Genomic DNA, 72,089 nt, shown 5'->3' with positions numbered 1-72,089 from the left:
ACATCACAGGAAGAAGACAGAGGGTGATGGTTACTAGCCTGGTTCACAGCTACACCACAGGAAGAAGACAGAGGATGATGGTTACAAGCCTGGTTCACAGCTACACCACAGGAAGAAGACACAGGGTGACGGTTACGAGCCTGGCTCAGCAGCTACACCACAGGAAGAAGACACAGGGTGACGGTTACGAGCCTGGCTCAGCAGCTACACCACAGGAAGCAGACAGAGGGTGATGGTTACTAGCCTGGCTCAGCAGCTACACCACAGGAAGAAGACAGAGGGTGATGGTTACTAGCCTGGCTCAGCAGCTACACCACAGGAAGAAGACAGAGGTTGATGTTTACTAGCCTGGCTCAGCAGCTACACCACAGGAAGAAGACAGAGGGTGATGGTTACTAGCTTGGTTCACAGCTAAACCACAGGAAGAAGACAGAGGGTGATGGTTACTAGCCTGGCTCAGCAGCTACACCACAGGAAGAAGACACAGGGTGACGGTTACGAGCCTGGCTCAGCAGCTACACCACAGGAAGCAGACAGAGGGTGATGGTTACTAGCCTGGCTCCACAGCTACACCACAGGAAGAAGACAGAGGGTGATGGTTACTAGCCTGGCTCAGCAGCTACACCACAGGAAGAAGACAGAGGGTGATGGTTACTAGCCTGGCTCAGCAGCTACACCACAGGAAGAAGACAGAGGTTGATGTTTACTAGCCTGGCTCAGCAGCTACACCACAGGAAGAAGACAGAGGGTGATGGTTACTAGCTTGGTTCACAGCTAAACCACAGGAAGAAGACAGAGGGTGATGGTTACTAGCCTGGCTCCACAGCTACACCACAGGAAGAAGACTGAGGGTGATGGTTACTAGCCTGGCTCAGCAGCTACACCACAGGAAGAAGACAGACGGTGATGGTTTACTAGCCTGGCTCAGCAGCTACACCACAGGAAGAAGACAGAGGGTGATGGTTACTAGACTGGCTCCACAGCTACACCACAGGAAGAAGACAGAGGGTGATGGTTACTAGCCTGGTTCACAGCTACATCACAGGAAGAAGACAGAGGGTGATGGTTACTAGCCTGGTTCACAGCTACACCACAGGAAGAAGACAGAGGATGAAGGTTACAAGCCTGGTTCACAGCTACACCACAGGAAGAAGACACAGGGTGACGGTTACGAGCCTGGCTCAGCAGCTACACCACAGGAAGCAGACAGAGGGTGATGGTTACTAGCCTGGCTCAGCAGCTACACCACAGGAAGAAGACAGAGGGTGATGGTTACTAGCCTGGCTCAGCAGCTACACCACAGGAAGAAGACAGAGGTTGATGTTTACTAGCCTGGCTCAGCAGCTACACCACAGGAAGAAGACAGAGGGTGATGGTTACTAGCTTGGTTCACAGCTAAACCACAGGAAGAAGACAGAGGGTGATGGTTACTAGCCTGGCTCCACAGCTACACCACAGGAAGAAGACTGAGGGTGATGGTTACTAGCCTGGCTCAGCAGCTACACCACAGGAAGAAGACAGAGGGTGATGGTTTACTAGCCTGGCTCAGCAGCTACACCACAGGAAGAAGACAGAGGGTGATGGTTACTAGCCTGGCTCCACAGCTACACCACAGGAAGAAGACAGAGGGTGATGGTTACAAGCCTGGCTCCACAGCTACACCACAGGAAGAAGACAGAGGGTGATGGTTACTAGCCTGGTTCACAGCTACACCAAAGGAAGAAGACAGAGGATGATGGTTACGAGCCTGGCTCCAAAGCTACAACACAGGAAGAAGACAGAGGGTGATGGTTACTAGCCTGGTTCACAGCTACACCACAGGAAGAAGACAGAGGTTGATGGTTACTAGCCTGGCTCCAAAGCTACATCACAGGAAGAAGACACAGGGTGATGGTTACTAGCCTGGCTCAGCAGCTACACCACAGGTAGAAGACAGAGGGTGATGGTTACTAGCCTGGCTCCACAGCTACCCCACAGGAAGAAGACAGAGGGTGATGGTTACTAGCCTGGTTCACAGCTACACCACAGGAAGAAGACAGAGGGTGATGGTTACTAGCCTGGCTCCACAGCTACACCACAGGTAGAAGACAGAGGGTGATGGTTACTAGCCTGGCTCAGCAGCTACACCACAGGAAGAAGACACAGGGTGACGGTTACGAGCCTGGCTCAGCAGCTACACCACAGGAAGCAGACAGAGGGTGATGGTTACTAGCCTGGCTCAGCAGCTACACCACAGGAAGAAGACAGAGGGTGATGGTTACTAGCCTGGCTCAGCAGCTACACCACAGGAAGAAGACAGAGGTTGATGTTTACTAGCCTGGCTCAGCAGCTACACCACAGGAAGAAGACAGAGGGTGATGGTTACTAGCTTGGTTCACAGCTAAACCACAGGAAGAAGACAGAGGGTGATGGTTACTAGCCTGGCTCAGCAGCTACACCACAGGAAGAAGACACAGGGTGACGGTTACGAGCCTGGCTCAGCAGCTACACCACAGGAAGCAGACAGAGGGTGATGGTTACTAGCCTGGCTCCACAGCTACACCACAGGAAGAAGACAGAGGGTGATGGTTACTAGCCTGGCTCAGCAGCTACACCACAGGAAGAAGACAGAGGGTGATGGTTACTAGCCTGGCTCAGCAGCTACACCACAGGAAGAAGACAGAGGTTGATGTTTACTAGCCTGGCTCAGCAGCTACACCACAGGAAGAAGACAGAGGGTGATGGTTACTAGCTTGGTTCACAGCTAAACCACAGGAAGAAGACAGAGGGTGATGGTTACTAGCCTGGCTCCACAGCTACACCACAGGAAGAAGACTGAGGGTGATGGTTACTAGCCTGGCTCAGCAGCTACACCACAGGAAGAAGACAGACGGTGATGGTTTACTAGCCTGGCTCAGCAGCTACACCACAGGAAGAAGACAGAGGGTGATGGTTACTAGACTGGCTCCACAGCTACACCACAGGAAGAAGACAGAGGGTGATGGTTACTAGCCTGGTTCACAGCTACATCACAGGAAGAAGACAGAGGGTGATGGTTACTAGCCTGGTTCACAGCTACACCACAGGAAGAAGACAGAGGATGAAGGTTACAAGCCTGGTTCACAGCTACACCACAGGAAGAAGACACAGGGTGACGGTTACGAGCCTGGCTCAGCAGCTACACCACAGGAAGCAGACAGAGGGTGATGGTTACTAGCCTGGCTCAGCAGCTACACCACAGGAAGAAGACAGAGGGTGATGGTTACTAGCCTGGCTCAGCAGCTACACCACAGGAAGAAGACAGAGGTTGATGTTTACTAGCCTGGCTCAGCAGCTACACCACAGGAAGAAGACAGAGGGTGATGGTTACTAGCTTGGTTCACAGCTAAACCACAGGAAGAAGACAGAGGGTGATGGTTACTAGCCTGGCTCCACAGCTACACCACAGGAAGAAGACTGAGGGTGATGGTTACTAGCCTGGCTCAGCAGCTACACCACAGGAAGAAGACAGAGGGTGATGGTTTACTAGCCTGGCTCAGCAGCTACACCACAGGAAGAAGACAGAGGGTGATGGTTACTAGCCTGGCTCCACAGCTACACCACAGGAAGAAGACAGAGGGTGATGGTTACAAGCCTGGCTCCACAGCTACACCACAGGAAGAAGACAGAGGGTGATGGTTACTAGCCTGGTTCACAGCTACACCAAAGGAAGAAGACAGAGGATGATGGTTACGAGCCTGGCTCCAAAGCTACAACACAGGAAGAAGACAGAGGGTGATGGTTACTAGCCTGGTTCACAGCTACACCACAGGAAGAAGACAGAGGTTGATGGTTACTAGCCTGGCTCCAAAGCTACACCACAGGAAGAAGACACAGGGTGATGGTTACTAGCCTGGCTCAGCAGCTACACCACAGGAAGAAGACAGAGGGTGATGGTTACTTGCCTGGTTCACAGCTACACCACAGGAAGAAGACAGAGGGTGATGGTTACTAGCCTGGCTCCACAGCTACACCACAGGTAGAAGACAGAGGGTGATGGTTACTAGCCTGGCTCCACAGCTACCCCACAGGAAGAAGACAGAGGGTGATGGTTACTAGCCTGGTTCACAGCTACACCACAGGAAGAAGACAGAGGGTGATGGTTACTAGCCTGGCTCCACAGCTACACCACAGGTAGAAGACAGAGGGTGATGGTTACTAGCCTGGCTCAGCAGCTACACCACAGGAAGAAGACACAGGGTGACGGTTACGAGCCTGGCTCAGCAGCTACACCACAGGAAGCAGACAGAGGGTGATGGTTACTAGCCTGGCTCAGCAGCTACACCACAGGAAGAAGACAGAGGGTGATGGTTACTAGCCTGGCTCAGCAGCTACACCACAGGAAGAAGACAGAGGTTGATGTTTACTAGCCTGGCTCAGCAGCTACACCACAGGAAGAAGACAGAGGGTGATGGTTACTAGCTTGGTTCACAGCTAAACCACAGGAAGAAGACAGAGGGTGATGGTTACTAGCCTGGCTCAGCAGCTACACCACAGGAAGAAGACACAGGGTGACGGTTACGAGCCTGGCTCAGCAGCTACACCACAGGAAGCAGACAGAGGGTGATGGTTACTAGCCTGGCTCCACAGCTACACCACAGGAAGAAGACAGAGGGTGATGGTTACTAGCCTGGCTCAGCAGCTACACCACAGGAAGAAGACAGAGGTTGATGTTTACTAGCCTGGCTCAGCAGCTACACCACAGGAAGAAGACAGAGGGTGATGGTTACTAGCTTGGTTCACAGCTAAACCACAGGAAGAAGACAGAGGGTGATGGTTACTAGCCTGGCTCCACAGCTACACCACAGGAAGAAGACTGAGGGTGATGGTTACTAGCCTGGCTCAGCAGCTACACCACAGGAAGAAGACAGACGGTGATGGTTTACTAGCCTGGCTCAGCAGCTACACCACAGGAAGAAGACAGAGGGTGATGGTTACTAGACTGGCTCCACAGCTACACCACAGGAAGAAGACAGAGGGTGATGGTTACTAGCCTGGTTCACAGCTACATCACAGGAAGAAGACAGAGGGTGATGGTTACTAGCCTGGTTCACAGCTACACCACAGGAAGAAGACAGAGGATGAAGGTTACAAGCCTGGTTCACAGCTACACCACAGGAAGAAGACACAGGGTGACGGTTACGAGCCTGGCTCAGCAGCTACACCACAGGAAGAAGACACAGGGTGACGGTTACGAGCCTGGCTCAGCAGCTACACCACAGGAAGCAGACAGAGGGTGATGGTTACTAGCCTGGCTCAGCAGCTACACCACAGGAAGAAGACAGAGGGTGATGGTTACTAGCCTGGCTCAGCAGCTACACCACAGGAAGAAGACAGAGGTTGATGTTTACTAGCCTGGCTCAGCAGCTACACCACAGGAAGAAGACAGAGGGTGATGGTTACTAGCTTGGTTCACAGCTAAACCACAGGAAGAAGACAGAGGGTGATGGTTACTAGCCTGGCTCCACAGCTACACTACAGGAAGAAGACTGAGGGTGATGGTTACTAGCCTGGCTCAGCAGCTACACCACAGGAAGAAGACAGAGGGTGATGGTTTACTAGCCTGGCTCAGCAGCTACACCACAGGAAGAAGACAGAGGGTGATGGTTACTAGCCTGGCTCCACAGCTACACCACAGGAAGAAGACAGAGGGTGATGGTTACAAGCCTGGCTCCACAGCTACACCACAGGAAAAAGACAGAGGGTGATGGTTACTAGCCTGGTTCACAGCTACACCAAAGGAAGAAGACAGAGGATGATGGTTACGAGCCTGGCTCCAAAGCTACAACACAGGAAGAAGACAGAGGGTGATGGTTACAAGCCTGGCTCCACAGCTACATCACAGGAAGAAAACAGAGGGTGATGGTTACTAGCCTGGTTCCACAGCTACACCACAGGAAGAAAACAGGGGGTGATGGTTACTAGCCTGGCTCCACAGCTACATCACAGGAAGAAAACAGGGGGTGATGGTTTCTAGCCTGGCTCAGCAGCTACACCACAGGAATAAAACAGTGGGTGATGGTTACTTGCCTGGCTCAGCAGCTACACCACAGGTAGAAGACAGAGGGTGATGGCTACTAGCCTGGCTCCACAGCTTCACCACAGGAAGGAGGCAGAGGGTGATGGTTACTGGGACCCTGTGAAGTCCTTGCAGAACAAGAACACCTCCTCCCAGCTGCCCACTGCACCGAGGCTTGGTAACACGGTCACCACCGATAAATCCATGATTATCGAAAACTTCAAGCATTTCTCAACGGCTGGCCATGCCTTCTGCCTGGCTACTCCAACCTCGGCCAACAGCTCCACCCCCCCCTCCCCCCCTGCAGCTACTCGCCCAAGCCTCTCAAGGTTCTCCTTTACCCAAATTCAGATAGCAGATGTTCTGAAAGAGCTGCAAAACCTGGACCCGTACAAATCAGCTGGGCTTGACAATCTGGACCCTCTATTTCTGAAACTATCCGCCGCCATTGTCGCAACCCCTATTACCAGCCTGTTCAACCTCTTTTCATATCGTCTGAGATCCCCAAGGATTGAAAGCTGCCGCAGTCATCCCCTCTTCAAAGGGGAGACACCCTGGACCCAAACTGTTACAGACCTATATCCATCCTGCCCTGCCTATCTAAGGTTTTCGAAAGCCAAGGCAACTAACAGGTCACTGACCATCTCGAATCCCACCGTACCTTCTCCGCTGTGCAATCTGGTTTCCGAGCCGGTCACGGGTGCACCTCAGCCACGCTCAAGGTACTAAATGATATCATAACCGCCATCGATAAAAGACAGTACTGTGCAGCCGTCTTCATCGACCTTGCCAAGGCTTTTGACTCTGTCAATCACCATATTCTTATCGGCAGACTCAGTAGCCTCGGTTTTTCTGATGACTGCCGTGCCTGGTTCACCAACTACTTTGCAGACAGAGTTCAGTGTGTCAAATCGGAGGGCATGCTGTCCGGTCCTCTGGCAGTCTCTATGGGGGTGTCACAGGGTTCAATTCTCGAGCAGACTCTTTACTCTGTATATATCGATGATGTTGCTCTTGCTGCGGGCGATTCCCTGATCCACCTCTACACAGACGACACCATTCTATATACTTCCGGCCCGTCGTCGGACACTGTGCTATCTAACCTCCAAACGAGCTTCAATGCCATACAACACTCCTTCCGTGGCCTCCAACTGCTCTTAAACGCTAGTAAAACCAAATGCATGCTTTTCAACCGCTCACTGCCTGCACCCGCACGCCTGACTAGCATCACCACCCTGTATGGTTCCGACCTTGAATATGTGGACATCTATAAGTACCTAGGTGTCTGGCTAGACTGTAAACTCTCATCCAGACTCATATCAAACATCTCCAATCGAAAATCAAATCTAGAATCGGCTTTCTATTCCGCAACAAAGCCTCCTTCACTCACGCCGCCAAACTTACCCTAGTAAAACTGACTATCCTACCGATCTTCGACTTCGGCGATGTCATCTACAAAATAGCTTCCATCACTCTACTCAGCAAACTGGATGCAGTTTATCACAGTGCCATCCGTTTTGTCACTAAAGCACCTTATACCACCCACCACTGCGACCTGTATGCTCTAGTCGGCTGGCCCTCGCTACATATTCGTCGCCAGACCCACTGGCTCCAGGTCATCTACAAGTCCATGCTAGGTAAAGCTCCGCCTTATCTCAGTTCACTGGTCACGATGGCAACACCCACCCGTAGCACGCGCTCCAGCAGGTGTATCTCACTGATCATCCCTAAAGCCAACACCTCATTTGGCCGCCTTTCATTCCAGTTCTCTGCTGCCTGTGACTGGAACAAATTGCAAAAATCGCTGAAGTTGGAGACTTTTATCTCCCTCACCAACTTCAAACATCTGCTATCTGAGCAGCTAACCGATCGCTGCAGCTGTACATAGTCTATCGGTAAACAGCCCACCCATTTTCACCTACCTCATCCCCATACTGTTTTTATTTATTTACTTTTCTGCTCTTTTGCACACCAATATCTCTACCTGTACATGACCATCTGATCATTTATCACTCCAGTGTTAATCTGCAAAATTGTAATTATTCGCCTACCTCCTCATGCCTTTTGTACACAATGTATATAGACTCTCTTTTTTTTCTACTGTGTTATTGACTTGTTAATTGTTTACTCCATGTGTAACTCTGTGTTGTCTGTTCACACTGCTATGCTTTATCTTGGCCATGTCGCAGTTGCAAATGAGAACTTGTTCTCAACAAGCCTACCTGGTTAAATAAAGGTTAAAAAAACTAGCCTGGCTCCACAGCTACACCACAGGAAGAAGGCAGAGGGTGATGGCAAATGGCACATTTAGCCCTGGGTCAGAGGTCACCTCTGGTGTGCCACAAGGGGGTGTGGTTTCACCTTCACATGTCCACCCGAAAAGTTGTCTTCATTGACACACTGGACACTGGGTATGTAGATGATGTAGGGCTGTCCTGAGCCATACCATTAACCAGCATCCAAGAGGACATTTCCATGGGCTTGGAGGTGAAGCAGCTGGAAGAGTGGGCCACATCCAACAACATGCTCCTGAATGGGGAAAAGTCTGTGGAAATTGGGATGTTTTTCTAGAGACCATCCACAACCTACACCACTAATTACCCACAAAGGAGGGTAAATTGACAAACAAGCAAGTTGATGTGCTGTCGGTAGATAATAACCAATATAGCTCTCTTCTAAACGAGGCAGTGTTGTGTAGTACAGTACAATTTGGTGATTGATTCGGCCATAATGGGGGCTTGCTAGAACCACTACAAGCCAATAGTTGTTTGCTATATTTAAAATGTATTGTGGTATAACATTATAGCTAGCTAGCAAACTAGCCTAGCTAGCCTCATGCATCTCATTATGAGCAAAACTGTAGAAATGTTTTGATGATGATGGCGGAGAGTAAAGGAATGAGTTTGGCTTGATGACTCATATTAGTAACTATACCTGTGTCTGTGAGATCTCTCATATTCTACACCATGCTGATACAGTAGGGATGCAGAGAGTACACAACGGTTGCCCATGGATGTGTAATAGTGTTTTCGTCTTCCTCTCAGACAATACCGCTTGGATACAAAGAAGTTGATGACTCTCAAGAGATGTGAACCACCCAAACACACCATATGCAAGTATTCTCTTTGCAGAACTGTAGTACTTATTATAAGCATTATTAGTATATTTTCATTCTATTGTATACTGTATATGTCATATATTGCCATAACTGTTCCTGCATACTGCTGTGTAAACTCACCTCGGTCTCCACAGCAAATCAAAGCCCTGTCTACTTATTTGCGATATTGACATATTGCGATATTGTCTTATTAAAACAGGTTGAAATATGCTGTACCCGTAAAATGTACAGAACCAGTGGGTGAAGCTGTCATCAAGGCAAAGGGTGGCTACTTTGAAGAATCTCACATATAAAATATATTTTGATTGGTTTAACACTTTTTTGGTTACTACATGATTCCATATGTGTTATTTCATAGTTTTGACGTCTTCACTATTATATTAATAATAATAATAATAATAATAATGTAGAAAATAGTAAAAAATAAAGAAAAAGCCTTGAATGAGTAGGTATGTCCAAACTTTTGACTGGTACTGTATGTACAACAGCTAGCAATATCTACAGCGAATTCAGAAAATATTCAGACCCCTTCCCCTTTTCCACATTTTGTTACGTTACAGCCTTATTCTAAAAAGTATTACATATGGTTTTTCTCATCAATATACACACGATACCCCATAATAAAGTGATATTTATTACAAACATATTTATTACAAAAAAAAAATATATATATATATTCATTTACATAAGTATTCAGACCCTTTGCTATGAGACTCAAAATTGATTCAGGCCCTACACCCAAACAAGGGCACTGCGATGTATCCTGTTTCCATTGATCATCCTTGAAAGGTTTCTACAACTTGATTGGAGTCCACCTGTGTTAAATTCATTTGATTGGACATGATTTGGAAAGGCACACATATATATCTATATAAGGTCCCACAGTTGATAGTGTATGTCAGAACAAAAATCTAACCATGAGGTCGAAGGAATTGTCCGTAGAGCTCCGAGACATGATTGTGTCGAGGGTACCAAAAACTGTTTGCAGCATTGAAGGTCCCTAAGAACACTGTGGCCTTCGTCATTCTTAAATGGAAGAAGTTTGGAACCACCAATACTCTTCCTAGAGCTGGCCATCTGGCCAAATTGAGCAATCAGGGGAGAAGGGCCTTGGTCAGGAAGGTGTCCAAGAACCCGATGGTCACTCTGACAGAGCTCCAGAGTTTCTCTGTGGAGATGGGAGAACCTTCCAAAAGGACAACCATCTCTGCAGCACTCCACTAATCAGGCCTTTATGGTAGAGTGGCCAGACGCAAGCCAATCCACAGTAAAAGGACCATGACAGCCAGCTTGGAGTTTGCCAAAAGGCACCTAAAGGACTCTCAGACCATGAGAAACAAGATTCTCTGGAGGAAACCTGGCACCATTCCTATGGTGAAGCATGGTGCCAGCATCATGCTGTGGGGATGTTTTTCAGTGGCAGGGACTGGGAGACTAGTCGGGATCGGGGGAAGGATGAACAGAGCAAAGTACAGAGAGATCCTTGATGAAAACCTGCTCCAGAGCGCTCATGACCTCAGACTGGGGCGAAGGTTGACCTTCCAACAGGACAATGACCCTAAGCACATAGCCAAGACAACACAGGATTGGCCTTGGGATACGTCTCTGAATGTCCTTGAGTGGCCCAGCAAGAGCCCAGACTTGAACACAATCTAACATCTCTGGAGAGGCCTCATAATAGCTGTGCGGCGATGCTCCCCATCCAACATGGCAGAGCTTGAGAGGATCTCCACCCAGCACAGCTAGAAGAGGACTGGCCACCCGTTAGAGCCCAGTTCCTCTCCAGGTTTCTTCCTAGGTTTCTGCCTTTCTAGAGATTTTTTTCCTAGTCACCGTGCTTCTACATCTGCATTGCTTGCTGTTTGGGGTTTTAGGCTGGGTTTCTGGATAGCACTTTGTTACATCTGCTGATGTAAAAAGGGCTTCATGAATACATTTGATTGATTGATCTGCAGAGAAGAATGGGAGAAACTCCCCAAATACAGGTGTACCAAGCTTGTAGCGTCATACCCAAGAAGACTTGAGGCTGTAATCGCTGCCAAAGGTGCTTCAACAAAGTACTGAGTAAAGGGTCTGAATACTTATGTAAATCTGATATTTCAGTTTTTTAAGTGTTCAACACATTTGCAAAAATGTTATTATTTTTTTTTTAGAATGAGGCTGTAACGTAACAAAATGTGAAAAAAGTCATGGGGTCTGAATTTTTTCCAAATGCACCGTACACCACAATGCAGATGTAAGCATACTAGGCATTATATATTATACTACAACATCAGTCTAACTGAATATGGAGTTAGTTGGGTAATGGCAGCTGGTGTAGTAAGCTTTGGTGCTGTGGCGATGTTGACAGGGATGTTAGATTTGGGGGGCTGAGATTTTGTCTCCTCGTAGACAACTGTCTGGTCCATTTTGCACTCCACAGCCAGGTGGACAAGCTTCTCCTATAGTTTCTTCACTACTTACAGATTATATGTTTGTACTGCAAGCGTCGTCCTGGAAAGACATGAAGACTGACCATGAAGATGTGTAAAACATGAAGACTGGTCATGAAGATGTGTAAAACATGAAGACTGGTCATGAAGATGTGAAAAACATGAAGACTGGTCACGAAGATGTGAAAAACATGAAGACTGGTCACGAAGATGTGTAAAACATGAAGACTGATCACGAAGATGTGTAAAACATGAAGACTGATCACGAAGATGTGTAAAACATGAAGACTGGTCACGAAGATGTGAAAAACATGAAAACTGGTCACGAAGATGTGAAAAACATGAAGACTGGTTATGAAGATGTGTAAAACATGAAGACTGGTCATGAAGATGTGTAAAACATGAAGACTGATCATGAAGATGTGTAACCATACAATAAACCATGTACTTCCGGCGCCGACAGAGATGGCCGCCTCGATTCGCGTTCCTAGGAAACTATGCAGTTTTTTGTTTTTTTACGTGTTATTTCTTACATTAGTACCCTAGGTCATCTTAGGTTTCATTACATACAGTCGAGAAGAACTACTGAATATAAGAGCAGCGTCAACTCACCATCAGTACGACCAAGAATATGACTTTCGCGAAGCGGATCCTGTGTTCTGCCTTTCACCCAAGACAACGGAATGGATCCCAGCCGGCAACCCAAAAAAACGACTTCGTAAAAGAAGGAAACGAAGCAGTCTTCTGGTCAGACTCCGGAGACGGGCACATCGTGCACCACTCCCCAGTATACTTCTCGCCAATGTCCAGTCTCTTGACACCAAGGTTGATGAAATTCGAGCAAGGGTAGCATTCCAGAGGGACATCAGAGACTGTAACGTTCTTTGCTTCACGGAAACATGGCTCACTGGAGAGACGCTATCGGAGTCGGTGCAGCCAGCTGGTTTATCCACGCATCGCGCCGACAGAAACAAACATATTTCTGGTAAGAAGAGGGGCGGGGGCGTATGCCTTATGGCTAACGAGACGTGGTGTGGTCACAAAAGCATACAGGAACTCAAGTCCTTCTGTTCACCTGATTTAGAATTCCTCACAATCAAATGTCGACCGCATTATCTACCAAGGGAATTCTCTTCAATTATAATCACAGCCGTATATATTCCCCCCAAGCAGACACATCGATGGCTCTGAACGAACTTTATTTGACTCTTTGCAAATTGGAATCCATACATCCCGAGGCTGCATTCATTGTAGCTGGGGATTTTAACAAGCCTAAATTGTATCAGCATATCGATTGCGTAACCAGGGCTGGCAAAACCTTGGATCACTGCTATTCTAACTTCCGCGACGCATATAAGACCCTGCCCCGCCCTCCTTTCGGAAAAGCTGACCACGACTCCATTTTGTTGATCCCTGCCTACAGACAGAAACTAAAACAAGAAGCTCCCACGCTGAGGTCTGTTCAACGTTGGTCCGACCAATCTGATTCCACACTCCAAGACTGCTTCCATCACGTGGACTGGGATATGTTTTGTATTGCGTCAGACAACAACATTGACGAATACACTGATTCGGTGTGCGAGTTCCTTAGAACGTGCGTTGAAGTTGTCGTTCCCATAGCAATGATTAAAACATTCCCAAACCAGAAACCGTGGATTGATGGCAGAATTCGCGTGAAACTGAAAGCGCAAACAACTGCTTTTAATCAGGACAAGGTGACCGGTAACATGACCGAATACAAACAGTGTAGCTATTCCCTCCGCAAGGCAATCAAACAAGCTAAGCGTCAGTATAGAGACAAACTAGATTCTCAATTCAACGGCTCAGACACAAGAGGTATGTGGCAGGGTCTACAGTCAATCACAGATTACAAAAAGAAAACCAGCCCCGTCACGGACCAGGATGTCTTCCTCCCAGGCAGACTAAATAACTTTTTTGCCCGTTTTGAGGACAATACAGTGCCACTGACACAACCTGCAACCAAAACATGCGGCCTCTCCTTCACTGCAGCCGAGGTGAGTAAAACATTTAAACGTGTTAACCCTCGCAAGGCTGCAGGCCCAGACGGCATCCCCAGCTGCGCCCTCAGAGCATGCGCAGACCAGCTGGCTGGTGTGTTTACGGACATATTCAATCAATCCCTATACCAGTCTGCTGTTCCCACATGATAGAGCAGACGTGACATATATAGTGAAATAGAGCAGAGGTGACATTAAATGGACATATATAGTTAAATAAAGCAAAGGTGCCATTAAATGGACATATATAGTGAAATAGAGCAGACGTGACATTAAATGGACATATATAGTGAAATAGAGCAGAGGTGACATTAAATGGACATATATAGTTAAATAGAGCAAAGGTGACATTAAATGGACATATATAGTGAAATAGAGCAGACGTGACATTAAATGGACATATATAGTTAAATAGAGCAAAGGTGACATTAAATGGACATATATAGTGAAATAGAGCAGACGTGACATTAAATGGACATATATAGTGAAACAGAGCAAAGGTGACATTAAATGGACATATATAGTGAAATAGAGCAGAGGCGACATTAAATGGACATATATAGTGAAATAGAGTAGAGGCGAGATTTCCATTTAATATTGTCTCGATTAGTATGGTCAGATAAATTCAATCTGAATCTTATAGATAAAGATAGTGGCTGCATACACACATGTTGACATACTGTAAGGAAACAGCAGGGAGCTTCGAGCCAGAGGACCGGCGCGCTATCGACTGTGCCGCGAAAGCATGTTCGAACGGCAGAGGCTATTTCCGCGCTTTATCGTTACACTACTACCTCCTTTCAAAGAGCGCGTCTTCGCGCTAGCTTGAGAATCTAAGACTTACAGGAACGCGCTCACCGGCTAAGTACATGCACTGTCGTGGATGCGAGGTCCGATCACTTCTGACACCAGTGTAATGAAACAGGCAGAGAGCAGGTCTCGAACCCTCGATCTTCGAGGGTGCCGCAACAGCAAGCTCGAGGGGCAGCGTCGATTTCCGCGCTTATAAACCCAGGGTCGTTACACTACTATTCCTTGTGGAACAATTTGTCTGTAATACAGTATGTTTGAGTGTATACGTTCAAAACATATGCCGAATATCACACATTAGAGTACATCCCTGTAGACTTGTTAAAAGTGAATAATTCAGGGCTAAACTTTAGGAGGCCTACTCCTTAATGAGGCCGGCTGTAAAAGCACCCTGCAGACAGCCGATGAACACACAAACCTGGCACACACTTTAATTACTGATAAATTGTGAGCCAGATAAACGCAGCGAGGAGCGGATTTCTCCTCCAGAGGGTTCTAATCGCTGTAAAGCCGAGTGCTGATCCTAACTGCCGACTACGAGGCTTCCATGGCAGGTGCCACTGCACCGAGGAGTCCCACAACAGACGCTGCTATCTGCTATTGACTCCAAACGGCACTCACTCACAATCTCCTCAATCTCTCTGACAGGGACTGGAACACAACTTGGCTTCCATGCACAACTTCTCTCTGTAGACTATAAGGAAAGCAGGTATCATAGACCAGAGTGACTCTGGGAAGAATTGAAGCTTAAACTCAGGAAGTATAGAGCTTACTGTATATGTATTGTATGGTCTTCTGATTGGTCTTGGAGTGAATTTGGATGAATGGTGTGATCAGTTTTGCTTTGATGAAGTTGGAAAAAGTTTGGTTCTTGTCTTGATCAGGAAGATCAAGAACCAATTCTAAGAAGTTCCAGAATTTATAGGCTCTATAAGGAATGGTAGATCAGGATAACATTTATTTTTATATATCTTATTAAAATGTTACAGATTATGTGACATTATGATGCGCTAAGAAAAGCATGGAGCTCAGTTTGATCTGTATCTTTGGACTGAGATGTGTGAACACTGAGGAAATCGATTAAATGTATACTATGCACTATTAGGTACAGCATGTTGATAGACTCAATTATGTTGAGAATAATTATTGTACATGCTTCAATGTCTGGCAATTGAGATATCCTTAATATCTATTGACCTTGAAATCCTACCATCATTATAATCATTGAGACACGCATATAAAGAAATCACACTCAAGAACATTAAACTGATAAAACGTACAGTATTTTTATTCATATGTACACCTCCATCCCATCCGTCCCCCATAAATAAATGTTTTAGTCATACAGTTGATGAGTACGTATAATATATTTAGACAGTTCTACAGCGTATGTACAGGGTAGCTGTTTTCAAGGATTCACGTCTACATCATCAGCAACATCAGTGTCTTTGTTTGAGGGACCAATAATGAGTATTAATGGAATGAGAGAGAAAGGGAGAGAGAGTGAGTGAGTGAGTGAGAGCGAGAGAGCAAGAGAAGGAGAGAACGAGAAAGAGAGAGTTTGTGGGAAGAGGGATATAGCTGTATGTGGGCATATACAGACGCAGGTCAATTCGGGATAAACTATGTACAATACAAACCATTCATACAAATTAGGCTCTCTAAGACATAACATTCATTACATTACATGTTTTATTAAGTCAATGACAATGAGCAAAGCCCCAAGTCAATCAAAACTGAATATTGACAATAAACCTAATAAGGCTGTGATTTTCTAATAATAATCTGAGCCAAGATTTATACAGGGACACTCCAAATAAGCTGAAGAATGAACAGCATCATTTCTGAACATGTAAAATGCTTAATGTTTTAAATATTTTTTTTTATAAAACATGCCTGCGGGAGAAGCCTGCTCAATGCTAGCTCAATGTTAAGTCCGTCAGGCCATGGGACCATCTCCACCTGATGCTTCGATTGCACACCAACACACTCCTCTTCTTCAGCTCTCTCGCCTTTGGGGTCGAAGGGTTTGGAAATGTGTGGGGATCTTGAAGGCCTTCAAGGATAAGAGTCTGGACTGTTATTTCTGAGAGAGCGGAATTGAACTACTTTGAATGAAGAGTATTGCAGGTGCAAACAAAACACAGGATCCTGTACGTTGCTGTCCAATTGGTAGCTCACAGAACTGAACTTTCATACAGAAAGTATGGTGGCCCTGAGGAGCAAAGTAAGAAATACTAAAAGGAGAAAATCTAGGCATTTAGAAACAAACTGGACCAAGCAAATTTACCTAACATAACATAAAAAGTTGTTACAAACTAATAAGACTTACATGAAATGCTGATTTTACTTAGTTACAAATGGAACTATCAACCTCAAATATGTACACATTATGCATCTATGAAATCATTGATGGAAAAAAGGTATGAAAACAATAAATCAAATGGATTATAATCAATATTATTTGTTTAGTCATAGTATTTGTATACTAATAACATAATTATAATTATACAAATAATAATGGTTTTGCACAACATTTGAAAGAAAAAAAGTACTGCTCCCATAAATCTTTACTTTCTGTATTGTCATCAAAAGTCTTCATTTCATATATAGGTAATTAATTCATTTGACACATTCTTTTATGTTCAGAACATTACAGCTAACATATATTTCTCTGGGTGGGGAAAAATAAGAAGCCCCACTAAGTAACTTTCTGCTCCACATTGGGGTTGTTGTTGTGGGAGTGGTCAGCCAGAGGGGAAGTAGGGAGTTTCACTGTGGTAGTTGTAGTCCGGGCAGACTTTCTGCACCAGCTTGTAGTCAGTGCTGTAGAAGGAGATGTAGATGCAGATTACTTTAAAGGGCTTGGAACAGAGCCAGGAGACGTGGCTCTGAGTCTGCTCCTGGTAACATGTCTTGGATGGGTCGAAGTTACACAGCGTGTTCCTGGCACCCTTCTCCACCTTCTCGTACTCGATGCGGCAGTTGAAGGACTTGGAGTCCTTGGCGTCAATCACGGACTGCTGGGCTGCCACATCGAACTCCACGATCTTCGTTGGCGGGACGAGACTCACAGACACGTTTCCCTGGCCTGTGGAGTTGTGTCTGAAGTAGACGCTGAAGGTTCCGTTGCCGTGGTCCACAATCTTCCCGGTGATGAGGAGGTTGAGCTTGACTGTCTTGATGTTGGAGTGGAAGTCTCCCCATCCAAACATCTTCTTGAACTTGCCTGTCTTGACCATAGGCCGCCGTTTGGCTCTAGGTCTAGAATCCTGGAGGTCGGTAGAGTTCCTCAGCCAGTCCCAGAGGTCCTGCTCGGAGTAGGGCTCCGGGGTGTCGTAGCGCAGGTCCAGGGCCGTGGTGTTCTCTTTGCCATGGAGAGTCTGTGACAGCAACCTGCTGATTGACAGGTCCTTGCCGCTTTCTGTCCATATGTGTTTTAATGTTGACTTGGGGCTGCCCGATTTGAGGAGGTCTCCCTTGGAAGCATGTACACTTGTCACCTGAAACAAAGAGAGAAGAGGAGATACGTTTCTCTAACTGGTTTGTCATACATTTAGAGGCTGTTACAGGAGACACGGTAGTACTAGAGACAATTAAACATGTATCTAAACAGGCAACGAGACACATCAGCAGATATTAATACCAGATTCTGAAAATATTGACTTCACATTCAGGCCCAGCACACAGCTTTCTACAAAACTGACCGATCAAAAGGGATTCTAAAGTGGGGAGATACTGGTAATCCATCTTCCAACGATCTTCAATTTAAAAAAGTAGCAGACAGCCCCCATTTGGGAGTTAGAATGTGAGAGACAGAACACAGCGATCCATTCTCTCTCTCTCTCTCTCTCTCTCTCTCTCTCTCTCTCTCTCTCTCTCTCTCTCTCTCTCTCTCTCTCTCTCTCTCTCTCTCTCTCTCTCTCTCTCTCTTTGTCAGTCAGATAGTAGAAGGGATTTCCACTTGGCTCCCCCAGATAGATAAATGCAGTGGCTATTCAGTGAATAAAGACCAGACTATTAAACACAGAGCGCTGCTTGGATTGATGATTGATGAACCCCCAGGATTTCACCATTTAGCCAAGATGAGCGGAATTAGGTTCATTCAGGCCCCGGCGGCGGAAAGTGACATTGATTGGCTGATTTCTACTGTAAGACATGACAGCAGATCCGTCTTGCCCAGGGTTTTTGCATTTTGTGGGCCGAGGCACTCCGGGGTCGATATGTAGAAAATAAGGTTTCGCTACCAATAAGTTTGCTCTTTGGACAAGAATTGACTTCCTCCCTACAGACAAGTTTAAACATATCATTGTGTAGGGGGGAAATATGCCTATATGGTTCCCATAAGGCTCTTGGTGTAGAGAAAAAAAAAGAAACAAAATCAAAACATTGAATGACCTGGGGTATGTTTTGAGATTGCACATTAAAAGCCATTTGAACCTAGCTTGGAGTAGAGTAGAACATTATCATATCATTTCTGTAGTGTGTGTTCTTTGCGCACTGGCCAGAAGTAGGATCTTAATTTGAGCCAGTTTGCTACAACAGGAAAATAATCCTGCAGCAACAGGAAATGTGAATTAATTATGTGGATTATAATGAATAATTATAGTAGTTACAGGTGACATTTTACAACCTCTATTTTAGCCTTGTTTCTATTGACCACAGGGTAATGGGTACAGTATTCCACTCTGAACCTGCGTATGAAGAATAGCCGTAAGCCCTGACTGCTTGAAATACTTTGAAATACCAAATTCATTAGTTCCCATTAAACTACATATTGCTACTAAACATACACAATTTCATTGATTACATAAGGAGATTACAATACAAATGTATTGATCAGAAATCTTCTCTGCATCTGGTTTAAGTCAATGGAAATGTTTACAGATTAATTGAGATAAAATATGAAGGAAGATTAGCCTACTGAACAGGGCCGAATACATGGATATTGATTAAGGCAGCCCTACGCAACGCTCTAATTCAGAGGGGTTGGGTTAAATGCGGAAGACACATTTCAGTTGAATGCATTCAGTTGCACAACTGGCTAGGTATCCCCCTTCCCTTTCCTTTCCCTTTAATAGCATATGCAATAATGTGTATTTTTTGTTGTTGTTGAGCTCATTAATTTGCATGATGTGATGGCACACTAAAATGTGGATATTTATCCATACTTACTGTTTGTCCATTGTCCTCTATAGACAGCCACCACACAATATACACACACACACATCGATCGACTAAGCTTTGGGCAGTTTATCTGACTTCATCATCCAGCATGCTTTGGGCCTTGGGCCAATGTGTTTGACTCCATTTTACAGCATGCTTTGGGCCATGGGCCAGTGTGTCTGCTGAGGCTCAGTGCTGCCAGATGGGTAGTTTACCTTGGGGGACGGACGGTGCATCTGGTAAACATGGACAGCACTCTGGCCAGCAGAGGCCTGAGCCTCACAGCTGACTATAGGCCAGGCTCAGACAGATGGCTTCCCCTGGGCCTAGGCTATAGGTATAGGGATATGGCTGGGTCAGAGAGAGCTGTACATGCTCTGTGTGTTCAGGATGTAAGTCATTACACAATGCAACAGCAGTCGACACAGTGGTTCATCAATCATAAACAGCAGATTCTATGGAATGACACACACAAACATGTACGCACACATGAACCAATAAATGCACAAACACACACACACAAACACACACAGGCACTATAGCAGGATACCATTTGACCCAAGCAGCAAGAGGACTAATGTGCACCTATAGAGGCTGGTTGACCTCCACTCCAGGTCACAATACTGTTAGTCTGTCTCTACTGCAAGCTAGCTGATAACCATCACAACTCAGCCAGCTGATAACCATCACAACTCAGCTAGCTGATACCCATCACATCTCAGCTACCTGATACCATCACATCTCAGCTACCTGATACCATCACATCTCAGCTAGCCGATACCCATCACATCTCAGCTAACCGATAACATCACAACTCAGATAGCCAATAACCATCACAACTCAGCTAGCGGATAACCATCACAACTCAGCTAGCAGATAGCCATCACAACTCAGCTAGCCGAAAACCATCACAAATCAGATAGCCGATAACCATCACAACTCAGCTACCTGATAACCCTCACAACTCAGCTACCTGATAACCATCACAACTCAGTTAGCTGATAACCATCACAACTCAGCTAGCTGATACCCATCACATCTCAGCTAGCCGATACCCATCACATCTCAGCTAGCTGATACCCATCACATCTCAGCGAGCTGATACCCATCACATCTCAGCTAGCCGATACCCATCACATCTCAGTTAGCTGATACCCATCACATCTCAGCTAGCTGATACCCATCACATCTCAGCTAGCTGATACCCATCACATCTCAGCTAGCTGATACCCATCACATCTCAGCTAGCCGATACCCATCACATCTCAGCGAGCTGATACCCATCACATCTCAGCTACCTGATACCATCACATCTCAGCTAGCCGATACGCATCACATCTCAGCTACCCGATACGCATCACATCTCAGTTAGCCGATACCCATCACATCTCAGCTAGCCAATAACCATCACAACTCAGCTAACCGATAACATCACAACTCAGATAGCCAATAACCATCACAACTCAGCTAGCTGATACCCATCACATCTCAGCTAGCTGATACCCATCACATCTCAGCTAGCCGATACCCATCACATCTCAGCGAGCTGATACCCATCACATCTCAGCTACCTGATACCATCACATCTCAGCTAGCCGATACGCATCACATCTCAGCTACCCGATACGCATCACATCTCAGTTAGCCGATACCCATCACATCTCAGCTAGCCAATAACCATCACAACTCAGCTAACCGATAACATCACAACTCAGATAGCCAATAACCATCACAACTCAGCTAGCGGATAACCATCACAACTCAGCTAGCTGATAACCATCACAACTCAGCTAGCTGATACCATCACAACTCAGCTAGCCGAAAACCATCACTAATCAGATAGCCGATAACCATCACAACTCAGCTAGCCGATAACCATCACAACTCAGCTACCTGATAACCCTCACAACTCAGCTACCTGATAACCATCACAAATCAGCTAGCTGATAACCATCACAACTCAGCTAGCTGATAACCATCACATCTCAGCTACCTGATAACCATCACATCTCAGCTACCTGATAACCATCACATCTCAGCTACCTGAGAACCATCACATCTCAGCTACCTGATAACCATCACATCTCAGCTACCTGAGAACCATCACATCTCAGCTACCTGATAACCATCACATCTCAGCTACCTGAGAACCATCACATCTCAGCTACCTGATAACCATCACAACTCATCTCTGAATGGACTGCTGTCACCAATGACATGCCAAAATCCCCTCATACATCATTTAGTGGTGATTTTGAAATAGCACCCTATTTCCTATATGCAGTTGGGCACTTGTTTTGCCCAGCCAAGCCCACTACATAGAGGTCTGGTCAAAAGTATTGCACTATAAAGGTAATAGGATCCAGAAGATATGATGGAGTGGAAGTTTTTCTTCAACTAATAGAAAACAGAGAACACCAATAGAAAGCAGCATAGTCCAAACTCATCCATTCATTAAGACTTTGAGAACAAAATGGATGCCTTAAAATTGTTACAACTGATGCAGTCTAAAAAGATATACAAGCTGCAATATGTAACATTTTGGCGACCCGGCCAAAGTCACATAGAATGTGAGTTCTAGATCTGTCATTCTCATTGAAAGCAAGTCTAAGAAGCGGTAGACCTGTTCTATGTGCTTTATACAATGATTCTCTACACTATACTTTTTGTCACAAACTAAAATTAGGCAAAATATTTTAATTTTAAGAACCAGGGAACGACGGAGTGATTTCTGCGTATTGCACTTTTAACTACAACAGCAATCTATAGCTCCTTAGGCTGGAAAACCAATATTTACTGTCCTTTAGCGATGGCAGACTGTTTTCATCTATGGAATATTAAAAGTCTTTACAGTGCTGTGATGCTACAGTATATATTCTAATAAAGAGAACATTGATTGTGTGGCTATAGTTAAGTACCGTATCGTTCTGTTGAAACAAATGAAGACATGGTCTAAGACTTAATGCAAACACCACAGATAGGGGTGACAACATGTCAGCCTTTAGTCTAACAGATAAACACACCCCTTATTAACACCCCCTGAAATCAATATCCAGAGCCCCTTAGCAATATCTTAAATTGAAACAAAATGATTTTATGTGGGGAGCAACAGAGTTTGGTTCAACCTACAGTACATAATGCCAGGGGAAATACTGCGCCTCGTGACCCCAGTTTAGGATGTGCATGTTAATGATGAGCATGAGAGAAGACTATATGATCAAATTAAACTATCAAAATGTAATAACTAACATGATTATAATTATTATTGCTACATCTGAGTACTGATTAGCAGAAATCAAGGTTTCACTAGGCGTAAGTTTATTACCAAGACATCAACCATAGTTTGAGCTATGACATTCACCGCAGTACATTAAAGAGTTTCATACTTGAATAACATGACATGATATCACATATATAAAGTTGTCCTACTTAAGGTCTGCCAAAAAAGTGAAGGTATTGCTCATACTTAACATATACCACAATGAAACTTTACAATGAAATTATATGGTTTATATTTTTCACACGACACACATTTCATACTGTTAAAAAACAACCTTCTACTTAGCCTATTGGACGACTGAGTTGATGTTAATATTAGAAAATCTAATTGAGTCTTCTTTTGCAAAAGAGAGTCGACAAAAGATTGGAGAAGAGATGAGCTTCCTAACGTTCTACTTCGCTCTTATTGAACACCTCCAATCATATCCATGGTAAAGAAACTGCAAAGCTTTTCCTGAGATGTAATTCTAGGGGAAGAATGAAGTCCGGCAGACTATAATGGGTTGAATGAAAATATCCCTCATGAAAGACGATGGAGAAAGGGAACAGAAAGAGAGGGAGAGTCGACGGTTCTATAAGAAGGAGAGAGAAGGAAGGACAGTGGAGGAGTGACCCTGGGCATACATACAGTTAACCTCCAATTGAGTAAAGTATTATCAGCGAGAGGATACAATCTTCCTGCAGTATTGATTGGCCAGCTGTAACTAATAAGAAACGGGATCTTCACAAGACAATACTCATAGCTAACCACATCCCGTGCAGCCACTGTAACCTTGTATGCATTTAAATATTTCCTCTGAACATTTATTTTAATTTTTTAAATTTTTTGTCATTGATGACTTTTTTGTAATACTTGAATGCAATGGAGAATGTGAAACTATTGCTCTTTCTTACAGAACAACAACTCTCCGTTTTCTTTTGAATCAATATCACTACTGCCAACCTCTTCAAATACATTACTTTTGCTATATATTCAGTCAGAACCCATTCAACAAGGGCATCATTAGCTGACAGTCCCCGATTTCAGGCACTAAACTTAAATTTAAAAAAAAATGTATTTAAACGTTTTTATTGATTTGATCAAACACTATACATCTGACCGTATGTTGGCTCATACAGTTGGGATCCTGTCCTCTATTCCCCTACTATAAGTACAGGGCCGTAAAACAGAGTCATCACTAACATGACTACTCAGTATGCTTGCCTTGGGCTGAAACCATTGGTGCTGGAGAGCAGAGCCGGCACTGCAGAGAGCAAGACAGCTGTTAAGCAGTGCTGTAATATCACATTGTGACCATGCACTAGAACTGCATAATGGTCTTGTAAGAAGGCTGTTAGATGCACAATTAAAGCAGACTCTTCTTACTGTGTATGTGCCTGTGTGTGTGTGCGTGTGTGGATGAGAGAATGTGTGTGTGGATGAAAGAATGTGTATGTGTGTGTATGTGTGTGTATGTGTGTGTATATGTGTGTATGTGTGTGTGGATGAGAGAATGTGTATGTGTGTGTGTGTGTGTGTATTTGCAAAATGACCATAGGCTCCCTGTGGCAATCGGTAAGTAGGTAATGTGATAGAAAAGCACAGTCCCAGACACACAGTAAAGGAAGTGGAGCAGAGACCAGTGTTTTAAGGTGATCAGGGGCCTGGAGCTCAAACCAACCAAGCAACCAACCAAGCAACCAAGCAACCACACTCTAAAAGGACATTTACAACCTGTTTGTTCCCTTCCACCATTGTTGTGCTTTATGTTGGTATCTAGAACAAATATATGAACACAAAAGTGGCATTTGCTGTGAGCTTTTAAATGTAATCAGCTTGTGTGACTGGCACACGTTGTCTTGCTCTCCTCCCTACTGCAGCAAAAAGGCACCACAGCAGAGCAAGTGTTCATTGTGCTGAATATCATTTCAGCCATTTATTTTCTTACTGAACATCTCTGTTACCGATATCCCTAATTTGTTGAGGAGAAACATCCCCTATTTCCGCAACCCTTGCTCTCTTTACGTGAAACACGTAAGCATCATCAAGGCCTGACCTATAGCCTATCATAATGACGTCAATAAAATGGTTATAACAAACTCCATACACATTTATATCGACACCAAAATGGATGCGGAGGAGGCATAAAGGAAACTCGAAACGGGTGAATGTTTATTGTAGAAACAGGAGGTAAAGGGAAGTCAGATCTGTGGAACACAAAGATCTGAGATCACAAAAAAGGCAGGCGTTAGGTGAGTATTATGTGTGCAAATAGTTGCTCTTAGATTACAATATTATAATTTTGTCTGAACATTTGGAACAGTGTAACCATTTAAGTGATATTGCCCAAGAAGCTGGTGTTTGAAGGATATATTGCCACGGGTGTTGTTAGGCCCGAAAACCAGCTTCAAGGGCATTATCACTTTTATACAACGGGTTACCAACATATTCAAATAAACATTATTTTGATGAATTTATTCATACTGTTTCATCCTTCCACAAGTTATAGTCACCACACAAATCTAAGGTTGCTACCCAAGCTGGCTGGTCATTCGTTCTATCAGTTCGGTTGCCAGAGACGTGACCCAGTCGTTAACTATTTTTGTTCTGCATCAATGGACACAACCCAGTCGTTCATTCTAAATGTTCCATTATCATACTGGCTAGCAACGTTCTTATCCCTTGCTTGCTATCTAGCCAAATACGGATAATTTACTATCACATCAAGCAGTGCAGCCAGAATAACAGCAGCTACATTTGCATTTGTTTAAGCTGTTTTCTAGTGACATTTACATTTGGATACATCCGTAACAATGATGTACAATTTCGCCTGGAATAGGAAATTTGCTCTTTCGTCAGGACACTGTTGTTCAGAGGAGCTAGCCAACAACACAGCTAACACAATCACTTAAAACAGAAGCTGGAAAGATTTCAACATTGAAACAATGTTGCAAATGTCAGAGAAACGGAGAGCAAGGTTTATACAAATCTCCGCTGTTAAAAACCAAATGCTAGTCTAAAAGAAATGGGAGATAATGTCTAGATGCTTTTTATTGTGGAGATCAAGTTGATAAATTGACTGGCTGGGTTGATGAGACAATGGATTGCGCATTGAGATGGACAGTCTAAATAGGCATTTCAACGTCATAGCCTTAGACTCTGGTAACTTGTGGAATAGTCACCGGCAGGGAAGCGGTTTTAACCATTCAGCAACCAGGATTAGACCCACCCGTTCATATAACACTAAATAAATACGTTTACCAGAGCATTGACATCACCAGACCCGGGCTTTCGGGGCACTGAATCCCTGCTGGGATGATGTAAAACAAACTAGTCTACACTGCATTACACACTGCAATGAATAATCCAATCATGATCCCTGGCCTGCCCTGCCTTTTTAGTGCTGCTTAAAACCAACATTTCTGTGTGGCACTTTAGGAGGTGGAGTCGAAGTTGTTTTCCAAAGTAATTTTTGATTCATCCAAAGAAATGTTAATTCTCTGAGGGAGAGAGTGCAAAGATGAGAAGGTCGTTGGTAACCTTCATTAGCTTGCAACTACAATATGACATTTTGTTAACCCATGATGATGTTATTCAGAGATACTGAACTCACAATAAGCCAGATTTGAGTAACTTGTTGTTGACTCAAAAGCTGCACTGACAGATACGATAAAATACTAACTAACGTTAGGGACTACCCAGTCTAGCTAGCAGTGCTGCTAACATTAGCTATCCAGTACATTTCATGAGCAGGATTTTGACAGTAATTGATTAGCTATCTAGACACTGAATCCAACTGCTGGAACTCAGTTCACCATCCGACAAGTATCACTAACTAACCAATTACTGTCTAATCAAGTACTGTCCGAATATGCAAAAAAATTACAATAAAGCTAGCTACCTATCTTAAGGCTAATATGACATTAGCTACTTTTGTTAACATCAGCTAAATTACAGTAGCTAGCTACCGTATCTGTAGAAAAAACAAAGCAATATATACAGTGCCTTGCAAAAGTATTCATCCCCCTTGGCATTTTTCCTGTTTTGTTGCATTACAACCTGTAATTTAAATAGATTTGATTTGGATTTCATGTAATGGACATACATAAAATAGTCAAAATTAGTGAAGTGAAGAAAAAAATTTTGTTTCAAAATAATAAAAAACAGAAAAATGGTGCATGCATATGTATTCCCCCCTTTGCTATAAAGCCCTTAAATAAGATAATACATTAAATAAAGTCCACCTGTGTGCAATTTAAGTGTCACATGATCTCAGTATACATACACCTGTTCTGAAAAGCCCCAGAGTCTGTAACACCACTCAGCAAGGGGCACCACCAAGCAAGCGGCACCATGAACACCAAGGAGCTCTCCAAACAGGTCAGGGACAAAGTTGTGGAGAAGTACAGATCAGGGTTGGGTTATAAAAAAATCTCAGAAACTTTGAACATACCACGGTTCACCATTAAATCTATTATAATTTTTTTTAAAGAAATGGGACCACCACAAACCTGCCAAGAGGGCCGCCCACCAAAATTCACGGACCAGGCAAGGAGGGCATTAATCAGAGAGGCAACAAAGAGACCAAAGGTAACCCTGAAGGAGCTGCAAAGCTCCACAGATGAGATTGGAGTATCTATCCATAGGTCCACTTTAAGCCGAACACGCCACAGAGCTGGGCTTTATGGAAGAGAAGAAAATAAGCAAACACGTTTGGTGTTCGCCAAAAGGCATGTGGGTGACTCCCCAAACATATGGAAGAAGGTACTCTGGTCAGATGAGACTAGAATTGAGCTTTTTGGCCATCAAGGAAAACGTTATGTCTGGCGCAAACCCAACATCTCTCATCACCCCGAGAACAACATCCCCACAGTGAAGCATGGTGGTGGCAGCATCATGCTGTGGGGATGTTTGTCATCTGCAGGGACTGGGAAACTGGTCAGAATTAAAGGAATGATGGATGGCGCTAAATACATGGATAATCTTGAGGGAAACCTGTTTCAGTCTACCAGAGATTTGAGACTGGGACGGAAGTTCACCTTCCAGCAGGACAATGACCCTAAGCATACCGCTAAAGCAAAACTTGAGTGGTTTAAGGGGAAAGATTTAAATGTCTTGGAATGGCCTAGTCAAAGCCCAGACCTCAATCCAATTGAGAATCTGTGGTATGACTTAAATATTGCTGTACACCAGTGGAACCCATCCAACTTGAAGGAGATGGAGAAGTTTTGCCTTGAAGAATGAGCAAAAATCCCAGTGGCTAGATGTGCCAAGCTTATAGAGACATACCCAAAGAGACTTGCAGCTGTAATTGCTGCAAAAGGTGGCTCTATAAAGTATTGACTTCGGGGGGGGTTGAATAGTTATGCACACTCAAGTTCTGTTTTTTTGTCTTAATTCTTGTTTGTTTCACAATAAAACATATTTTACATCCTCAAAGTGGTAGGCATGTTGTGTAAATCAAATGATACTGTAACGGCGTTCTTCGTTTGTCGAAAGAGAGTCGGACCGAAATGCAGCGTGGTGGTTACTCATGTCTTTAATAAATGAATCGCGATACATGAACATAACTATACAAATACAAAACAACAAACGGAACATGAAACCTAATTACAGCCTATCTGGTGAACACTACACAGAGACAGGAACAATCACCCACGAAATACACAGTGAAACCCCGGCTACCTAAATACGGTTCCCCATCAGAGACAACAAGAATCACCTGACTCTGATTGAGAACCGCCTCAGGCAGCCAAGCCTATACTAGACACACCCCTAATCAACCACAATCCCAATGCCTACAACAACCCCAATATGACAATACAATAAACCCATGTCACACCCTGGCCTGACCAAATATTTAACGAAAACACAAAATACTAAGACAAAGGCGTGACAGATACAACCCCCCCAAAAACATTTTAACTCCAGGATGTAAGGCAACAAAATAGGAAAAATGCCAAGGGGGTGAATACATTCGCAAGGCATTGTATAAGATGGACATAGATGATTAATTATTGAGGAAGAGGTCGAGAGATGCAGCTCAGCAAACACAGAGACGGTTGTTGTATTTGCAGGAGTAAGTGAATCAATTTTGTGTGTGTTTACAATACAATTATGTAGCAAGTAGCTACATAGATGGGTTGGCTGACAATGTCACAAACAATTTGTGAGCTTCCATGGGGCAGAAGTCAGCCTGTTGTGATTCTGGATGGCCAGATTGATAACAAGAATGACAAACTGATATGTGGGGAATTGTAAGTGGCCCATTTCAGCATGTTTCATCATGTTATCAAATAAAATGTTAAATTCACATTTTATTTGTGTGACGCTCGTCTGAAGAAGTGGACCAAGATGCAGCGTGGGGTAGGTTAATCATATTCTTTAATGATCACCAGAAAACCAAGAACGAGAGAACCAACGAAACGTACAGCCTTGTAGGGCTCAACAGCAACAATACAAGGACAAGATCCCACAACATAGATGGGAAAAAAGGCTACCTAAGTATGATTCCCAATCAGAGACAACGATAGACAGATGCCTCTGATTGGGAACCACACTCAGCCAAACACAAAGAAATACAACACATAGAATGCCCACGCAAATCACACCCTGACCAAACCAAATAGAGACATAAAAAGGCTCTCTAAGGTCAGGGCGTGACAATTTGTCACATACACATATGTAGCAGATGTTATTGCGGGTGTAGCGAAATGCTTGTAGTAAGGTGTTTAGTCCCAGGTTCCTCATTGATATCATGTCTTGTTTTGAGGTGTTTTGACTGATTTCATGTCAATGCAAATATGGCAAAAAATTCGGTAGCAGCTAACCAACAACTCTAATGATGTATTTGAGACAACAAGTAATTATTGTGCAAATGTATTTGTTTGCAATAAACATTGGAGACGAAATATACATGTTGTCAACTATCTAAGCCAACCTCATCTGTTTTTCCCCATGGTTGCATGCATGTCGATTGTGTTGCTAAAGCGACAGAGAGAGAGAGAACACATGTATTGTGGTTAGTGAAGGGTAAGACAGTTGAATATTAATTGGGCTTAAGATTGAGTGAACTGCTAATAACACAATTATGTCATGGCTTTAGAACCTTCTGATAGGCTACATGACATCATTTGAGTCTTGGAGGTGTACCTGTGGATGTATTTCAAGGCCTACCTTCAAACTCAGTGCCTTTTTTTTGCTTGACATCATGGGGAAATCAAAACAAATCAGCCAAGACCTCAGTAAAAGAATTGTAGACCTCATCTGTACAAACAATAGTACGCAAGTATAAACACCATGGGACCACTCAGCCGTCATACCGCTCAGGAAGGAGACGCATTCTGTCTCTTAGAGATTAATGTACATTGGTGCGAAAAGTGCAAATCAATCCCAGAACAACAGCAAATGACCCTGTGAAGATGCTGGAGGAAACAGGTACAAAAGTATCTATATCCACAGCAAAACGAGTCCTATATCGACGTAACCTGAAAGGCCGCTCAGCAAGGAAGAAGCAACCACTCCAAAACCACCATAAAAAAACCAGACTACGGTTTGCAACTGCACATGGGGACAAAGATCGTACTTTTTGGAGAAATGTCCGCTGGTCTGATGAAACAAAAATATAACTTTTTGGCCACAATGACCATCGTTATGTTTGGAGGAAAAAGGGGGGTCTTGCAAGCTGAAGACCATCCCAACCGCGAGGCACGGGGTTGGCAGCATCATGTTGTGGGGGTGCTTTGCTGAAGGAGGGTCTGGTGCATTTCACAAAATAGATGGCATCATGAGGCAGGATAATTATGTTGATATATTGAAGCAACATCTCAAGACATGAGTCAGGAAGTTAAAGCTTGGTTGCAAATAGGTCTTCCAAATGGACAATGACCCCAAGCATACTTCCAAAGTTGTGGCAAAATGGCTTAAGGACACCAAAGTCAAGGTATTGGAGTGGCCATCACAAAGCCCTGGCCTCAATTCCTATAGAAAATATGTGGGCAGAACTGAAAAAGTGTGTGCTAGCAAGGAGGCCTACAAACCTGACACAGTTACACCAGCTCTGTCAGGAGGAATGGGCCAAAATTCACCCAACTTATTGTGGGGAGCTTGGAGAAGGTTACCTGAAACGTTTGACCCAAGTTAAACAATTTAAAGGAAATGCTACCAAATACTAATTGAGTGTATGTAAACTTCTGACCCACTGGGAATGTGATGAAAGAAATAAAAGCTGAAATAAATCATTCTCTCAACTATTATTCTGACATTTCACATTCTTAAAATAAGGTGTTGATCCTAACTGACGTAAGACAGGGAATTTCTTCTAGTTTTAAATGTCAGGAATTGTGAAAAACGGAGTTTAAATGCATTTGGCTAAGGTGTATGTAAACTTCCGACTTCAACTGCACTAACACGACATGACCTGTGAAGTCATAGACAGGTCTTCACCTACAGTTTAATTTTGTTTAATTTAATTTCTAATCTTTATGGATGGATTATCATCCTAGTACTATGTAATATAACTAGCAAACATTGTTAATATTTAGTTGGAGAAAGGATTGTATGCTGGTATATGTGTAAAATTGTGAAGTGTTATTGGAGGGGGTGTATTTGTTTTTGTGTAATTAAATGAGTAAAAATATTATCCTGTAGCTAATTGACCTTGGAATCTGTGATTTATTGCCACAAATATTATGAAATCCAATTTTCAAGTGCGTTTGGTGCCTGCGTTTGTACATAATGTATCCGCAAAATGTATCCTCCCCACACTCTACAGTTATAATACAAGTTTACTGCTAATGTGAGTTTACGCAGTTCCAACATAATCCCAAAAATGGCAGGTCAAAATCCCAATCCTGCTAAATTACACCTAACTAAAACATTATTTCATGCAAAAAAATTCATTTGTGGTCTAGGCTGGCACCCTTTGGATCGTTTTGGAACTGCACAGTGCGCGCAGGATGACGAGCTCACATTAGTTAGCAGTAATGGGACCAACATCAACATGAGCCTTTTTCTTTATTGCTAAATCAAATATTGGACATTGTTAATAAAAAGATTACAACAAAAAAATGACAAATACTTTTTACAACAATTTTCTTCATGGAAAATTACGATATAGTTATGCACTTGTAATTAGTACCTGCTAATAGATTTCTTTGAGATGATTAACACCATATTCCATGGTTTACTGACCACAATCCATTGAATTAATATTAAGAAGTGTTGCTTATTTGGCGTCAGGAGAGCATAGCGCATGGAAGAAAGCAGTGAGCTATGCAGCATAGCCTTATGTTTCTGCACAATTTTCTCTGCTAGCGTGCGAGGCCAAGAGTGCGGGGCGCTTCATATTGGTTGCGCAGGGATCAAATCCCCCCCACCCCGAGTCAGCCCCAGGTCTTCAGGGTTAAGCCTGGGATGTTCTGAATGTCTAGTGACGTCCCTGCACAAGAGAGTTCTAAAAAGAAAAAAGAAATATATAGTGTATATAAAGCCTTTCTTACAACAGACTAAAAACAGTTGCATGCATTTATGAATTGCGGTTTACGTATTGTTTATGCTAATTATTATGAAACGCTCCCTTTGTTATTTAATTGCTTGATTGCATTTCAAAGCATGAATGTCTCCTATTCTGTCTGGTGGCATGAAGGAAAGAGTGATTGACTGATACAGCAGCCTATATATTGAATTATAAACTGGGCTGTTCGAGTCCTAAATGCTGATTGGCTCACACCATATACCACGGGTATGACAAAACATTTATTTTTAATGCTCTATTTACGTTGATAACCAGTTTGTAATAGCAATAAGCCACTTCAGGGGTTTGTGGTATATTGTCAATATACCAAGGCTAAGTGCTGTATCCAGGCAGACCGCGATGCGTCGTGCAGAAGAACAGCCCATAGCAATGGTATATTGGCCATATACCACACCCCTTCATGCCTAATTGCTTAAATATAGGCTAAAAATGTTACGATATTTAGATTTAACAGGATGCGTTCTTAGGCCTACAGCTTGATGGTGGTTAAACAAGGCTAATATACAAAGAGTACTAATGATAAACTAAATGACTTATTATTATAATGACGATCATGATAATTATAATAACAATAAGAAGGAGATCAAGAAACAAAGAGATCTTCTGCTGATTCTGACAATTAATCTTGATGGTTGTACAGTCGTCTCAAATAAAACTGTGAAGGACCTCGGCGTTACTCTGGACCATGATCTCTCTTTTGAGGAACATATCAAGACTGTTTCAAGATTTACGTAACATTGCAAAAATCAGAAACTTTCTGTCCAAAATGATGCAGAAAAATGAATCCATGCTTTTGTTACTTCTCGGTTAGACTACTGCAATGCTCTACTTTCCTACTGCAATGCTCTACTTTCCGGCTACCCGGATAAAGCACTAAATAAACTTCAGTTAGTGCTAAATACGGCTGCTAGAATCCTGACTAGAACCAAAACATTTGATCATATTACTCCAGTGCTAGCCTCCCTACACTGGCTTCCTATTAAGGCAAGGACCGATTTCAAGGTTTTACTGCTAACCTACAAAGCATTACATGGGCTTACTCCTACCTATCTTTCCGATTTGGTCCTGCCGTACATACCTACACGTACGCTACGGTCACAAGACGCAGGCCTCCTAATTGTCCCTAGAATTTCTAAGCAAACAGCTGGAGGCAGGGCTTTCTCCTATAGAGCTCCATTTTCATGGAATGGTCTGCCTACCCATGTGAGAGACGCAGACTCGGTCTCAACCTTTAAGTCTTTACTGAAGACTCATCTCTTCAGTGGGTCATATGATTGAGTGTAGTCTGGCCCATGAGTGTGACGGTGAACGGAAAGGCTCAGGAGCAATGAACCGCCCTTGCTGTCTCTGCCTGGCCGGTTCCCCTCTCTCCACTGGGATTCTCTGCCTCTAACCCTATTACAGGGGCTGAATCACTGGCTTACTGGTGCTCTTTCATTCCGTCCCTAGGAGGGGTGCGTCACTTGAGTGGGTTGAGTCACTGACGTGATCTTCCTGTCTGGGTTGGCGCCCCCATTGGGTTGTGCCGTGGCGGAGATCTTTGTGGGCTATACTCGGCCTTGTCTCAGGATGGTAAGTTTGTGGTTGAAGATATCCCTCTAGTGGTGTGGGGGCTGTGCTTTGGCAAAGTGGGTGGGGTTATATCCTTCCTGTTTGGCCCTGTCCGGGGGTATCATCGGATGGGGCCACAGTGTCTCCTGACCCCTCCTGTCTCAGCCTCCAGTATTTATGCTGCAGTAGTTTGTGTCGGGGGCTAGGGTCAGTTTGTTATATCTGGAGTACTTCTCCTGTCTTATCTGGTGTCCTGTGTGAATTGAAGTATGCTCTCTCTAATTCTCTCTTTCTCTCTTTCTTTCTCTCTCTCGGAGGACCTGAGCCCGAGGACCATGCCTCAGGACTACCTGGCATGATGACTCCTTGCTGTCCCCAGTCCACCTGGTCGTGCAGCTGCTCCAGTTTCAACTGTTCTGCCTGCGGCTATGGAATCCTGACCTGTTCACCGGACGTGCTACCTGCATTGCTTGCTGTTTGGGGTTTTAGGCTGGGTTTCTGTACAGCACTTTGAGATATCAGCTGATGTACGAAGGGCTATATAAATTTGATTTGATTTGAAAAAGGAGGCGATAGGAGCGAGAGCTGCGTGCATATTATGTGTGACAAACAGCTGCTGTTAGATCAAATAATATTTTATTTATTTGTGTTGCACCATAATTTTTACATAATATAATCATATATAATTTCAGTATCACATATCTTGGAGTGATGGACTGTGCCATCCCCGTAGCCTCCGCAATGGATCAGTCCACTGAGCCATGCGCAAATCAGACTGGTGTCTTGTGCACCATGAATATACACTGCGACTGCTCGAATAAAGACATCTCGGTTGACCAGTGGATCCTATAGCACCACTAATTTACAGATGATCAGGTAGGAAAAGTACAGTGGTATCCTATAGCACCACTAATTTACAGATGATCAGGGAGGAAAAGTACAGTGGTATCCTATAGCACCACTAATTTACAGATGATCAGGGAGGAAAAGTACAGTGGTATCCTATAGCACCACTAATTTACAGATGATCAGGGAGGAAAAGTACAGTGGTATCCTATAGCACCACTAATTTACAGATGATCAGGGAGGAAAAGTACAGTGGTATCCTATAGCACCACTAATTTACAGATTATGTTTATGGACTTCTATAGCCAGACATAAATGTGTGATAAGTTTGTGTTTAAATATTGATTCTAATACCCAGACACACAATGATGTTTGTTTGTGTTCTAGTATCCTGATTCTAATATATCTTGAGGCTCCATAAATCAAAGCTGGCTTTATGTTGTCATCACGCAGATGGCACGACGCCAAATTCACCCCAATTAAAGACCTGAGGAGGAGAGTTAAAGGGGGGAGAGTGTTCCCTCAAAGGGAAGAGAGGGCACCTGTTCACCTGTCATATCCTCATAGCCTCTTCTGATCAGTGACTGAGCGTTTTCCCCTCCTCAGAGCAGCTCGTTCCAATGCAGAATTAATGAAGGCAAACAAATCTAAAGTCTCCTCCTCTTCCACCCCTCACTGGCAGCCCAGAGCAGGCAGCCCTTTGTGTGCTCATTCTCTCTCCACTTTGGTCCCTCTCAACAAATCTTCAGTGTCACACTTAATGAGATTTTCAGTTTGTAAAGTAGGTAGAGCAGCAATGCCCTCCCTCCCCCTCTGTCGCTGCCACCACCATCTCCCCTAATGTGTCTAAAGTGTCCACTTCTTCTCTGTAAGTCGTCTTAGTCTTATGCATTTTTAAGGCTTTTAAAAGCACATTCAATTATTCACTGTACAAATATGAATATCTGATGTATAATACAAAATGTTATGGTATTATAATATTAGTTCCATCATTTATAATGATCTGTTTGAGAGAGGTCTCGACGCAGCGACAAAACAAGGAAGGAGTCATTTAATCGTGTTTCGACAGAATTATGCAAACATACAAAATTAATTTCCTTAGCTAAGTAAATGTCAATTAACAATTTGCTGATTAGCATAACACTAAATGATGGCTAATGATCTCCTCTTATAGGACATGGAGTGTAGCGTGTCATACAGTTTTACATTTGGATTTTAACTGGGTTAAAATGGGTTAAATTGGACCTTAGGGATGGTTTCCTGGACCCAGATTAAGCCCTTGTGAGTGATTGCTGGCAGATTAACCCACAATTCAAAGTTAATGTCTCGCATTTGGATATGATTCCTAAACTGACAAGCGTGTGTGTGTGTGTGTGTGTGTGTGTGTGTGTGTGTGTGTGTGTGTGTGTGTGTGTGTGTGTGTGTGTGTGTGTGTGTGTGTGTGTGTAGTAAACAAGACACACACACACCACAACAGCACAGTCAGCTGACCTTTCAGAAACACAACACCATTGTAAACATAATTATTTTCTACAGTGCCCTTTATTTATCCAGGTTAGTTTCACTAACCAGGTTTCCATCCAACCTTTTTATGCGAGTACAGTACATGTCGGATGATTTTTTTAATGACAGGCCTGATGGAAACAGGACATTTTTCAGTAAACTTTCCAAATGTCAGCAAAACAAAATATGCTAGACAAGGTGGGATCTTTTCGAGTCAGTAAAATGAATGATGTGAGAAATGCAAGTATTGGTATAATAACCATAATATCGAAGTAAACTTGATGTCACGCGATGATATGTTGTGTGGTCCTCCCACTACGACTCGGAAAGCATGCAGTTTATTACGCTACAGATGAAATAAGTTATGATGAACTTCATGCTCCTTTCCAATAAATACTGAGGGTCTTATTCTGGTGTCATGATCGTTGACACTTAGCTACCGTTTGACAAAAATAATCATGCTATTTTGTCCATAATAACAATCTCATCACGTAGGTTGCGTGCACTGTTGGCTAGAGCAATACCAGAGTCGGTACATTCACTATATACCGCAAAACATTTTTGTAAGAAATTGCGATAGAAACCCATTTAACTTGCCTTTTTTATTCGGTACATGGGAATTTAACCCCAAAAGGTATTTTATGTGCACTACGTCAACAAGTCAATTTGATGGAAACATCTCTGGAGGGAAAATATGCATGTTGTTTTTAATGCAGATTTTTGAATATTCGCATGAAAATCGGTCACCAATTGGATGGAAACCTAGCTACTGAGAGAAAGGTGATTACTTAGTTAGTAGAGATTACATGTATTCCTCGAACCTTTCTTACAGGCAGAGAGGGAGCTGACTTGGACATAGTCTGTAATAAGAAACACAGGAGAACCCTGCTTATGAGCGGAAGAATGACGATTTCATCCTGTGAGGTAACGAGACGGTTCCAGGAGTCAGGTAAAGGAAGATAGAAAGAAGAGAGAGAGAAAGAGAGTCAGGTAATCAGGGAAAGAGAGAGGGAGAAACAGTCAGAGAGAAAGAGAGAGAGAGACACTGTATATATATATATATATAATATGACATTTGGAATGTCTTTATTGTTTTGAAACTTCTGTATGTGTAATGTTTACTGTTAATTTTGATTGTTTATTTAACTTTTGTATATTATCTACCTCACTTGCTTTGGCAATGTTAACACGTTTCCCATGCCAATAAAGTCCCTTGAATTGAATTGAATTGAATTGAGAGAGACAGGGTAGAGAGAGAGAGAGAGACCCACATTAAAAAAAAAATACTACAGTTTACTGTAGAATACTACAGTACATACTATAGAATTCTGTAGTAAACTGTAGTTTGCTGTAGAATACTATACTACACACTGTAGTATCCCTTGATCATGTGTAGTTCTAGATCATTTTGTAGAATACTGTAAAATACTATAGTAAATACTGCAGTATTATCCACAAAAAAACATTGTATTACATTTTACAGTAATGTCCGCAAAAACCTTCACAGTCCGCAAAACAAATAGTAAATACAACAGTATTTCATTTGAATATACCATGCACCATTCCCTTCCCCCGTATCCCAATTTTTGCCACCAATAAGTGAGAAACTTATTCCAAGTGTACAGTAGACTATATATTGTGTTCTATACAGGGTACATACAGAGCACAAGCTCTGAACTAACCATTTTAACCCCCGTCTTAACTACCTTCTTCGTCAAAGATAATAAAACAAAAACACTGCAGTAAATAATATAGTATACTACAATCCGCAAAAACACTACATTAATTGCTATAGTATATACAACAGTTTTCTTTCACTACAGTATTTATACTATAGTTAACTGTAATACTACAGTATAATACAGTAAATACTTCAGTCCTCAGAAAACCCTGCAGTGAATACTATACGATATAAATATATTAATGCTACATTATTTAGACTCTCTAATAGTATGTTTTATATGGGGTGTAGAGAGAGAGAGCGATGGGAATATATCGACTTTGCTCTTTGGGGAGTCCACCTACATTCTCATGCATGTTCCAGTCATTGTTGGAAATCAAAGTAAACCCATAATCCAATAAACTGCCATTTCTGTTTCCAATGACCCCAGTGGACCTCATTTTAAACCCATGACAAGTTTCAATCAAAATGATTTAGTGGTTGAGGACACTAATAACTCAGGTGGAAGAGACGAAACAAGATGGATTTGCAGGATCACACTCCCACACCCGCACTTATCACACACACACACACACACACACACACACACACACACACACACACACACACACACTTCACTCCTCCTGTATTGGGCGTCTGTAATTGCATTTTATAAATGAGTTTTAGTTTCGAACATTCCTCCATTGATTTTTGGTCAGGAGGTGACACAGTACAGTGTGAAAAGGAGGAGGAGAGGGAGAGAAAGGAGAGGTGTCAATAGCAGCCCCTTGAGGCATATCCCACGTGCTAATACATTAGATTAACGTCCAAATCCGATTGAATTATTGACAGTGCAATAAAATATCAATGTGAAACATGCCAATGCTTGAAAGCCTATTGTTCATAGATATTGATAGATATTGATAGATAGATATAGCCAGCCACACACAGTTGAAAGCATTTCTATCACACACAATAAAGTTGACCAATATTATTGGGATCTATAAAGAACATCTCAAAAACATTTAAAAAATAAAACATTTAGCTAAATTCAGAAGAAAAAAATCACAGAAAATGCTTTTATAATCACCTTTCACTATTTCTCAGAAGTCCCAAAAAGAGAGTCTTCTTAATGAAACCTGAAACAGCCAACTAAATTCCATTTAAATCCAGCCAAATTACTTTCTATTCAAGGCAGCTGCACAGGCTACGCTGATTTAACAAACTACAGATAGTACTAGCTAAGTGATTGAAGTTCATTTTCATTTCAATGAAGTAGACAGGTCTGCCAAGCACTAGCCTAGCCTAGCATCTTAGTGCTCCCACTGGAACTGGCTTCAAGGGATTTAGTTTAGAGGCAGAGAGGAAGGCCATGGTTACACACACGTACACACACACACGTACACACACACACACACGCTAATGCATGGGATCTAGAAAGACTCAATCATAAATGAACAGCGGCTAGTCCAAGATCAGCCCTTATCTGCCTGAGTGTATGTGTGCGCGGCTGTGAGTGTGTGCGGGTGTCTACCTGTGTGCCTAGTGTGAAGCTCTGCCCCTAAGGCAGCAGCTACTATTCCTGGGATCCAGCTAAATTAAGGCAGTTATACATTTAAAAAACATTACAATACACAACCTGTTAAGTGTGTGCCCTCAGGCCTCTACTCTGCTACCACATATCTATAACACAATCCATGTGTACATGTGTGTATAGTGTGTATGTTATGGTGTGTGTGTATGCATGTGTCTATGTTTGTGTTGCTTCACAGTCCCCGCTGTTCCATAAGGTGCATTTTGATCCGTTTTTCATATGAACATCAAGACAGTACAGTGGACAGGTATTCCTCCTCTCCTCTCTTCTAGAGCTCAGAGTGCTGATGTGAAAATCAAAGGCCTGTGTCAGGACTGAATGCAGAGACCGTCTCCTCTAGAGGGGAGAATAAGAGTGAACATCATGTTCTGCATTTCATTTCATGCCATGTCATGTCCTCTCTCATGTTAAAAAGAGCAACATGGGACTGTGGTCCCTCATCTGCACCGTATAATTCCCCTCTGACATGTTTGTCGCGCCCTGACCTTAGAGATCCTTTTTATGTATCTATTTTGGTTTGGTCAAGGCGTGAGTTGGGGTGGGTATTCTATGTTTTGTGTTCTATGTTTTCAATTTCTGTGTGTTTGGCTGGGTGTGGTTCTCAATCAGAGGCAGCTGTCTATCGTTGTCTCTGATTGAGAACCATACTTAGGTAGCCTTTTCCCACCTGTGTTTTGTGGGTAGTTATTATCTGTTTTGTGTGTTTCTGCACCAGACAGAACTGTTTTGTGTGTTTCTGCACCAGACAGAACTGTTTTGTGTGTTTCTGCACCAGACAGAACTGCTTAGTGTGTTTCTGCACCAGACAGAACTGCTTAGTGTGTTTCTGCACCAGACAGAACTGTTTTGTGTGTTTCTGCACCAGACATAACTGTTTTGTGTGTTTCTGCACCAGACAGAACTGTTTTGTGTGTTTCTGCACCAGACAGAACTGTTTTGTGTGTTTCTGCACCAGACATAACTGTTTTGTGTGTTTCTGCACCAGACAGAACTGTTTTGTGTGTTTCTGCACCAGACAGAACTGTTTTGTGTGTTTCTGCACCAGACAGAACTGTTTTGTGTGTTTCTGCACCAGACAGAACTGCTTAGTGTGTTTCTGCACCAGACAGAACTGTTTTGTGTGTTTCTGCACCAGACAGAACTGTTTTGTGTGTTTCTGCACCAGACAGAACTGTTTTGTGTGTTTCTGCACCAGACAGAACTGTTTTGTGTGTTTCTGCACCAGACAGAACTGCTTAGTGTGTTTCTGCACCAGACAGAACTGTTTTGTGTGTTTCTGCACCAGACAGAACTGTTTTGTGTGTTTCTGCACCAGACAGAACTGCTTAGTGTGTTTCTGCACCAGACAGAACTGCTTAGTGTGTTTCTGCACCAGACAGAACTGTTTTGTGTGTTTCTGCACCAGACATAACTGTTTTGTGTGTTTCTGCACCAGACAGAACTGTTTTGTGTGTTTCTGCACCAGACAGAACTGTTTTGTGTGTTTCTGCACCAGACATAACTGTTTTGTGTGTTTCTGCACCAGACAGAACTGTTTTGTGTGTTTCTGCACCAGACAGAACTGTTTTGTGTGTTTCTGCACCAGACAGAACTGTTTTGTGTGTTTCGGCACCAGACAGAACTGTTTAGTGTGTTTCTGCACCAGACAGAACTGTTTTGTGTGTTTCTGCACCAGACAGAACTGTTTTGTGTGTTTCTGCACCAGACAGAACTGTTTTGTGTGTTTCTGCACCAGACAGAACTGTTTTGTGTGTTTCTGCACCAGACAGAACTATTTTTTTTCTTCCGCTTTGTTATTTTTTGTTCTAGTGTTCAGTTTGATTAAAAATCATGAACACGTACCACGCTGCACCTTGGTCCTCTTCTTCAAACAGCCGTAACAATGTTCTACCTAATATAATGAGTTTGAACTGGTTGAGGGGCTGACTAACATCATTACATCAAAGCTGCAGTGGTTATGTGACCTGTGAAGGCTAAACCTGCCAACGCGCCACTACTTAATGAAATGGCAGTTGTAGACTTGAATCAATTATCCTTCCATATGGTACATACAGTACATCCACACAGAGCCATCCCATTTAGGACTATACTGCAGTGCATCCAAGCAGGAAAAGGCCACTGTCCCTCAGGTATGCTGTCACCATGCCAACATGTGCCCCTCAGACACTGGGGACAGACAATTCCCCCTTTCACACACACACACACACACACACACACACACACACACACACACACACACACACACACACACACACACACACACACACACACACACACACACACACACACACACACACACACACACACACACACACACACACACACACCCCAGAGAAAGACCTAGGCCTGTAGAAATGGCAGTATAGCAGACAAGCATCACTAGAGACTAAGGATTATATCATTATGATTAGTTGGCTTTGCACAGAATCATGGTGCAGGGATGAATGCCAAGTAGACAGCCAGCACACTGAGGTCTTCATCATTTACACACAATGTGATGCTGTGGAATGTAATGTATTGCTATGCTTGGGAGACACAAGACACATTTCCCCAAAGGGTTTCAATACACTAAACTATTGTCTGGGTATTCACTGTCTGACTTGACCTTTTGAAAGCTACACTATTTTACTTTTTGGGCGACCAAACCAAATTCACATAGAAATGTGAGTTACAGATCTAAGAAGTGGGTGATCTGTTCTACTGTATGAGCGCTATTTCTATGCTTCCCGTTCTGAAGATTTATTTTTGCATCTTTTACTTTTTGTTTTCTACACCAGTTTCAAAGAGCTGAAAATACAATATTTTGGGTTGTAGAAAATATATTTCTCAGCAGTTTAGATGATACAATTATTCTCTACACAATGACTGCTTGTTTTGTCTCATAAACTGAAATTAGGCAAACTATTAGAATTTATTGCAATTTCTGCATATTGCAGCTTTAATAGATGGCCAACCACGATCCCCAGCAGGGTTCTTCATCTCAACCGTGCAACCTTGTGTGTAGCCAAGTTGACAAAATAAAACCAATCTGTCAGACAGTACACGGTCCTGATTTAGCAATTTATACAGTGCTTGCTTCTAGAACAGCCAGTGAAATTTGAACAAAAGACTGTTCAGGCTGTCTTTGTCTATGTGGAGAGCTAGCCTATTGTCCAGTTCCACGACAGAGCTTTTGTAGACGATCACATCCATTTAAAATCACACACAGGCACGCACGCACGCACGCACGCACGCACACACGCGCAAGCACACACACACATGTATGCACACACACACATACATGCACATACACGCATGCAAGCACACACGTCTTTTTGTAGAAGTGACGTCCATTTAAAATCGTCTTTGTCCTCCCAGTCTGCCTTTCAGCCTGGCGCCATGCTCCATTAATCACACAAGACAGACAGAGCAATGCTGCAGACATCCTTACACACACACACACACACACACACACACACACACACACACACACACACACACACACACACACACACACACACACACACACACACACACACACACACACACGCACACACGCACGCACGCACGCACGCACGCACGCACGCACGCACGGACACACGCACGCACGCACACACACACGCACACATGCACACACACACGCACAGGCACATTCAAATGGACACAAGCACACCCTGATGGGGAACGAGGCTAATCTCACTTTCTAGGAGGTGATGGGCCTACGGCAGATCTACAATGTGTGTACAGTCCACCTTTAATGCTGATCTGGTAATTTACGTAACTTACTGTCTAACAGCCACAGAATTAGATGTGCGCTTGCCTGTTCTTATTTTCTCTTTTTGTCCTCAGATAAAAGGACACTGAAAGAGTTCACCAAGAAGTACACAAGCTACAGACTACAATACCCAGTGCTATATACACTATACATACCTCTATATACTGTATGGCTCTGAATACAAACCCTTGTCCAACACTGTGAAGTGTTAGTGGATCACATGAGCGATTCAACAGTGAGCAACATTATTCCAGTCCTTCACCGCGCTTTAGTCGTGAATAGAAGGACAACAGCAGCACAACATCGGACAGCCACAGATATTCCTAGTCTGCTGACTAGGAAAAGCTGAGCGGAGCAGCTTACAGCGCTGTGGGTGTGATGCATAGCCAGAGAGAGAGAGAGAGAGAGAGAGAGAGAGAGAGAGAGAAAGGGAGGGAGGGGGAAAAGATTATTCAGAACGACTTACATTTACAGGCTGTGCAGAGAAAGCAGCAGCAGCATTACAAATGAAAGTGGATTTTAAATGCTAGATTTAACCTTAAATGGTTTTGTTATGTGGTTCTTATCAAGTCTTTACAATGGTACGGGAGGGTCAGCTCACTGCGCCTTTATCCAGCCCAGGAAATACCATTTTCTGGGCAGAATTACACCTGAATGGAAGAACACCTGCCGAACAGTATTTATTCTTCAGCTCACACTGCAAAACAAGAAATTACACCTCCCTCTTGATAACTCGCACACAGATTTAGAGTAGTGGAGTTGGCTCCCAATCTACCATTGACTTATTAGGCGCAGTACCTGCGATGCTCCAATAGAAAGAATCCTTCATGGACAATAACAACTGATGTGATGTGTGGCTTGGAATCTAAATGTTTGAAATACCCTTGAAAACTTACAGCATATGAAATAGACCCTTTGGTCTCAAGTTTCAATTGGCAGCAGATGAAGCTTGCTTGGAGTTAAATTAGACCTCCCTCGCGCTCTACCATATTTTCCCTGTATTTGAGATTTGTTCCTCCCTCACTTCCCCCTCTTTCCCTTCTCTCTCTTTTTCCTCCCTCCTCTGCGTATCCTTCTATTGAGGCAGCAGCATGCAGCCCATCCTCCATCCATGCATTATGAATTCAACTTAACTCTACCCAGCCAATGGATAAATTGTCACCGTGTCGGATTCTTAAAAATCGTAGTTCTGCTTGTGTCACATTCTCTACTATAACTTGATTGTATTAACTCTGTTTCTTCCCCTGACTGAAAGCTGCTCCTTTTAGTCCACCCATTGAGAGGAAGCTATTTCAAACGAAGATCATGGAACCAATTTCAGCACTCCCCCCTCTCCCAGTACACCTGCTACTCACGTCTTCTATTATTGGTCTAACGCTTCTCTAAACAGACTACAAACATATATAAAGAAGGATTGAGTTGTTGAGAGCAGTCATGCAGACTTCATTTAATGGCTTAGGACATCAGCAGACTTCGGGTATGATTTGATGAATGACTATCAAATGTGGTGCCCTGAAGCGAAAGATCAGGAGCTTGTCTTAGACTACTTCATGTGTAACACAATGAATATGTAACAGCATTCATTAGAACATTAGGATAGGACTAGAAACATTAGAGAACATTATTGTAAGCCATAAGAACAGGACCAGAAGACATGAGAAAAATATCATAATGATTGGGAATTGCTTTATTGTCTGGGCCATTAACTTGATACTTTCAGACAAATACTTCTTAGAGTGTGTATCTGAGTCTAAGAAATGGTGAGTTAAAAAGTACGGGGAATGTGGGGAAAGCATGCATTTTCCTTCAGCAGGACCTCACCATTCTGTATATTTTGAGAGTAGTTTTAGAGGCAAAAAGTGGCACAGTTTCTGGGAATCTCTTTTCCAATATGCTCAGCATGCCACATAGGTAAATCATTTCTGCTTGACAGGCATGAGTGTGGATGGCTGTCCATCACTCCACAGAATACTCAAAACGGCAAAATAGCATATCCTCCCACACCCGCACTTATCACACACACACACACACACACACACACACACACACACACACACACACACACACACACACACACACACACACACACACACACACACACACACACACACACACACACACACACACACACACACACACACACACACACACACACACACACACACACACACTGAGAGGGAGATTATGAGCAACTGTCAGTGGCCCTGTGAAGCATTGGCTGTTAGGGGCGCTAATTTTTTAAGTAATGGCATGTGAGGTCTGGCAGATCATCTGTGCTCCGGCAGAGCTGAGGGCCGGCTGCTGAGAAGAACACACCAACACACACACTTCACTGCCTGTTAGTGGAACTCCCATCAGAGGGCATTGATTTGATAAATGCTCCAGCATTGGCAGAGAGAGAGAGCGAGAGAGAGGTTATGAGAATATTTATTCAGAACGACTTACAAGGAGAATAATCAAACTCTCTTAAAGTAAAAAATGTCAGATGGTTTCATTTCAGAAGCATGTACGGAAACAAATATATTGTATGTTTAATTTGTTATATCTTGCAGGTTTGTTTGGCAGGTTGTCAAATGATGTCAGAGGATGTGACATCATACGCTGCACACACAAAGACCAGCAGCAAACAATAACCTAGACATCGCATCTAACTCTGAGAAAAGAGACTTTCATTATAGAATAGAGAGAGATATAGTGATAAGGAGATGGAGATAGGAAGAGAGGGAGAGAGCGAGTCAGAGCGAGAGAGAGAGAGAGAGAGAGAGAGAGAGCGACAGCAAGGGAGCGAGAGAGAAAGAATGAGAGGAGAGAGAAACAGAGAGAGATAGAGAAGCAGAGAGAGAGAGAAAGAGGGAGGGTAAATGAGAAAGAGAGATAATCTCCTCCATCTTATTTCCCAAAACAGAGAGGTCTGATGACACACTAAAGGATCAGTTTTATCTCAGAGACAGATGAGTGACAGGTGTCAGCTCAAACCCTCCACCCCAGAACACCTCATAGCTATTCTATTTTTTTTATCCTCTCCTCGATGGCTGGATGCCGATAAGAGACGAAGATATAATTGTAATTCTGAAAATCAATAGTCCTGGAATCTCCTGGGCTGTAAAGGCTCAGTGAAGTAAAGTAGTGTTGTCGTTCGCTGTATGCTGGAGTGATATTGTCAATTCCACAGTGTGTGTGTGTGCATGCAGATCGTTTTCTCTTTCATGGTCCTGCAGCAGGAGTCCTCACTCTTCAATTCTCCAACTGAAGGAGACAATCATGAAATAAAAAAGTATGTAGCTGGTTTTACTTATCAGTAGCGGTGCATTGGTATAATCACTGAGGACGCCAAACCAAGCCAGTAAAACCGCCATATTACAACCTACGTTGTGATAATTGCGTTGTTTGCTCTATTACCCATTTATTTATACGCCACCGTGATATACAATAACGCCGACACAACAAAAAGGCAACAGTCACACAGTGGCGGAATAAATTCAACTACACCCCCAACTACACACGTTGGTTTCATCACAAAACCATAAAGCAAGCATCTGTCCGTTGAAGTCCACAAAGCAAATATTGCATGTCACAAACAGTTACATGACCTACAGCATGATCAAGCAAGGTAATGGTTCTGACAGTTTACTAAACTAGTGATTTAGAACCACGGAGAGTTAAAGCAAGTCAGCACAAAGACAACAGGAGCACTGCCTCCGCTATTCCAGCACCAGTTAAACTTAAACAATTAGACAACATCAAATCAACAAGGCTATATATGCTTAGTTTAATACAGTGAAAACAAACCCAAAAACAAATGAGGTCCTATCAATGTTCCTAAATATCATGTGGCTGTCCATGGTATTGATTTCATTATTATACCTTTACTTCAACAAGAAACACAGACTGAGACCAACGTCTCTTTTACAGCTGGGCCCTACATATACATGTTTACACATACAGTTTAGGAACAATGATTATAAAACTACACAAGACAAACAAAAAGATCACAGATAACAAACAAAAAATACAGCAGCAGATTGTTACATTTACACACAAGTAATTCTACCGACATCACAATAACTTGATTTACCCGAAACAGTTACAGGCAATACAAAAATACAAATCCTCCAATAAATGTTTAAAATGGGCGACAGGGGGACACGAGTCTCAAGTTGAAGTTTAGTCTGCAGACTATTCCATAGGTGAGGAGCGTAACAGGAAAAGGCAGCCATACCCAACTCTGTGGAAATCGCATGGGCCTCAAGTGTAATCCATGCTTGAGACCTGGTTTTAGGAAATCTAATTCTAATATTGATGAGTGATGATAAATAAGAAAGTAGCTTATTCAGAAGTGCTTTATAGACAAACACGAGAGCATGTTGTTCTCGTCTCATGGACAGCCGAAGTCCAACCCACATTTTGATATAAAACAGTGGTGAGTTCTGTAGCTAGCACCCGTAATAAACCTAAGTGCGCAATGATAAGTAGCATCCAGCAATTAATTATTATTATACATTTTTATTTTTTTACCCCTTTTTCTCCACAATTTCGTGGTGTCCAATTGTTGTAGTAGCTACTATCTTGTCTCATCGCTACAACTCCCGTACGGGCTCGGGACAGACGAAGGTTGAAAGTCATGCGTCCTCCGATACACAACCCAACCAAGCCGCACTGCTTCTTAACACAGGGCTCATCCAACCCGGAAGCCAGCCGCACCAATGTGTCGGAGGAAACACTGTGCACCTGGCAACCTTGGTTAGCTTGCATGTAAAGAATATCCCCATAATCTATAACAAACATAAAAGTAGCTTTCACAATTTGTCTTATATTTGTAGAGGGCAAACATGTCCTGTTTCTATAGAGGAAGCCTAGCTGGATTTTTAGCCGTTTGTCTAATTGGTTTCACCTGTTCCTTGTTAGGGTGGGGCTATTTAAGTTCGTTCAGCCCGCTTCTGTTTGTGCGGGCTTGTTCATCTGTATGTGTTAGAGTGGTTAGTGTTTTCATTTGGGTTTCTCGCTGTCTTGTATTTTCACGATAGGGTACTTTTGTTCTGTAGTTATACCTGGTTTGGTATACTATTTTTGTTCCTGTGATTATTTTTGGACGTTAAAGCGTGTTTTTCCCGCATCCTTTGCTCTCTGCGCCCGACTCCACACCTATTCACTCATTGAGCGTTACACCAACTATATCCCTAAGTATTTACATGCAGAGACCTGATTAATTCGAGAACCATCTAAGCTTATAAGTGACCCTTGTAATATTTTAAAATCTGTATCCAATAGTGCAAATTTTTGGTCAGCCATTGAAGCGATAGAGTACATGACAGTGTCATCAGCATATAAATGAATTTGACACTTTCTTATCTTATCACCGATATTGGTTATGTAGAGAGTGAACAGTAATGGAACAATAATAGAACCTTGTTGGACCCCTTTAACCAACTCCAATGGCTCCAACTGGATGCTGTCGACTCTAACAGCCTGACTTCTATCCTTTAGATAGTCATGAAACCAACAACAGGCATCCAATCCCAGTCCTATTGACGACAGCTTACCCAAATGTATCACATGCTCTAAAGTGTCAAAAGCTTTAGACAAATCTATGAACAAGGCGGCAAAGTACTTTCTATTATCTAGGACATTAGTAATATCATTTACAACACATACAGTGGCCATAATAGTACTGTGTTTAGGTCTGAAGCCAGATTGATTACTAGAAAGAGTATTGTAAACAGTTAAAAAATATTGTAGTTGCCTATTCACCAATGACTCCAGAATTTAAGCCAAACAGGAGAGCTTAGAGATGGGCCGATAATTATCCAACTCACTACCATCACCTCCCTTGAGGAGTGGTAAAACAAAAGCTGTTATCGAAGATTTAGGAATCTTTCCTACGACCAATGTTTGATTAGAGATATGCGTCACTACACCAGCAATAATAGGTGCCGCACACTTGAGTAAATATGGATCGAGATTGTCTGAGTGTGTGTGCATGTGCCCACGCAAGTAGAAAAACATGTTGTTGACACCCTACTTGTTGACTGATCACCAATGCCATCCTCCTCGCTGCTCGTCTATGATGTCCTAGACTAGGCTACCTGGCTTAAATGCTTGCTAGCCTAACTTCCTTGCATGGGGAACAATGAACCAGGTAAGTTAGCGAGCTAGTTAACGTGAGCCTACTACATCTACAGCTATCCTACATATTGAACTCGTGGATTCAATATGAATTCATGGTTCGATCAGAATCGCTGATGTCCAAATCCTCATCTCCATCCATGGCTTAGGAAAGGCCTGATTTAGCTAGCTAGCTACTGCAGGAGGACAACAACACATCACAAGCAAATGATTTTAGATGCCAAATGCTCGCTGGCATCAATTAATGAAATACCACAGTCGCAACATTTCATACTCTTCTTGTCCAGACAGCATCAGATACAGTTGAAGTTGGAAGTTTACAATCACTTAGGTTTGAGTCATTAAAATTCGTTTTTCAACCACTCCACAATTGTCTTGTTAGCAAACTATAGTTATGGCAAGTCAGTTGGTGGGTCAGGAGTTTACATACACTAAGTTGACTGTGCCTTAAAACAGCTTGGAAAATTCCAGAAAATTATGTCTTGGCTTTAGAAGCTTCTGATAGGCTACAGGACATCTTGTGAGTTAATTGGAGGTGTACCTGTGGATGTATTTCAAGGACTACCTTCAAACTCAGTGCCTCTTTGCTTGACCTTATGGGAAAATCAAATCAAATCAGCCAAGACCTCAGTAAAATAATTGTAGACCTACACAAGTCTGGTTCATCCTTGGGAACAATTTCCAAATGCCTGAAGGTACCACGTTCATTTGTACAAACAGTAGTATGCAAGTATAAACACCATGGGACCACACAGCCGTCATACCACTCAGGAAGGACACACGTTGTCTCCAAGAGATGAGCGTACATGAGTGTGAATAGTGCAAATCAATCCCAGAACAACAGCAAAGGACTTTTTGAAGATGCTGGAGGAAACAGGTACAAAAGTATCTATATCCACAGTAAAACAAGTCCTATATTGACTTAACCTGAAACCGCCATTAAAAAGCCAAACTATGGTTTGCAACTGCGCATGGGGACAAAGATCGTACTTTTTGGAGAAATGTCCTCTGGTCTGATGAAACAAAAATAGAACTGTTTGGCCACAAGGACCATTGTTATGTTGTGTCATGTTGTGGGGGTGCTTTGCTGCAGGAGGGTCTGGTGCACTTCACAAAATAGATGGCGTCATGAGGAAGGAAAATTACGTGGATATATTCAAGAAATATCTCAAGACATGAGTCAGGAAGTTAAAGCTTGGTCGGAAATGGGTCTTCTAAATGGACAAGGACCCCAAGCATACTTCCAAAGTTGTGGCAAAAGGCTTAAAGACACCAAAGTCAAGGTATTGGATTGTCCATCACAAAGCCCTGACCTCAATTCCCATAGAAAATATGTGGGCAGAACTGAAAAAGTGTGTGCGAGCAAGGAGGACTATAAACCTGACTCAGTTACACCAGCTCTGTCAGGAGGAATGGGACAAAATTCACCCAACTTCTTGTGGGAAGCTTGTGGAAGGCTACCCGAATGTGATGAAAGAAAAAAAAAGCTGAAATAAGTAATTCTCTACTATTATTCTGACATTTCACATTCTTGAAATAAAGTGGTGATCCTAACTGACCTAAAACAGGGAATTTTTACTGGGATTAAATGTCAGGAATTGTGAAAATCTGAGTTTAAATGTATTTGGGTAAGGTGTATGTAAACTTCTGTCTTCAACTGTAGCTACTCATCTCTCAAATGATTTCTCCAGTGTGACAGGTACAGCCACCTTTGAATTTAAGGAAAATTATAAAACTCAGAGAGATGAAAGATCAATGATTTGTACCTTTCATTTTTTTATTGATCACATTTTTTGTGGGAAGCCTGGCTTCTCTTGGCATCCGTGAATATACGCCACTGTTACATATTGATTGGTAGGTCATTTTAAGATAAACAGTACTGTAACGGCGTTCCTCAGTTGAAGGGGAAGCGGACCAAAATGCAGCGTGGTGATTACTCATGTTCTTTAATGAAGAATAGACGGGACTGAGGGGAAGCTCGGGACTGAGGGGAAGCTCGGGACTGAGGGGAAACTCGGGACTGAGGGGCAGCTCAGCACTGAGGGAAAGCCCAGCACTGAGAGGAAGCTCAGCACTGAGAGGAAGCTCAGCACTGAGAGGAAGGCTCTGGCTGCGCTAAACAGGCGGGAGACTCCGGCAGCGCAGGAGAGGAGAAAGCCTCCAACAGCGATGAACAGGCGGGAGACTCCGGCAGCGCTGGAGAGGCGAGGCGCACTGTAGGCCTGATGCGTGGTGCTGGCACTGGTGGAACTGGACAGAGAACACGCACAGGAAGCCTGGTGCGGGGAGCTGCCACCGGAGGACTGGTGTGTGGAGGTGGCTCTGGATAGACCGGACCGTGCAGGCGCACTGGAGCTCTTGAGCACCGAGCCTGCCCAAGCTTACCTGGCTCGATGCCCACTCTAGCCCGGCCAATACGAAGAGCTGGTATGAACCGCACCGGGCTATGCACCCGCACTGGAAACACTGTGCGCTCCATAGCATAACACGGTGCCTGCCCGGTCTCTCTAGCCCCCCGGTAAGCACAGGGAGTTTGCGCAGGTCTCCTACCTGGCATAGCCATACTCCCTGTGAGCTCCCCCCCAAGACATTTTTGGGGCTGACTCTCAGGCTTCCATCCGCGTCGCCGTGCTGCCTCCTCATACCGGCGCCTCTCGGCTTTCGCCGCCTCCAGTTCTTCCTCGGGGTGGCGATATTCTCCAGGCTGAGCCCAAGGTCCTTCACCGTCCATTTCGTCCTCCCATGTCCAGTCCTTCTCTCGCTGCACCTTGGTGCGGCTACACTCCCCTGGTTTAACCCAGGGCCCTCTCCCGTCGAGGATTTCCTCCCAAGTCCAGAAATTCTTGTCGCGCTGCTCCTGCTACCGCTGTTGCCTGTTGCCACGTTGCTTGGTCCAATTGTGGTGGGTGATTCTGTAACGGCTTTCTTCTATCTCCTCCTCTGACGAAGAGGTAGAATAAGGATCGGACCAAAATGCAGCGTGGTGATTACTCATGTTCTTTAATGAAGAATAGACGATACATGAAATAACTATATATATACAAAAACATCAAACGGAACGAGAAAACCTATACAGCCTGTCTGGTGTCAACTAACACAGAGACAGGAACAATCACCCACGAAAACACGCACAGAATATGGCTGCCTAAATATGGTTCCCAATCAGAGACAACGATAATCACCTGACTCTGATTGAGAACCGCCTCAGGCAGCCATAGACTACGTAGACTACCCCACAAAACCCCAAGACAAAAACACACCACAATAACCCATGTCACACCCTGGCCTGACCAAATAAATAAAGAAAACACAAAATACTAAGACCAAGGCGTGACAAGTACATAAGTGTGTGTAGTAAATGTAATTAAATTATCATTATCATAAGCTAATAAAAACAAAATGTTCCCTAGACTCGTCCTGATCAATTTGTTCCAACTCAAACTCATTGCATCACCTCGTGACACAAGAGTATTCTGGGAACAGCCTATAAGTGATAAGCTAATCAATAACAGCACTGAGTTATGAGGTCAGCAGACACTTTCTGACGAGGGTAGATGTATTATTAGCAGATAATAACTCAATTTAAGCTTAAAGAAATACTTCAGCTTAAAGGGATAGTTCACAAAACTGAATATGTATTTCCGTGGTTGGTGATAGTGGCTGGGTAAACAAATCCAACTTGTGGATTGTATTCCGTCATTGTCATAGACTACTTACAAGGTAAGGAAACAAGTACATAATCTTGTAATTTTTGTGAACTACCCCTTTAATAACAGCAGTATTGTGTCAGTTGGCTGTTACACGTATAGACTTTATTGTTCATTATTCTATTCTAAATCATGAAGGTACAACTCCACCAATCAGATCCGCTTCCAGTCTGATGAATTAATGTGTTGCTCGTTTGCCTGGAGTGACAGCGAAAATACAAACAGTCAGACTGTTGAAACCAACACAAGCTGACACACACATACGGGTGTCAACGACAACAAACTGGATGCTCCCAAACAGTACAATAATTGAAGCAACATGACAATCAAAAGACACGGCGCCGCCGTCCTCCTCCTCCTTCTCCTCTCCTCCTCCTCTCCTCTCCTCCTCCTCTCCTCCTCTCCTCCTCCTCCTCCTCCTCTTCCTCCTCCTCTCCTCCTCCTCCTCCCCTCCCCTCCTTCTCCTCCTCCTCCTCCTCCTCCTCCTCCTCCTCCTCCTCATCATCCTCTCCTCCTCCCCCTCCTCCTCCTCCTCCTCCTCATGCTCTCCTCCACCTCCTCCTCCTCCTCCTCCTCCTCCTCCTCCTCTCCTCCTCCTCCTCCTCTCCTCCACCTCCTCCTCCCTCTCCTCCTCCTCTCCTCCTCCTCTCCTCTCCTCCTCCTCTCCTCCTCTCCTCCTCCTCCTCCTCCTTTCTCCAATAGTCTCACCCTCTTTTTCTTACGATTTTCATTTTCTCTCCCTTCTCTCACTTAAACCTGTAATTTAATCCTCAATGAATTTCCTCTTCACATCTTTTTTTAGAAATTTGGTCAAATGATCTTCAAAATGCAATAGTGCTATTCAATGTGCCATGTAGAAATAGCTAGCACAGTAAGGAAGTCTGTGTGTAGCTGGTGTATAGGAGTCAGGTGAAGGGCAGCAGATATGAGTAAATAAACTTATTTTACTCAACATAATATACAGTGCCTTGCGAAAGTATTCGGCCCCCTTGAACTTTGCGACCTTTTGCCACATTTCAGGCTTCAAACATAAAGATATAAAACTGTATATTTTTGTGAAGAATCAACAACAAGTGGGACACAATCATGAAGTGGAACGACATTTATTGGATATTTCAAACTTTTTTAACAAATCAAAAACTGAAAAATTGGGTGTGCAAAATTATTCAGCCCCCTTAAGTTAATACTTTGTAGCGCCACCTTTTGCGGCGATTACAACTGTAAGTCGCTTGGGGTATGTCTCTATCAGTTTTGCACATCGAGAGACTGAAATGTTTTCCCATTCCTCCTTGCAAAACAGCTCGAGCTCAGTGAGGTTGGATGGAGAGCATTTGTGAACAGCAGTTTTCAGTTCTTTCCACAGATTCTCGATTGGATTCAGGTCTGGACTGTGACTTGGCCATTCGAACACCTGGATATGTTTATTTTTGAACCATTCCATTGTAGATTTTGCTTTATGTTTTGGATCATTGTCTTGTTAGAAGACAAATCTCCGTCCCAGTCTCAGGTCTTTTGCAGACTCCATCAGGTTTTCTTCCAGAATGGTCCTGTATTTGGCTCCATCCATCTTCCCATCAATTTTAACCATCTTCCCTGTCCCTGCTGAAGAAAAGCAGGCCCAAACCATGATGCTGCCACCACCATGTTTGACAGTGGGGATGGTGTGTTCAGGGTGTTGCTTTTACGCCAAACATAACGTTTTGCATTGTTGCCAAAAAATTCAATTTTGGTTTCATCTGACCAGAGCACCTTCTTCCACATGTTTGGTGTGTCTCCCAGGTGGCTTGTGGCAAACATTAAACAACACTTTTTATGGATATCTTTAAGAAATGGCTTTCTTCTTGCCACTCTTCCATAAAGGCCAGATTTGTGCAATATACGACTGATTGTTGTCCTATGGACAGAGTCTCCCACCTCAGCTGTAGATCTCTGCAGTTCATCCAGAGTGATCATGGGCCTCTTGGCTGCATCTCTGATCAGTCTTCTCCTTGTATGAGCTGAAAGTTTAGAGGGACGGCCAGGTCTTGGTAGATTTGCAGTGGTCTGATACTCCTTCCATTTCAATATTATCGCTTGCACAGTGCTCTTTGGGATGTTTAAAGCTTGGGAAATCTTTTTGTATCCAAATCCGGCTTTAAACTTCTTCACAACAGTATCTCGGACCTGCCTGGTGTGTTCCTTGTTCTTCATGATGCTCTCTGCGCTTTTAACGGACCTCTGAGACTATCACAGTGCAGGTGCATTTATACGGAGACTTGATTACACACAGGTGGATTGTATTTATCATCATTAGTCATTTAGGTCAACATTGGATCATTCAGAGACCCTCACTGAACTTCTGGAGAGAGTTTGCTGCACTGAAAGTAAAGGGGCTGAATAATTTTGCACGCCGAATTTTTCAGTTTTTGATTTGTTAAAAAAGTTTGAAATATCCAATAAATGTCGTTCCACTTCATGATTGTGTCCCACTTGTTGTTGATTCTTCACAAAAATATACAGTTTTATATCTTTATGTTTGAAGCCTGAAATGTGGCAAAAGGTCGCAAAGTTCAAGGGGGCCGAATACTTTCGCAATGCACTGTAAATGCAATACAAAAACAGAGCCCACAATAATGGACCTTCCTACATAGAAACAATCACTCACAAACAAACATGTGGGAACAGAGGGTTAAATAATGAACAGGTAATTGGGGAATTGAAACCAGGTGTGTAAGACAAAGACAAAACAAATGGAAAATGAAAAGTGGATCGGCGATGGCTAGAAGGCCGGTGATGTCGACCGCCGAACACCGCCCGAACAAGGAGAGGGACCGACTTCGGCGGAAGTCGTGACAAGCACAAAAACTACCAGACAGATCTAATGGTACATTCAATGTTTCTCATAAAATATTCACAAAAATCAAGGGGCGAGAGAGACAGAGAGAGAGAGAAAGAGAGAGATGCTCAAGTGTTTCAAATTTCCTCTCTCTCTTAATCAGATTTTCCTGGATCTTGATAGCTTAGAGGTCGAAACAAGAAGTGGTATCACAACGGAAGTTAATTGATTAAGCGGATTAAGGAGCACACACACACACACACACACACACACACACACACACACACACACACACACACACACACACACACACACACACACACACACACACACACACACACACACACACACACACACACACACACACACACACACACACACACACACACACACACACAGATGGAGACATGATCATGAGAGGAGCTGAATGGCCGGTAGTACCAAGGCCACACAGACGAACTGTGGTTAATCTCCCTGATCAATGATTACAATTGTGACAGTGTGATGACTCTGGTTGATTAAGACCGAAAGATGACTTTAACAAGCAGAGGAGAGGACAATCAACTGATTCAGTGGAGGAATGTCATTTACTGTAAACCAGGGCCTGGTCAAATATAGTCCACTAAACAAGGAATAGGCTGATGTTAGGGACACTTACTAAATTATGTGGAATTTACATAGAAACAACATGACAACAATATCTACAAGACCATTAACGTAGGAATGACCTGTAAATGTAAAGCACAATCCTGTCATGACTGGCCAGGAAAACCATTCCCAGAAAGGCATCAAATCGGTACCAGTGGTGCTCTCTCATGGAAGCTTTATGTTCCACCTAGGAACAAATATGATTAAGTGATCCCTGTCAAAATGTGTTTGTTTAAACTAGAGATATGTTTAGTTGTGTTGCATGGACATAATCCACCTCATCCACCAATGGTGGCCTGGAAGGTGACTGAACTACAACGGTGTTGGTCAGACATCCCGAAAATCGGTATTCTCACGAAAACGTCTGTTGCATCCGAACAGTTTTGTTTACACACCAATATGGAAAGGTGAGACTCTCACGAACACATATGTGTCTGTTGTTTTGCTCTAGGATGCCCACAAGCTCCACAAGACTAATCTGAATGTACCCTGGTACCAGTTAAGAAAATCTGTTTTTCCATGTATGAATCTGTTATGAAATATGTTTCTATGGGCTAATCTGGAGCAGAGGTTGCAACCGAGAAACTTTAAACCTAAGGTGCTGTGCTATTCTGCCAACAGACAGACAGACACAGCATTTACAGTTACTTGGAAGTGTGTTCATCCCTCATGGATTTGTTCATAAAGCTCTTCCAAACGTAGCCTGATTAAACCAGCATGAACACTGCTCTTCCTATGGACACCCCTGAAGCTAGAATGGAGCTAGTGCTCCCCATGGCCACTCTCTGTTACTGAAGGGGAAAGATCAGGAAGATAAATCCCATCAACGGGCTTCTGGCCTGTAGCTGTGTATCTCGGACGGTGCGGCAGACACGACCCTGTGGATAGATCCATCATCACTGGTGTGTTGCAGGGACGGAAGTTTACACCCCTCCTCCCCTTCCTCTTCTCTCCCGTCCCGTCCCCTCAACCTAGACCCAGCAAAGCAGGAGTGCTTCCCCCCTCCTCCCCTTCCTCTTCTCTCCCGTCCCGTCCCCTCTTCCTAGACCCAGCCAAGCAGGAGTGCTTCCCCCCTCCTCCCCTTCCTCTTCTCTCCCGTCCCGTCCCGTCCCCTCTTCCTAGACCCAGCCAAGCAGGAGTGATTCCCCCCTCCTCCCCTTCCTCTTCTCTCCCGTCCCGTCCCCTCTTCCTAGACCCAGCCAAGCAGGAGTGCTTCACCCCTCCTCCCCTTCCTCTTCTCTCCAGTCCCGTCCCCTCTTCCTAGACCCAGCCAAGCAGGAGTGATTCCCCCCTCCTCCCCTTCCTCTTCTCTCCCGTCCCGTCCCCTCTTCCTAGACCCAGCCAAGCAGGAGTGCTTCCCCCTCCTCCCCTTCCTCTTCTCTCCCGTCCCGTCCCGTCCCCTCTTCCTAGACCCAGCCAAGCAGGAGTGATTCCCCCCTCCTCCCCTTCCTCTTCTCTCCCGTCCCGTCCCCTCTTCCTAGACCCAGCCAAGCAGGAGTGCTTCACCCCTCCTCCCCTTCCTCTTCTCTCCAGTCCCGTCCCCTCTTCCTAGACCCAGCCAAGCAGGAGTGATTCCCCCCTCCTCCCCTTCCTCTTCTCTCCCGTCCCGTCCCCTCTTCCTAGACCCAGCCAAGCAGGAGTGCTTCACCCCTCCTCCCCTTCCTCTTCTCTCCAGTCCCGTCCCCTCTTCCTAGACCCAGCCAAGCAGGAGTGCTTCCCCCCTCCTCCCCTTCCTCTTCTCTCCCGTCCCGTACCCTCTTCCTAGACCCAGCCAAGCAGGAGTGCTTCCCCCCTCCTCCCCTTCCTCTTCTCTCCCGTCCCGTCCCCTCTTCCTAGACCCAGCCAAGCAGGAGTGCTTCCCCCTCCTCCCTCTTCTCTCCCGTCCCGTCCCCTCTTCCTAGACCCAGCCAAGCAGGAGTGATTCCCCCTCCTCCCCTTCCTCTTCTCTCCCGTCCCGTCCCTCCCCTCTTCCTAGACCCAGCCAAGCAGGAGTGATTCCCCCTCCCCTTCCTCTTCTCCTCCTCCCGTCTCTCTTCCTAGACCCAGCCAAGCGTCCCCTCCTCCCCTTCCTCTTCTCTCCAGTCCCGTCCCCTCTTCCTAGACCCAGCCAAGCAGGAGTGCTTCCCCCTCCTCCCCTTCCTCTTCTCTCCCGTCCCTCTTCCTAGACCCAGCCAAGCAGGAGTGATTCCCCCTCCTCCCCTTCCTCTTCTCTCCCGTCCCGTCCCCTCTTCCTAGACCCAGCCAAGCAGGAGTGCTTCCCCCTCCTCCCCTTCCTCTTCTCTCCAGTCCCGTCCCGTCCCCTCTTCCTAGACCCAGCCAAGCAGGAGTGCTTCCCCCCTCCTCCCCTTCCTCTTCTCTCCCGTCCCGTCCCCTCTTCCTAGACCCAGCCAAGCAGGAGTGCTTCCCCCTCCTCCCCTTCCTCTTCTCTCCCATCCCGTCCCCTCTTCCTAGACCCAGCCAAGCAGGAGTGCTTCCCCCTCCTCCCCTTCCTCTTCTCTCCCGTCCCCTCTTCCTAGACCCAGCCAAGCAGGAGTGATTCCCCCCTCCTCCCCTTCCTCTTCTCTCCCGTCCCGTCCCCTCTTCCTAGACCCAGCCAAGCAGGAGTGCTTCACCCCTCCTCCCCTTCCTCTTCTCTCCAGTCCCGTCCCGTCCCCTCTTCCTAGACCCAGCCAAGCAGGAGTGCTTCCCCCCTCCTCCCCTTCCTCTTCTCTCCCGTCCCGTCCCCTCTTCCTAGACCCAGCCAAGCAGGAGTGCTTCCCCCTCCTCCCCTTCCTCTTCTCTCCCGTCCCGTCCCCTCTTCCTAGACCCAGCCAAGCAGGAGTGCTTCCCCCCTCCTCCCCTTCCTCTTCTCTCCAGTCCCGTCCCGTCCCCTCTTCCTAGACCCAGCCAAGCAGGAGTGCTTCCCCCCTCCTCCCCTTCCTCTTCTCTCCCGTCCCGTCCCCTCTTCCTAGACCCAGCCAAGCAGGAGTGCTTCCCCCTCCTCCCCTTCCTCTTCTCTCCCGTCCCGTCCCGTCCCCTCTTCCTAGACCCAGCCAAGCAGGAGTGATTCCCCCTCCTCCCCTTCCTCTTCTCTCCCGTCCCGTCCCTCTTCCTAGACCCAGCCAAGCAGGAGTGCTTCACCCCTCCTCCCCTTCCCTCTTCTCTCCAGTCCCGTCCCCTCTTCCTAGACCCAGCCAAGCAGGAGTGCTTCCCCCTCCTCCCCTTCCTCTTCTCTCCCGTCCCGTACCCTCTTCCTAGACCCAGCCAAGCAGGAGTGCTTCCCCCTCCTCCCCTTCCTCTTCTCTCCCGTCCCGTCCCCTCTTCCTAGACCCAGCCAAGCAGGAGTGCTTCCCCCCTCCTCCCCTTCCTCTTCTCTCCCGTCCCGTCCCCTCTTCCTAGACCCAGCCAAGCAGGAGTGATTCCCCCCTCCTCCCCTTCCTCTTCTCTCCCGTCCCGTCCCGTCCCCTCTTCCTAAACCCAGCCAAGCAGGAGTGATTCCCGTCCCGTCCCCTTCCTCTTCTCTCCCGTCCCGTCCCCTCTTCCTAGACCCAGCCAAGCAGGAGTGCTTCACCCCTCCTCCCCTTCCTCTTCTCTCCAGTCCCGTCCCCTCTTCCTAGACCCAGCCAAGCAGGAGTGCTTCCCCCCTCCTCCCCTTCCTCTTCTCTCCCGTCCCCTCTTCCTAGACCCAGCCAAGCAGGAGTGCTTCCCCCCTCCTCCCCTTCCTCTTCTCTCCCGTCCCGTCCCCTCTTCCTAGACTCCAGCCAAGCAGGAGTGCTTCACCCCTCCTCCTTCCTCTTCTCTCCAGTCCCGTCCCGTCCCCTCTTCCTAGACCCAGCCAAGCAGCTTCCCCCCTCCTCCCTTCCTCTTCTCCCGTCCCGTCCCCTCTTCCTAGACCCAGCCAAGCAGGAGTGCTTCCCCCTCCTCCCCTTCCTCTTCTCTCCCATCCCGTCCCGTCTTCCTAGACCCAGCCAAGCAGGAGTGCTTCACCCCTCCTCCCCTTCCTCTTCTCTCCAGTCCCGTCCCGTCCCCTCTTCCTAGACCCAGCCAAGCAGGAGTGCTTCCCCCTCCTCCCCTTCCTCTTCTCTCCCGTCCCGTCCCCTCTTCCTAGACCCAGCCAAGCAGGAGTGCTTCCCCCTCCTCCGTTTCCTCTTCTCTCCCGTCCCGTCCCCTCTTCCTAGACCCAGCCAAGCAGGAGTGATTCCCCTCCTCCCCTTCCTCTTCTCTCCAGTCCCGTCCCCTCTTCCTAGACCCAGCCCAGGAGTGATTCCCCCCTCCTCCCCTCCCCTACCTCCTCTCCCCTTCCCTCCACCTCTCCCCCCCTTCCCCTATCCGCTCCCTGCCACATAGACCCAGTCAAGCGAGAGTGTCTGATCTCTGCTCTGTTAAAGTGGTCAATCAAGCCCATCAGCAGGCTTATGCAATCCATCACCACTGCTGTTAGGTACAAATGCCATCACTAGTCAACACACATTCACTACAGCTATTCACTAAGGCAGGAACAACTCCCAGTCTACTGAATGCAACTGTTTTCATCCATGCATATGCTGGTGCTGGCATGTTATAACAACCAACCATGCCTAAGGAAAGATACTGGGAAACAGGACAGAGACAAGAAGCAAGACAAGGGCTATTTCCAGAAAACCCAGCTTGGAAATTAATACAGGCAGCGCTAGCAATGTCGATAGAGATTGTTGAATGCTTCTGCCAACAAGACAAACTTCCCTTTCAGCTTTCAAAACACCATTATCTGTTCAGAGCACTAAAGAAACTTCAGACTCGTCCTGGGAGTAACTCTGGCCATGGAAAGCAGGTTGTCAGTGGGTCATCTCATTTATTTCCTGCCTTTAGAAACAATTGACCAAGTAGCTCTACTCTACAGCTCTACAACACTACAACTCTACAAAGCAGCCCTGGGTTCATACCCTATTCAAAATATTGTAGATATTTTGAAAGATTGTATTTGTTTCTGCTCAAGCCTGCCAGGTGTACCAGATGGGCGAGGGTTTCTGCTCTATCCTGCCAGGTGTAACCAGATGGGTGGGGGTTTCTGCTCAAGCCTGCCAGGTGTACCAGATGGGTGGGGGTTTCTGCTCAAGCCTGCCAGGTGTACCAGATGGGTGGGGGTTTCTGCTCAAGCCTGCCAGGTGTACCAGAAGGGTGGGGGTTTTAAATGTTGGAACTATTCTATTGGTTCCAATGTGCCAGGCAAGCTCAATCAAGCACAGATAAGGTATTTGAAATAGTTAAAATAGTATTTGAACCAAGGTAGGTCTGCTACAACGCTCCTCCTATCAAGAGGCTACAGATAGACTTCCCACAGCTCGCAGACAGAGAATAGCAGAGTAGTGGAGCAGACAGAGAAGAGTCCCCCAGAGGTTCAAACCTCAGGTCAGGCCAGGCCTCAATTATATTTTTCAGAAACAGTCAGTGCCCTTCAGTGGTTAGCTCCAAATATGACCCTAGACCTCTGAATGTGATTGAAAAACTAGAGCAGTGCACGGTGGGGAAAGATGGAGGCTGTTGTCATTAATCACATAGAATACATGCGTACGAGCAGACATGGATGCACGCAAAAATGCACACACACACCCAGAGACACATAGTGTCAGATCCCAAGTGCCTTCACAGCCAGGGGTCAGGGTTATTTTGGTTGTTTAGATGGTATGTGCAGGTTAGGAGTCCGGTCATCAATGAAAGACTTCCAAATTAAAACACCATAAAAGATGACAACTGTGCTGTAAATATTTGCCAGCTTCCCCCAATAGGATTTGAATAAACAAAACTGTAATGATCCATGCAGTCAAAAATTAACCAACGCCCGTCAAGGGGCGATTCCAACAACTATAGACCATTATCATTGACTTTCTGCCCCAAACCAAGGTCAAGTACACACACACAGCTTACTGTCTCCTATGCAGGGTGTTATTGGTCCAGGGAGACAGAGTAAGGGTTGATAAAAGAGAAAGGAGTGTTGCCCCCAGGTCACACGTGTCATCATAAGTGGACCACCAGGTGTGTCATCATCAGTGGACCACAAGAGCAGTTCAGCAGAGGAGCACAGCAGAGTCAGGTCACCTTGAGGTGTGAATTACAGAGGTGTACCACACGGGGTCTTCTGAGACACACACACACACACACACACACACACACACACACACACACACACACACACACACACACACACACACACACACACACACACACACACACACACACACAGGTGGCAGGTTTCTCTTCTGAGACACTTCCAGTCTCTGATCGAAGGGTCAAAGGTCAGCAGTACTGAACTGAAGCAAGTTTTTAGAGTCTAAATAAGATAGATACCAAGTTAATTCAACTTAAAGCATATTTTTCCCCTCCACATTTAAACCTAGATTTAAACCCGAAAACAAAGTAATTAGTTGAATTCACATTTCATAAAAACTCTATCAAAAATCTACCAAAATTGGATGTTGGGTATGAAGTGTACTATGTAAATACATGAGTACACCATATACGACCTCAGCTATATCAAGGAGCCAAGCAACTGACAATACATCATAATGCTGACGTATTGATATTAATTAATAAAAGATACATACAAAGAAATATGAAGAGTCATTTCTAGGAAATATTCACAATAATAACAGATTTCTCTTAAAGTGTGTTTTCCATCAAAGAGAATGTGATTGCAGTGGATGGTCAACGGGCATGGAGACAATTGGTTGTATTGTAATGCTGGTCGAAAGCTACTTGAGTTCCTCAATTAAAGTAGATCCTTCACTGTTAATTCACATGTAACATAGCTGCTAGCGGACCACTTGGCTGTGCTGTGAAGGGTCTGGGGGTTTAATATAAGATTATAGTGCTGTGTGCTAAGAGACTGAACTCTTGGCCATGCCCCTTTAGGGCTCTGCTCTCGGCCTACAGTATGTGGACTTCTGGATAAAGGTAGTGCTACAGTTTAGGGAACAGGGTTCCATTTGGGATGCAACCAATTCAACATAATTGACAACCTTATAGTCTTCCACACACAGTGTGCTCTGTGTAGGATCTCAGTGTAACATCCTCTCTCTCCTCTCCCACTATTGTAGGATCTCAGTGTAGCATCCTCTCTCTCCTCTCCCACTATTGTAGGATCTCAGTGTAGCATCCTCTCTCTCCTCTCCCACTATTGTAGGATCTTCATTTTAGCCAGTTTGCTACAGCAGGCAAATAATCTTGCAGTAAAAGGAAATGCAAATTATTATGTGTATTATAATTACTGTAAATTGTTGTAGGGGTTGATACATTTTTCGAAAGGAAAAATCTTATCTGAAATTTCAAAGTGGAAATTACAAACTTCAGATGCTTTTTTAATCCTCGTATACAGTTCGGGTTTTGCATGTATTGCATTGCAGGGAAGTTGTCTTGCAACAAGGTGATCAAATTAAGATCCTACATCTGTATATTTCCCAATAAATGGGAATGAAATGGCTGACAAAAATCATAAAGTAATTTGTGTTCAATGAAAGGACAGAATCACAATTGGACTGATATGTGTTCTTTGCTGATGTAATGTAATATTGCCTGACAAGACTCAAATGCAAGCAGTATTTCCCCATACACTGATCTGTGTGTGGCAATCCCTCTCCCACTGTGCTGACTGCTTGCTATGGCAGGGCTGGTCGCAACATCTACAGCATGTTATGATGGTTTAATACTACTGACAATTAGGGCCGGGACGATACCAGTGTCGCAATACTTGTTAGTATTGTGGCAAGGAAACAAAGTACTAAATGGATTTAACAGCACTAATGTTGGAAACAAACTTCATTAGCTATGTTGTCATTCAGAGTCACATGTATGCATATTCCAAGCTATAGCACACAATATTTTACATACAGCAGGTTTTTAAAAGAACCAAAGAGTTTGGTCTTCTTCGTGTTTTCATTTTTGCCATGGAAAAGATATTGCGGTACTTGAATCTTCACAGCTCCACTAACAAACAATGGTGAGAGGCTGGCCAAACATAGTGCACTATACAGGGAATAGAGTTCCATTTAGGATGCAGCACTGTCGGTGTCTCTCCCACTGCGCCAACTGCTTGGCATGTCAGGCCCTCTCGCCAGCCTGTTAAACAATGATGGTGTAGTTGTAATATGCCTGGCCTAAAACAGTGCACTATTTAGGGAACAAGGTGCCATTTAGGAGCCATTATGTCTGTGTCTGTCTGTCTGTCCCTCAGGAACAGAGCCTCCTCATTGCCCCCTTAGAGGAAGTGAGACATGGCCGAGTACCCCCCCCACACACACACACACCTGCCAGTCACTGACAGCCCTGTGTTGCAGCCATAGGAGCCACCCTGCTACCAGTCATGGGGCCAGAGAACATGCTGTCGTTCACACTAGCTGTCAGTCAACAGAGTATCATCAGCAGTCCCTCTGCTGGGAGCAAAACCACCCTAAAAGCATGTCAACTATCTGACTGGGTTTTATTGGAGCTGGCTTGATCAGAAGTAAGATGCAGAAAAAAACACACGCACGCACACACACGCACACACACGCACGCACACGCACGCACACACACGCACACACACGCACGCACACACACGCACACGCACGCACACACACGCACGCACACACACACACGCACACACACGCACCTAGGAAGGCACAGATAACTCCCAACTAAGCCGAATAATGAATACAATCCTATTTTAATTACATTTTGTAGCCATAGGTGACCATATTCATGTGTGAATGCCGCCCTCGCAGAGAGGCGTGCGCTGTATTATACCACTGAACACCTGCATCAACTGTTCTTCAGAGCGAGCACAGTGTTATCCAGGTCAAGGCGCGCCTCGCTCAGACAAGAGGCTTAGAGACGAGACAAGAGCTTTTAACACGAAATAAAACCGTCAAAGTTCAACGGTAATCCCCGTAGGTATGGATAAACCCGACAGTTTAACTGGAACAGTTTAACTGTCTGGAAAATAATAATCTAGGTTTAGTGGAGCGCAGACATGGAGAGAGCAAATATCCAGGTGTAGAATTAAACTAACATGAACCAATTCGTAACTATAAGACAATATAATCAAAGATCTCTTTACAGTCGACTGAAAAAGCCCTACCTTTTTTATGAAGCAAAAGACAAACTGAACCAAGGCTATACATTACAAAGACTACATTTTCATCCCAAAATCTGCAGCCAATATCATTATATGAAAAGAAACCCTAATCAATTTGTAATATATCCTACCATGGAATATGTATATTGCGTTGTACTGAATTGATTAAAAAAAAACTTTTCCACAAATGTAAAATGAAGTAGTCCTAGTCCTATGCCTAAATTGACAAACCATTTCAGGGTGAGGAAAAGTTGAAAAGTGTCAAATGGCACTTGTCAAATTTGTCATTTCGAACTATTAGGCCTACGTGAATTCAGGTTTCATCATCGAGCCTACATCCTCATTGGTTTGAATGAACAAAACGGACTTTTAAAACATTTTTTGCGTCCCACTGCAATGTGTTCCATTGGGACTCATTCTACCCGGCTGTATTAAGACGCGTAAAACAACGGTCTTGAATATCAGAACCATGGACAGCTCCCGGTGCTGAATGAGAAAATCCACTTGATAATGCTCCTTGACTCGTTTGATTGGAATTCAGAGGTGAAATTCTATGCGAGAAGAGGTCAAATAAAAAGGGGGAAATTATTTTAAGGTGCCTAATCTATTATACGATAATATTCCTTTATACAGAGAAATGTAATTTGGCCTATAAAATCTGTGATTTTATGTTTACAGTGAAGAAACATTTACGTAGCGGAAAATTACAGGTCATGTTTTGGTCTATATGTTGCATCTGAGATGTTGGTGTTCACATCCTACAATATAGTCTAGCTGTATCCTTATAAAAGCCCATATAAAATAAGCCCAGGTGTAACGCAAAATATAGATTACATTTAAATTAATTTTATTATGATTACTAAATGGATATATGTTTAATTGTATAGGTCCCGAGCACACTCCAAGTTTTATAATTCTGTGGAATTGATTAAAACCTCACTCTTAATAATTACATGAGATATCTTTCTGTAAATGTGTCAAAAATGGTAAAACCCTTTGTAGGCCTATCTATATGCTTACATTTTAAACATAGCCCAACGCGCCATGGAAGTTTTCAGATTCGTTTTAGATAATGTGGTAAACTAATACCCCACGGACAACTAACAATAAACGAGCTGTTTTTCTGAATTAAAATTTAAATTGGCTACGCAATTAAATCCTATTCCGTCAAGCCGATAGAAAACAACCAGTAAATGAATTAGCTTGATTAGAATCATTTTAGTTTGAATAAATGTCGTTTTGCGTGAGGATTATGCAGATGAAATAATTCGAACCATTATTTAAATGTCAATAGGACAGTTGTAAGAGAAGCCCGTTTAAATAGGCGTATTTCGTGAAATCTGAAATATGTGTCGGGGAAAAATGTCCTGTGGTAAATTCAAAGGAAATAGACAGAAGCCTACCCATTGTGTGTGTGTGTGTGTGCTCGCGCGCGCGCTTGTGCGTGTGAGTGTTGCGAACTGTATATTACAAAACATTTGACTAACATGAATTTTAACACCGGACAGTATAGTTTGACACAGTGCTGCCGTAGACCTGATAGCAATAGCCTCTTAAAGGAATAAACATGTATTTTGAGTTGCGTAGAGAGACTGAGTGAGTGAAGGGAGAGAATCCGCGCTCAATTCCAGTAAGAATCAAAGGCGGATTCATTTAGGTGTATGATGTGGCATCTGCTAGTCTTAGTGTCAAGTTATCTGGGTTAGGGATAGGGAACAGAAGCTTAGGAAATACATTTTTGTGTGAAGACATTAGGCTACTCTCCTCAAGGTGTCTGCAGAATTCACACGAAAGCCGAACGCGTGTGTGTTCATTTTTTTTCTTTGCAAATGATAATATAGTAAGTCGCTCTGGATAAGAGCGTCTGCTAAATGACTTAAATGTAAATGTAAATGTATAGCCTACTTGGAAAGTGAGTTTATTTGAAATATTTAAGTGGCATTCCTTTTTTTATATCAGTCTTTCTGTTACTTTTTAACAAAACTTTGGTACATGAGAAACCTGTGTTTTCTTTCCACTCAATGTCTTAGCATAAGTTAAATGTTATCACATAACGCTCGCTTTGAGATCAGCAAGATGGAGCTGGGTTGTCCGGGCCACGCACCAAACAACTCTCCTCCATGTTGTGTGTATTATGACTGCTATGAGTGGGATCATTGTTTATGTGGCGGACTGAAAGGAAAAAGCGTTACTGACTAAATCAAAAGGAGAAACTGAGAATTTGAAAGGTTCCTCCAGGTTGACGTGTAGCCTTCAGACGCACCTGCCGGTCGTTTTTTGGTTTGTTATGACGCCCCCATGAGACGGTTTGTTGGAACTGCAGCACAATCTTCTCCGTTTTCAGCCAGTGTGCGGGGAATAATGTTTTCATTTTACACTTTAAATTTGTTATTTCTTTGACACATGTGTTTTAAAAAAATCATCAGTCAAATATTAAATACATATTCAGTCTTATAACCAAATATATTAATTTTGAAAATGAATTGGACTAATTAGTGCTATTAATTGGACACCATAGACCACAGTTCTGAAATAGAAACGCATACAGTAATGTTAAATGTCTCAGTCATGATGATGTGCAATTTAAAAAGGTGTATTTCCCCCCAATACCCTGATACAGGACGACGGAATGTTTTTATGCAATGAACAGGACATGCCCCTGAAGTGAAGAGTTGTCTTCAATAGTTCTGTCAGTGATGTGCATTTCATAAGAAATCGTTTTTACACATGAGATTTTAGTAAAATGTGTCTTTGAAAGTCCACAAAACACAGAGACAACAGTGATACGACAAAGTATTTATAAACACAAACAAAACCACTACTCACCAGGTAAAACGCTGGAGTTAGGAGTAACACCGCACACCAACACGTCGCCTGCATTCTTCCTGGTCTCAAACTTCCACTAGTTTCCCTTCGCTGGCTCTTTGTCTGTGAAGACCATAAATCCACGCGTTATCCGCTTTTACACAACCGTCAAGACCCTCACCAGCCTAGGCGAAAATGAAATTATACACCCCATGACCACTGAAGCTTAGCCTACACTTGGAGACAGATATTGGACGAGATGGGGGGGAACAAATAACGATTACAAAGGAATTAATCCAGAGAGCAGGGCTGAAGCAATGTCATAGTTCAATGAAAGATGAAAATTCGATTCAGAGCAAACATAAGGGATCAGTCCTTGATTTGATTGTCTTGCTGCCTGCCGTGCGCGTGAGGCTCGCCTAGCAGTTCCTTACTGAAAAGGAGAACAGTTAAAAGTAGAGTCAGATAAATAACGGACGCTTTATAACCGCGCCTCTGGAAAACGCGTGCCTACAACACATCCGGGCTGAGAGAAACACCGTCGCTCTGTCCACACATAATATGAGAGAGAGAAGAGGAGGGAGGGGAGGAGAGGAACGAGGGAAATATAAAAAAACGGGGCGAGATTGGTCCGAGACGCAAGGATCACAGAGTTGTCTTTAAACAGCCACTATAGCTCGACGGGAAAGCTGTTCATTTACTGACTGGCGGTAGAGTGGTGGGGTTGGTTGATAGAGATAAACGAGCCGACATTCACAGAGAGCCACAGTGCATATACAGTATGACTCCAGGACAAACAAACTCACTAGGCTATAGCACCAGCTCCCTCCCTCAATATGTATGGACAGATCACTGCCATATAAACCAGCACAGCTGGACAATGACATTGTTTTCTTGTAGGCTATAGGTTATGTGCAGAATTTTGACTAACCAAATGCTAATGCATACAAACATGGACCTACTGTATATTTAGTAACAGTCTAAAACATATAATTAAATTTAGCCGTGAAAGATGAGCCTACATTGACAGAAGTGCTAAATGTAGCCTTATTGAGGATGTTCAAGACCTTGGAAGGGTTAGGCAGAACACTTTGATGTCACTCAAGTGGAAGGCAGGGCCAAAGAAGTAGGCTACTTGAGGGACTCTGGGGTCTTATTCTGTGGATGGTCCATAGCTTGACTACCACAAGTGCAAAGTGGTCCTTCTGTAGCTCAGTTGGTAGAGCATGGCGCTTGTAATGCCAGGGTAGTGGGTTCGATTCCCGGGACCACCCATACGTAGAATGTATGCACACATGACTGTAAGTCGCTTTGGATAAAAGCGTCTGCCAAATGGCATATATTATTATTATTATAAAGTCAATTCATGTCTATGTGCACATGCATGTGCGTGTTGCTATCATTGTGCGGTATCAAACTATACGTAAAGGCCCTGTCAGAGTACAAGGTTAAAGGAGTGTGCACCACATGCTGAGTGTGTGATTGTTGCAGGCAGTATAGATAGATTCCTTTCAAATGCCATCCTGGAGAAAAAAAAGAGGAGGGGAAGAGAGGAGAGGAAAAGACAGGGAGGGTAGTTCTGGTTGAATAAATCGGTGGTCCTCTCAGTGCTATAACATTGTGGTGGTCTGCTACTGTCACTATAACTCACCCCTGGGCCTGATGGATTCCTGTTCTGAATGGCTTAGGTAGCCTTCACAGGAGAGAGAAAGAGAGGGAGAGGGACTAGCCTTCACAACAGCTGCAGCAGCACCAGACCCAGGGGGATAAATCTTTAGAGGCCTGCCATGATGCTGAATCCCAGCCTGGGGTCTGCTGCTACCCTGATACCCCTCGTTTCTGGAAGTACAGGACTGGTTCCCAAGAACCAAAGGCCCTACCAAGCGACGAAAGTGCTGGTTTAGGATCCGTTCTTACCTTTTAGTTCACAATGAATATGACTACTCACGTGGACTCTAAAACGCTTAATATATGCAGACCCAGGTTTGAGGTTTCGATACGAGCGATTCATCAGGAAGTGAAGTGGAATAAAAAAAAATGGGGAATTGGCCAATGTTTTCTTGGAGGATAATTTGCAGCATATGCTCCCGATGTGATTTATTGACACAAATACACAACGCATAGGACCTTCGCCAGGTCCTTGGCAATAGTCGCTCTGCCATGTTTCAGAGCCTACAACATTTTTGAAAGAGAATAATGTCGGGGCTCAAGGATTTTCAAGGGCAAAACAGCATTACAGAGCATCAAATCAAATTGTATTTGTCACATACACATGGTTAGTAGATGTTAATGCGAGTGTAGAGAAATGCTTGTATCATATTGAAGAGTTACAACTGAACTAGTCAATTTTGCAACATCAGAGATATGAGAGAGAGAATCCATTGAAGTGCGCAATGTGAACTAAACACTGAGCTGCAACTTTCTCTTCCTCCTGATCACGCCCCCCCCCCCCCCACCACCCCCACACACACTTCTCTTTCAAAAGGGATAATCAGGAGTTGGTGCTAATTTTCCCTGGCACACCTTTGGTGCCCATTCACTACAGTGCAGAGCAACGGGCAACGAATTACAAACTAGTCACTTCCCTAATAGTCCTACCCAGGATGGAGGGCGGGACAGGGACGGTGAGAAAGGAAGGGGAAGGGGATGGAAAGAGGACTAATGAAGCGGAGAGGGAGAGAAAAGAAGGGGGCTGTGGAATGAGCTGAGTGACGTTGGCAGTACGTATAGGAGACCGAGCCTGATCCGTCCGGTATTATGAATACACCCAGCTGGCATGGCTCATTGCCCGATCGTCAGGGCAGATGTTGGGAGCAGAGGAGAGGGGAGCAGGCCCCTTAGCTTCAGGCCTAACCATGATGTGGTGGTGGCAGGGATCTGTGACTGCCATGTCTATGCCATCCTGCCAGCCATCTGGCATCTGAAGTGCCCACTCCACTCCGCTCTGACTAGACACCCAGAGAGGGACAGACAAGTCTGTTTTTACCCCTGACCAGAATGGATGGGTGGTGGGTAGTGGAAGGGTGCCTGGTGTGTTGTTATGGTGGGAGGGTGGGCACATCGATCTGCCATGTGTGGGTACAAAGCGCAGACTTCCTGGAGCTTGTGGCGGAGGCTGCCAATGTCTTTTATGTGGATGTGCGGTCAGGCGGGCAGGCGGGCGGGAACGTGCAGGCGGCGGGCGGATGGACGGAGGGATCTTGGAGATGACAGAGACAAATGCGGGATCAGAATGACGGTCACAGGATGCAGCTGGCAGCCATCACCATCGAGTACTTCCTCCTCATCACAATTAGACCCACTGTGTGTTACTGTGTGTGTGTGTGTGTGTCTGACTGACTGCAGCCTGCAGGCTCTTGGAGCCAGAGGAGAAAGACAGGAGGAGAAATGGAAGAGAAGAAGAACTATGTTTGAATGTCTTGCAGATGCACTCCAAATTCTCTAAATGAAGGGAGAAGTGGGACAATTAGGGAAATGTTTCTAGTTTAAGCGTTCACAAAAATGGGAAATAAAAGGTTCTCAGCTGACAAAAAACATACGAGGAGCTAAATTCTGCTCCCCAAAGTATGTCAGTCCAGGCTATTTATCTTCCAGACATCGTCAGCAGGAGCATCTGGCAGTGGCCTCTCTACTGGTTACAT

At 44.3% G+C, this 72,089-nt stretch overlaps 1 protein-coding gene across 1 annotated transcript; it reads right to left on the bottom strand.

Moving 5' to 3' along the window:
* Positions 1-15,690: 15,690 nt before the first annotated feature.
* On the bottom strand, positions 15,691-69,111 carry LOC118378464 (neurexophilin-1-like). Its single transcript, XM_035765454.2, has 2 exons — positions 68,470-69,111; positions 15,691-17,918 (listed from the first exon to the last, which is right to left on the bottom strand). Exons 1-2 carry the CDS (start codon positions 68,521-68,523, stop codon positions 17,163-17,165), a joined length of 810 nt encoding a protein of 269 aa, XP_035621347.1. The 5' UTR covers positions 68,524-69,111; the 3' UTR covers positions 15,691-17,162.
* Between the last annotated feature and the right edge of the window lie 2,978 nt (positions 69,112-72,089).

Source organism: Oncorhynchus keta, chromosome 19 (genome assembly GCF_023373465.1).
Source record: "Oncorhynchus keta strain PuntledgeMale-10-30-2019 chromosome 19, Oket_V2, whole genome shotgun sequence".
Classification (NCBI taxonomy): Eukaryota; Metazoa; Chordata; class Actinopteri; order Salmoniformes; family Salmonidae; genus Oncorhynchus; species Oncorhynchus keta.
This window is presented reverse-complemented; position numbering and strand designations above follow the sequence as displayed.

Bases quoted from the DNA above. Each gene is read 5' to 3' on its own strand.
- LOC118378464 (XM_035765454.2), bottom strand. From the start codon at position 68,523: ATGCAGGCGACGTGTTGGTGTGCGGTGTTACTCCTAACTCCAGCGTTT. The intron at 17,919-68,469 runs GTGAGTAGTGGT...TCTTTGTTTCAG, and splicing joins TAACTCCAGCGTTTTACCTG to GTGACAAGTGTACATGCTTC.